Here is a 72,089-nt window from a genome sequence, read left to right as displayed (position 1 = left end):
GATTCCTGTTTACAATATTCAATTTCCTTTAAAAACATTAAGCTTCATTTAAATAAAAGGAAAATAAATTCACACATTTTCCCTAGCTTTCAAGCTTTTATTGTATTTTTAAATATTATTTTTGTCACTGTTGCGCAAGTTTTCCGCGGCGTCATTAGGAGCCGTAGGTCGAAAACATATAAGAATCATTGCTGTAAATAATGATCATATGATAAATATCATACATATGCGATTCTTTTGATTAGAATTTGAGTACAATTCTTTATACATCAGCTACTATGCCCCTTTATGTAACGACAAGGATTATTTTCAATGATTATCCGATGAGAATGATTCGTTACAATGATTATTTGATGACAATGATCATTTGCAAAGAATATTAAAAGCCGATGACTACGATTACTTAAATAGAATATGCATGTCATACGATGACAACGATTATTTCCAAAGTATCTTCGATCACGTCACTATTCTATATCGCTATACTTCTGGGGTTGGGGGGGTTGTGTATTGTACTACGGCCCTGTAATTAAGCGTTTTAAATGACATCAAAAACGTTAGTAAAACTTAGGATCCTTACATACTACCCGCCAGAGTTAATTAGTTTGAAACTGAGGTCTAAAACGACCTTGTTGAAAACTTTTAGCTCTAGAATCTAACGCGAGGCCAATCTTTTACAAACATTTCTCTCTAGAAACTAGATATTAAAAAGTCGTTTTTACATTATCATCTCTATGGACAAGTATTTTCATCTGTACTGCATCTATAAACAGTAGTTTCTTAGTTGAAATCTGGTTCCTTATGGAAAAAAAACTAGTTTAATGAAATGTTACACAATCAAATGGCAAGTAACATGAATATTTATATTTCGCCTTTAAAATTCTTATTCCATTCATGACGTTATTTAATTATCTCCCCGTGCTCTCTGACTTGTGTTGTAAAGAAAAACACCAAACACGAGCGTGTCTATGTACAAGTGTTCAACACTACCGCCTGCAATCAAAACTCTAACGTGTTAAAATTCAACATAACAAGACCTCAGAACACACCTTATATTCATCTCTAAACCCTGAGGTACTATTCTGAAAAGTGGCTAACTCTGAAGTGTAGCGTCAGAGAGCCTAACTACATTCATTCAACCTTTATCACATATTCACAATAATTTGCTCTTTTTACAGTCACACGAATAAGTTAAAATTTTTGGCATTACTCTAATATTTTTACTTTTAACATATCACAATATTTCTTAACTTTTAAGATAACAGTTCACATTGTATATAAGGACATATGAACATGCCGTTAATTTTACGCATTTTAAAACATACATTAGTAGTACATTGTTAACTTCTATTCTTTTCCAAGCAAGTGCCAATTCTTCTGCATTGAAATTCTACATTTCAAAAGTGTTTCAGATTAACCACTTCACCGTTTGCCCCGATAGAGTATCGTCAGTTTGAAATGTTTATTTAACCGTCAGCGACGGCAGACTATCGTCGAGGTGAAATTTGGCATGAACCAAGACCCCCGAGAGAGATTCGACGCTTCTTATTTTTCCTACCCCTCAGTACCAGTCGAAAAGGAAAAGAAGTGGTTGATGGCTTAATTGACCAGACTCACTCCACAGATTGTACCTGAAAAGCAAACGACGGGGGATCGCTTTTTCCGAGGGAATAATCCCCCTTAACACAGATTTCGAGAGATGCACAACAATTCACACACCTTCCCATTAACTGACAAACAAGTCTGAAGGTTTTAAATGCTATCCTTTCAAATCCGAACGTGGCCTTTTTTTTTTTTTTTTTTTTTTTTTTTTGAGTACATACACTGTATACTCTGAACTCTTTCTGAAGTAATTAGAATTTCGCATAGAAATAATTCCCTTACCCTTTCATGATTAACTTAGTGTAAATAAAATATTTTCTGTTTTAATTTTGATTCCTTGAAGAATTTTTTTTTTTTTTTTTTTTTTTTTTTTAACTTTTTGAATGTAGAGAAATGAATTCACTTTGAAAACGTACCACTTTTTCATGTTATTTGGCTGTTTTTTAGTTGAAGTAATTGTATTCGCTTTTGTTTTATTTTATTACTGTGAGAAGTAAAGGAAGTTTATAAGCGCGAAAATTTTTGGGGTTCATATTTCATCGGAAATATCCATTTTGCCCGTTCCCAAATCCATTTTCACAATCCTTTTCCAACTGTGCGTAAGGAAAGAATAAAGAAGTAATTTTTTCTTAAATGGGTAGTTAAACAGTAAAATAGATTCAAAATAGATTTTTTTCCTGACATCTGTATGGTACGTACATACGTATGTATGTATCTCGCATAACTCAAAAACGATTAGTCCTATAACAATGAAATTTTGTATGTTGGGCAGCTATAACATCTAGTTGTGCACTTCTCTTTTTTATTGCAATCGGCAGTACCAAATATATATATATATGCACACTTTTAAAATAATTCCACTTTAATTAAATTTAGGAGATAATATAATCAATTAATCAATACTGTTTAGGAAATATATATATACTGCCCCTTACCAGCTTAAATGTTTTACACGGCTTTTATTTTATTTTCTCAATCTTTGGTGGTAGTCATGTATATCCAATTATGAAAGTATTATAAATGATGAAAATATGCATGTTTTGACAATGTCAAATTAAAAGAAAAAAAATTCTTTGGATAAATATTGAAATCTATTTTTCAATGTGTTCTTCAGGTTCCCATGCCTATTTAGGCTAGTTCTGTACTCGCTATGAAAAAAAAAAAAAGTTACAAGAAGCTTGACATCTGCACGACAAAAATTTCCCGGGATATTCAGTGCTATTTTTCGTCTCATTTTCAACTTGCATGAGGGATCGGTTAATTAGAATAATTCGAGAAAATAAGTTTAAATGAAACGCAGAAAAAATATGTATGATGTAAATAAGTCGTCTTGTGGTGTTCACATCAGTTTTTTTTTTTTATTCTTCTTTTTGTTCATTCCCCAGAGTATTTCGGTTTGGTTTAGATTTATACGGCAAAACATTCGAGGGCTATCTGCATAAGAGGAGGGATGCCTTCGTAGAGGCCTTTGTAAGGGAAACTGGCTCGTATACATGTTACAAATCGGAAAACAACGAAAGCGCCCATGCAGCCAGCCTCTCCGCAGGGATTCGAACCCCAGACCAAACTACCAGTTTTCAGCGAGTTTACCGCTCAGTTGCTGGTGGGATCACGAAAATAAACGAGTTGTTTTCATTTTTTGGTCAATAGTTTAACTTATTTTTGGAAAGAATAAATCTTAATTTATTCTTCTTTGGTTATTGTTTCAGAAAAAAAAAGAAAAAAGAAAAAAAAGAAAAAAAAAAGAAAAAAAAAATGTCGTCTAAATGCATTCGGGAATGTTTAAAATGTATGCTTCAGTTCAAATATGATACCTGAAATTTTTCACGATTGCAATATTTCGTACAAGAAAGTTAAAAAAAAAATTATCAAAAATTTACTGCTTAATTTTATTAAGAATAACATTGAATTTTCAGTCCATTATTCAAAGCATTGTCATTTCTCCAGGCATCTGTTACAAGAACAACTGAAAATTTACTACCTTGTTACTCTTTGACACAGGCACTATACATAATTAAAACATTCTTTGCTGTAGAAAAATTACAATAAGCTAAAAAACTGTAACTTAAATAATTGCAATTTTAAATACGAATTTTAAACATCTAAGCTACCGAAGTTCCCCCCCCCCACACACACACGCACATAAAGAAAAATAAATAGACACACACACACAAAAAAATAAATAAATAAATAAAATAAAATCTGAAAAATTCAGATTTTAATGATCGGAAATGAATTAGAATTTTACGAAATATGAAAAAAGATAATAATAAAATAAAAAAACAAATTCGAAATTCAAAATTTCTGCTTTCGGGTGCACATGTTCGCGTGAAGGATTACTTTATTCAAGATTTGATAGCTCTGTGTAGCATCGTTTTTTTACAATCTATGCAGATTTTTCATTATTTAATTTCTTTAAATATAATGCAGGGAGATAGCATATTTTGTGGCAACAATTTGAAAAGTGATACAGACAGGAAAATGACACAACGCAAATTTTCAATGGCGATGGTAAAACTGAGACTAATAGTCCTTTTGGGCTAAAAAAAAAAAATCTGAAAGTTTTAAGATTTTAACGGTCAACTAACGGATTTGATAGCGTATCTTAACACTCTCACTGAGTCCTTAGTCTCTATTGCACTCATTCCTGCTAACCCATTTTTGTTTGTATTCTTAGCTTTAATATTAAGTATCGCTTTCATCGCGCATACACTTCAACAGCAAAATCACAACTTTTTTAAAAGCAGCCTATTTTTTGAATTCCCGATGCAGTTTTAAATGCTGCAATATATTTTTCTATTTTATTCAGTCTTTTCTCATTTCATAATACCAATCCTCAGTTTTCTTAATAACATGGCTTAGAGAACTTTTCTTTTTTGTTTCTTTTTATTAGTCCAAAGGGATTTGAATCCCGAAGGACTATTAGTTTCGTTTTGGCATTTTGCGTCGGACTCATAAATGTCGGTTCACTTTTCAAACTGTTGCCACAAAATGTTAGAGTCCAGCATTATATTTGAAGAAATTAAATAATGAAAAATCTGCATAAATGTATGTATATTTCTCGTATTGTGATAAAACAACGGTACATAGAGTCATCGAATTTTGAATAACGTAATCCTCCGACGAATATGAGCATGTGGAAGACCAAATTTGAAATTTGAAATTTGTTTTATGATCGATTTCCTATTTTTTAAAATTTGACGAATTTTTGATTAACAAACTCAAGGATTTCAAAGCGAGCAATGGCAACGTTGTGCAGAAAAAACATTTTTATCTCCAGCGCGTGAGTCTCTGTATCGGAAATTCTAAAGATATGCTCGTTTTAAAACTATTTTGCGATATTGCTGTTGCACTGGATCTTATGGTTTAAGTGCGAGGAACATGATATTTAATAAAGAAAGGTAACACACAAAATGTTAAAAAACGCCCCTTTGGACGTAATTTAAAATCTGAAACATTTCAGATTTTTTTTTTATTTATTTATTTATTTATTTTTTTTACTAAGTTTTCGTATGTGAATTTTATTTATTAAATATAAACTTTCGCTACATAAAATTATATTCAGCAGCAAAATGACAAAATATTTGATAATGAAAGAGAAATATCTTATTTTTTTTTTCCGAATAGCAACAGTCTCGCGAGTCGGAGATAAAAAATGTTTTATTTGGAATAGTGTTGCCACTGCTCGCTTTCCGATCATTGAGACTGTTAACTAATAATTAATTAAAGTATTACAAAATATGAAAAAATAATAAAACAAATTCGAAATTAAAATTTGTGCTTTCAGGTGCACATGTTCGCATGAAAATTACATTATTCAAAATTTGACGGTTGTATCTACCATCATTTTTTCACAATACATGCAGATTCTTCATTATTTAATTTCTTTAAAAATAATGCAAGGCGATAACATACTTGGTGGGAACAATTTAAAAATGATTCAGACATTTAAAGTGACAGGACGAAAAATCCCGATATGAGATTAATAGCGCTTTTGGGCTAATAATTAAATGTATGAAAATATATGAGAAGTAATTCGAGCGTGTTTTATTACAGTGCATTAAGAAAAATAGTAGCAAAACATTATTTATAGCTATTTCAAATAAGCAAATATACTGATTTTTGCTTTAATTAACAAAACTTTTATTTCACAATCAAAAATGGCATTTGCATTTAAATAACTTTCAATCGATTTTACTCTTCTTACTAATTATCAGATGCAAATCGAAAAGTCCTAAAATGCATAGCATTAGATGAGACGGATGCGAGTTTTTAACACGTTTTATCATCACATCATTACCCCGAATACACACACACACATTTATATATATATATATATATATATTATATATTATATAAGATATTAAGATATTTTATTTATTTTTATGTAAGATTTTTAATTTAGCAATATTTCGTACGAATATAGTTTTATTATTTATAAAATGATGTATGATATATTACACTTTAAAATTATTCCTATATTTAAATAATTATAAAAACAGATTTCCAGGGACGACATAGCTTGGTCTTAAATGGTAGTGTGGTCAAAGCTGATAATATCTCATCTACGAGGTACCAGCTTTTGTGTTCGATGGTCGATTTTATGGGGTTGTAAGTAACGTCCTTGAGTGTGACAAGTACGGGGTTCAGGTTCATTTCAATAGAATTTCTCAATAGACCTCACAGGTAGTGGAAGGGGGAAGGAAATATTTCTGTCGTTAACTGAGCTAAATTTCAGACACAAAATGTTTACCTTTGGAAGAGAAAAATGGTACAAAATATAGAAGTTTTGCTTGCCGGTGAAGTGGTTAATAAAGAAAACACCTGTCTTAAATCCTGTACATGTTGGTCGAGATTATCACTAGTAATAATGATATCCTCTAAATAGATAAATGGGGACTTTCCATGAACAGGCCTTAACACAATGTCCATACATCGCTGAAATGTTGCCGGTGCCCCTGAAAGGTCAAACGGCATACGCAGAAATGCATAAGTGCCAGACTTGGTTATAAAAGCAGTCTTAGGCACGTCCTCAGGCCTAACCCCTATTTGAAAATAACCAGTCGTTAAGTCTAAAGTCGTCATATATTTGGTGGATGTTATGTTCCTTAGAATTTCTTCAATAATAGGTAACGAATATACCGGATATTTAGTTATGGAGTTTAATTTACGGTAGTCAATTGCGAATGTCCAACTTTTTGGATGTGTCAATGGATAGTCATTATTTTTCTTACATAAAACCACCGGGCTAGCATAACTACTTGAGATGGGCGTTATGATCTTTATACGTAGCATATCGGTGATATGCCATTCTATAATTTTTTCCTTATTCTTATCATACCGGTATGCTTTGTGGCGAACTGGCATTGAATCTGCGGTGTCAATACTATGGTTACTAACCTGAGTAAATCATGGAATATCACTAAATAACGAAGCAAATTGACTTACCACTTGTCGGATTCTTCGTTGCTCTTCATTAGGCAGGTGGTCAAGGTTTAACATCGGTGGTTCAGCCTTTTCTTCACGAACTGGTTTCATTGTCAGCTTAAGGGACGCTTCATTAAAATCTAGCGTTGCTTGTGCCTCTGAAAGAAAATCTATTCCTAAGATAATATGTGCTTGCAGATTCTTTACTATGAAAAACATAACCTTTACTTGTTCGTCCTTGATACGGACATACAGCGGTAATTTACCTATACACTTACATCTTTCTCCTTGCGCAGCTAACACTGTCGTATTATCCTAATTATATATACGATATTTACGAAAATACTTCCTAAAAAAATCTTCTGCCACACAGGAACACTGCGCGCCTGTATCCAGGAGTGCGGTGGCAGGCATATTATTCACCAACACTTCAATCTTCGGAAGAGTCAAATTTTTCACCATTACTGTATTTAACTTGAAGGAACAGGGGTTTTCGTGGCCTTCGGATTTCCGCACCCTCCCGTCAGAAGAAATCCGTTTTAGTTTAAATTATTTTTCATTTCCGTGCTTTCCTTCTTTTTCCACTGGCCTTGGGACTTTTTTCCTGGATTGCTATTGAACTGTCGACGTTCGCCGGCTGTTTTTGAATGCTCGGGTTTCCTTGCCCACTGATTCGCTTTGCTTCCGTAGCCGTGTGCTTGAGTTTGCTGTAGTCTTGGCGCACCAAATTGGTTTCGCTGTTGATATTGGCGTCTTCTTTCAATGTCCGCCGTTCTTCTACTTTCAAACTGGATTGCTAGCTCAAATAACTTTTCCAGTGTAGTCGGATTTCTTAATTCAATAAAGTCTTGCACTTGGGGCAGTAACCCCGGCAAAATCACTTGAATTATCTCAGGATCCGGACGGTTTCCATACAAGATTTTGAAGATGTGAATTTTTCTTAAAATACAGCTTGAGAGATTTTCGATTCTTTGCTGATATATGCTGAAAAGTTCCGTTTCTAATTTCGCACGATCCCTTACGACAGGGAAGGCTTTTACTAGGGCAGTCTTGAAATTCTCGTAAGTATAGGTGATACTTCCTGCTTGACCCAAGAGAATTCTGCCTATACATTTGAACCAATTAAGCGCTTGGCCCCTCAAAGCGCTGGTAGCTAAGGTGACTTTTTGAAATCCGTGCACGGGGTAGAGCATGAAGTGGTCATCCAATTTTTCCAAAAAACTGGTTACCGGTGAGTTTCCATTAAATGTTGCTTCTGGTCTTATCGAAGCGCGCATGGTCTGGACGATGTAACCAAATCTTTCCAGGGCGGCAGCTGGCATTTCTGGATTCTGAGCCGCTTCTGCAGGCAGCACAGGTTCTTCTTGAAACTCGGCCATGGTTATTCTTCTTCGTTGGGCGCCACTATCAGGTTCAATGTTCCGTCTTACTTTCTTCGGGAATATGCAAGGACCTGACTCGGAACAGAGAGCTTACTAAAGCTATGTTCAATAACTGTGGGAAGTAGACAGGATACACAAGAAAGGTATACAAAACCCTTTATTTTTCTCTCTTTACAATAATTTCCGTACTTCGGAATACAAAGACACACTACTTGTGGTCTAAACGTAAGAATATAAAAATATTTAACTAAACTCTAACTTAACTTTGGAATAATAAACGTGGAAGATTGGCCTTATATTAACAGGAAGCCGTATGTAGTACAGAGATCTGTTAACACTACAATACGTTTAAAAATTATCACGAGGATTAAACCTCTGGCCTGGAAGGCAACCAGCAACTGAGTAAAACTTCTAAGGTAAGCGGCCTGCTTCGACTAACTCCTTCCTCTCTCTCGCTTGGCAAAAAGCCACATCTTAAGTACTTGGCGTTCGGCACACAAATTTTGCATAAATAAGTTAACGCTTTTAATTCTGGCCGGAAGTAGAAAATAAGAAGTGATAGTAAAGATTTAAAATAAAATAAACGTTAGTAAAACTTAAGATTCTTACATTGGTGATGCAAAACCATTTGAAGGTATAACTGACGCCAAACCATATGGTTCATTAAATATAGAAAAAATTGAGTGTGTTGGACATATTCAAAAACGAATGGGAATATGGCTACGCAAATTAAAACTTGAAAGAAAAAAAGTAAAATTAAATGACGGTAAAATCTGTCTGGGAAAGCGAGACTAACAGATAAGTTAATAAATGAAATAACTTCGTATTATGGTAATGCGATTAGAGAATATAATGAGTCTGTTAGTCATATGAGAAAAGCCATTTGGGCAATTTACTACCACAAAATATCGAGTGATGAAAAGCCGATTCATGACGTTTGTCCTACAAATGAAACCACATGGTGCAAATACAATATAGCTAAGCAAAATAAAGCTGATTATAAGCATATAAATTCTGAACCAGTCGCTGTAATGGAGGCAATAAAGCCAGTTTTTAGAGATTTGTCACAACCTTCGTTATTGAGACGTTGCCTTGGCGGCAAAACACAAAATAATAATGAATCATTTAATTCCTTAATTTGGAAAATTTGTCCAAAGGCATGTCGTGCTGGTAGTAGGATAGTTCAAATTGCTGAAAATGAAGCAGTAATTGCTTTTAACGAAAGGTCTGTTGGTAGACATTCTGTAATGAATGAGCTACAGCTTTTTAGAAGTAAGTTTTCTATTGAAGGATTTTTACAAATTGATAACAAGAGAATAGATAACGCAGAAAAGAAAGGCTTGTCAGAAACAAAACAACAGCTAAGCTTGAAAGGCAGCAAAAAATGTCAGAAGTGCAGGCCTCCATAAAAATGATGGGGATGTTTATTGTGCTGGTGCGTTTTAATTTGTAAATAAAATTTTAGCAGTTTAGCATACGATTTGAAGTAAGTCGTAAAAGATTTTTGCACCCATGTTAAATAATATGTATATTATACAATATAATACATATCATATGCTTAAATGCTTGAGTTTATTTAACTAAAGTGGTTATGTAAAAATAAATTTTTGTGCAAATATGCCACATGTATTTTAATATACGGCTATCATTCTGTCATGGTAATGTATATAGCAAGGTAAATTTAACGTGTTTCATACTAACAAAAGCTTCTGCAATTTATTAGGATTTATACTTTTTAAATGTATTTTGAAAATAAATATACTATGCACTTTATTATTAGAAAGTTATATACTGAAGTATTGGCATTAAAACTCAAATTTCTTAAAATACGGTTTTTCGCAGTTGTATACATGGCATTTAAAGTATGCTAAAGTTACATTGTGGAAAAACTATTAAATGTTTTATATGTTTGATATACAGTAATATATTACAGAGAACTTTAGCTAAGACATTTGGCTATAAGTAAATTCTTATTTGTAAGGAAGTTTTAGTTTTATCATTCTTAGTCGATATGTTATACTTCGATGAATGTAGCAGTTTAGCATACAATTTCAAATAAGTCGTAAAGGTTTTTTTCCCACCTATGTTTAAATAATATTGCATAATATGATACATATCATATGCTTAAATGCTTGAAAGTACTTAACTGATGTGGTTATGTAAAAATAAATTATTTGTTCAAATATGCTACACGTATTTTAATACACGGCTATCATTCTGTCATGGTATTTTATATAATATTGTAATTTTAATGTGTTTCATATTGACAAAAGCTTATGCAATTTATTAGGATTTATACTTTTTAAATATATCATTTTGAAAATAAATATACTATGCACTTTATTATTAGAAAGTTGTATACTGAAATATTTGCATCAAAACTCGATTTTCTTAAAATGCATTTTTTCCCAGTTGTATACATAGCATTTAGAGTATGCTAAAGTTATTCTGTGGAAGAATTATTAAATGATTTATATGTTTGATATACAATAATACATTACAGAGAATTTTACCTGAAACATTTGCCTATAAGTAAGTTCCAATTTGTAAGAAAAATTTTAGTTGTATCATTGATAGCGTAGAAGTTTCAAATCATTTTTAGTTGATATGTTATACTTTGATGATGGCAGCTTATTTTACATTAATTATGCTTATACCAACTATTGGAAATTGTATAATATTACAATATCTCTCAGAAAATAAGCATTTTATATATTTTATAACAAGAGAAGTATTTAAAAAAATATTTACATTAAAACTTGATTATCTCAAAACATAAATTTTCACTGTTGCGCGCATGATATTTTAAAAACGGTTCTTGGTACACACTTTAAATTTAATGGACTTCTTTATATGAGTATTATCATCTAACTGAACCAAAAATATATTGAATATTTTAATAGTCAAAAATGTTACGCATGGAAATATTAAAAATTTTTTATTAAAATGCATTGTATAAATTTAGTTCTAAATAAAATGAGAATTTAACATGAAATTCTTAAGATTTTTGGTTCACAGTAGTCTTTAGATGCTATACAAGCTGTATATTAACTATGAAGTTAAAATATATAACAGAACACAAACTATTTGCTTACTAATTCAGCTGTGCTATGTAGTCAGCAGTAAAAAACTGGAAATAATAGCTTTAAAAATGAATATGCTATCCCAATTCTTAGAACAAGATCATATTCAGAGATTTTGAGGGTTTTAAGGTGTACGAGACCCCTTAACGTAGTTCAATGGAGAACGTGATGCAACCACTTCGCATTCCCCAATGACTTTAGCTTTGGCACTTACGTTTCAACCGTCACCGGAATGACGGCCTTGATAATTCAACGAAAGAACATATTATTAGTACTCATTTCGTGCTCTTAACGTTCTTAGCATATTTCATAATGCCTTACCGGAAATTTCTGTTTTCAGCTATAATCCTGGAAGGAAAAGTTCTGTTCATGCTGGTTCTATCATCTCGACTTGAGGTTTTGGATGATTGTAAATTACTCATGTATCGATTGTTATACTAAGGGAACTCTATTTGTATGCCTCATGATTGAAAAGTCCATTATTGCCACCAACCATAACCGAAATCTGAAAGGATTTTATGTGGGACTTCTCAATATCTGGCAATCTCTGGCAAATTCCGCTCAACATCCACGATTTATTTTCGTGATTTCTTGCTGATTAGCAGCATTATCTTCTGTGTCCTAATGTGTTCTGCAGTTCTTTCGTAAGTGTTCATCACCACTGCAGTTCTAGCATACTAAGGTCGCTTTCGTCTGACGTCTGTTCCGCCTCAAGGCACTTACTTAAGTGGGTAGACTGCCTGGACGAGCTGTCACTTGTCCACTAGTTTCTGGGTTGGAGTAGTTCCGATTGGGCAATGGTGTGTGCAAGTTTTTAAAAGGACTGACACGTTTTTCATGGCGTACACTCTAGGCATTTTTTAAATCTTTGAGATCCACTATTCGCAGTTGTTTCTATACCTCAGGTTCCCGTATGCCACCGAGGAAGTATTTCATGGATTGTACTTCACGTATTTCTGTTGAGCAGTCAAAAAAGTAGAGATGGGACAGCATTTCGATATCAGTGGCGAGCTTCTGGATTATTTTGGTGAGCTTCTGCTATCGATATATTAACTGCAGCCTTCTGTAGCCTTTTAAACACTTCTTAGTAGAGCTTTCGCGTACCGGGTACAGCATCAAAATCTAGCCTCTGGGTTTCTAGAAGAGTGGGACCGATATCGTCTTCTTCTATTCTCAGAGAAGGTGCGAAATTACAGGTTTGTCTTCGGAATCCTACCCATTTCCATTTGGAGCTATACAGAACTGGGCCTTGTCCATATGCCAAATGTTTTTTCCATCACACGTGGAAAGCATGAGAAATGGGTCGGAAAACATAGGTACCAATTTAAAGGTATCAGAATCGTCTCCAGTTGTCATTATGAATGTGTTCAAGCTGTTAGATTCTTTGGCGACAACAGCAGAAACTCTGTCATCGATTTGTTGTTCGACATCAGAAACTCTTCCTTTGATTTGTAGTTTGACAGCATTAACTCTTTCTTTGATTTGCTGTTTGACAACAGAAACACGTTCTCCAGTATCTCTAACTCTCCTTTCGACCATGTTATTTCTGCTTTCAAAATCCTCGAAAATCTTCTACTGTTGTCTTTTATTTCTTCTTGACAGGCTTAAGTATCAATTTTGGATAGATTCCATCTTTCCTTGAACTGGTATTATTTCCCCTTTCCTTCTTTTGTAGGACGCATTTATCTCTTCTGTAAAGGAATCAACCTCTCCTTTTATATCTTCCTGGAACGCAGCAAAGACTGTCACAAGCTGCCCCAGATTGTTCTTGTCAATTGTTCTTGTCACTAGCATTCTGTCCTACTTCTAACACCCAAAATTGTTCCTGGCATAAAGGTTCGTAAAGCATGCGGAAGAGCTGGTAGCTTGTTAGAATTTATTTGTCCCGAAAAAACACTAAACAATTCTGGAGTTTTTCGAAAAGTACGAGTAAAAAAATATAATTCCAAAAATATACGAAATATAAAGGAACACTGCTAGTAGTTATCACTTTAAAGTGCTGAGAATGATGAAGAAAATACGATGAAAAGCGCACGTAAAGAGCGAACATAAATCTGTCAATACTCCTTACTCTATGCTGAACTGCAAAGTTCAGAACTGAAGTTCATTCTGGTCTTATCTCATTTTCTCACTCTCCATACCAAAAGCCCGAAACTGACAAAACTGTTGGACGTTCGAAATTTTGGAAGAGAAAACAAATGAAGCCACAAGGAAAAATCTACATGGCTTATAATGATTGTCACATTAAAAAAACTATAAACTGTATTTACAGTGGTACCTCGATATACGAGTGCCCCAACATACGAGTGTTTTGAGACAGGAGCTACCGACCGAGCGATGGTTTTGCTTTGAGACGAGAGCAAGATTTGAGATACGAGGAATCGCACACTACACCGCTGTACACGACCGCAACATGCGCGCGCATGTAGGTGTCGTGTGCAGCGTCTAACAGTTTCTCCCACCTCAGACTAGTCCTCAGTCTGAGTGCTTGTTTCCCTCGTTTTGGAAGCATTTTTGATAAGTTAGGTTCGCGTTTTTTGCTTTTTGTACATTTAGAAAACATTATCATATTTATTTTTATAACCCTGGGTCCAAAGAAGATGATGATGTCTATTGAATTAAAGCGTTAAATAATAGAAAACCATGAGCAAGGTGTGCGAGTAACTGACTTGGTGACGATGTACGGGCGTAACACATCAATGATATTTACTGTGGTTGAACAAAAGCAGTTGATAAAGTATAACGCCAACTAAGGGCGTTACAATAACTTTTAAGCTCCGACCTCTCTCCCTCAAGACATGGAGAAACTACTGATGGTGTGAGTGAGAGAGAAGCAGCTTCAAGGAGGAACCTTAACACAAAGCATCATATGTGAGAAGGCACTATTACGAGTTATTTACGAGCGATTTACGGTTATTTTCTAAAGAAGATCCCACACACTTCTACAAACGTGGAATCGGAAGACCCGTTTAAAGCCAGTCGGGGCTGGTTTGACAAGGCCTGGCTGGGTGTTACAACGTCTGCATGGAAGACGCTGTGGCCTGAGGCTGTAGCTGAAAGAGAATTCGAAGGATTGGAACCCAAAGTGTCAGTGGTAGAGGAGCTTGTTTCTCTGTGAAAATCCATGAGTCTGGAGGTGGAGGAGAGAGATGTGAACGAACTCGTAGAGGAACAGTCTCAGGAGCTGACACCCGAGGAGTTACACGATCTGCATTTGCAGCAGCATACGGTAGTTCAACGAAAAATTAGTTTTGAAGAGGAGCCAGAGATAGAGGAGGTTATCCCTACAAGAGATATAAAACAGATCTTGAGAATGTGGGATAAAGTTGTAGAGTTCGTGGATAAAAATCACCGCGAAAAAGTTGCAACTAGTCCTAAATCGGAGTTGTTCAACTAAACTTGCATAACTCGATTCCGCAATACCTTGACAGGTAGGAAGAAACAAACCTCCTTGGACAGTTTTTTTAAACAATCTGCGGGTGAAAATGGGCAGATCATGACGAAAAGAGCGAAGACCAGTGACAAAAATTAAGCGCTTCCGTAGGCACTTTTTCTTTTAATTATGTTTTTATAGAATATGTATTTCTTATTTATAAATATATGTTTCTTCTTGTTTTTGAATAAGAAACTACATTTTTCTTATTCAAAAACACTTAAAAAAACAGCTGAGGTCGTGTTTTGGGAGCTGGAACGGATTAATGGCATTTCGATTACTTTCAATGCGGAAAATTGCTTTGAGATACGAGCAAGGTTACGAAACATATTAAACTCGTATGTCGAGGTACCACTGTACTTAATTATATAATCGTTAGCAAGCAGATAGTAATAAATAATTTTAAAACTGTACTGCTATCAATACAAATTACGTTGACTAGTATAATTAATTTAGAATTATGCGAATACATATAATATAAGATGATGTATGTTACTACAGATACGTGTTAATATAATACATATATAAGTCTGTGCATATATATGAAATCATAATTCTTTTTATACCAGTTAACAGTTAGAATTACTGAACAACCATGAAAGGTTCCCCAAGAATGAAATATGGTGTAACAATGAACACTTAGTTTAGAAATTCGATTCTATTATATATTGTTGTAAAAGTCATTGTAAGAGTGAAAATTCTTCATTCTGCCTTAATGCGATTTTTTGCGTTTAATGCGTTGTTTGGTGATTTTATGATCCCGAATTATATTGATGTGATATATTAATACTGCATTATAGATATACGTTTTTTGAGAAACGAGTCATAGCGATTGATTTTTTGTAAAAATTTGGATTTATCCTTATTTTATTGACGTGCACCAGCACTGAATTGAGAATGGCTTGTGCTATGCTTCGATGGATCAAGAAGCGTTTGTAAGTAATGAATATTATGAACGTTTGAACATATTTAAATGAATAGTATTAAAAGTATATATTTACTTATATCATATACTAATAGTTTATGGTAAATTTTTCATTATAATTCTCATCACAGTTTCGTTTCTCATTCTATTGCATTTCTATAGCGGTACATAAATTTTGTGGTTTACATATTGTAGATTGCATCAGTTTTGCAGCGCAATTTATTCCTCGGTATGTTACTTGTAGTGTTATTAGAAATTCCATTATTTTTGTATTTTTTCTGCAATTGGTAGTATCTGATTAGGAAATTTATGTTTTATTTCAAGATATATATGAAGTTGGTTAAATCAAGTGTTAAATAAACGTTGTTATTCGGGCAATAGCGTTAGCTTTATCGAGATACATAAATGCAATTCTTATTTCTTAAATACTCAAGATATAAAGACACACTCGAATAGTAGATTCACTCACTTTACGTTTTTTAAGGGTTATATATATACATTAAGGGCGTGCTCAAAACAACCATTGACGAGTAGTCTTGGCGTAATTCGTATTCATACCAAGATTATCCATTTCTCAAGGCAATAATTTTTGTTATTTTTCCTAAACCGTTTACGAAAATATAATTTTCCGAATCCTGAACTCTTATGCATGGAAAGGCAGATTTTAAGATATTTGTTTTGCAATTTGATGCAAAATTCGTATTTTTAAAACACTGATGTATATGTTCTTTTTTTAAAATTCTGCCAGTATATAACATTATATAACATTTTTGTGTTATCACCATTTATAGTTGTCGCTTGCTGTACAGCCTGCTGAATACATTTTACTTTCTAGGTATCTACAATTACATCGTGTTGTTTCGGTACGAACAGGGGCGAAGTATTCATCACTTAGATACATTTAAAGATAATTAATTAATTTTTTCTGATTTTGATATCTATAATATATAGACAGGATTACTGATAAGAAATGTAAGAAAATAGTAAATGAAGAAGTAAATAGAAAAATTTCTTTCAGGTATTGTGAGATGTCAATATAAACTTCATACATTTTACTAGGGGGTTGTTGACAAAGCAAAATCTTTACTATATATGTCTACGAGCTCTACGTATACAGTGTGTTACTCAAAGTAAACTTCCTGCATTGTGAACAGTACTACGTGTATGTCGTGATGCGTTCATGCGAAGCTTGTTCCCTCGTATGAGCTCTGCCTCTTCGAACCGAAATTGTCCGTAATCTGCAGCGTCTTGAGTTGTTTATGCAGCTTCTTGAGCTGTTCTGGTATTTCCTGTCGAATCTGACGATGACGCGGACAGTCTTGCATCCTTCGTTTACTAGCGACTTCTTCCCGTCATCGCGCATATTCTTTTGACGTTCCGCTTGCCTAATGGGCCTCCGTTTCGCTTCTGCTTACCTTTCCGGAGCACGCAGTGATTCTTGGTTTTCTGAATGTCTTTTGCGTCTGCTACTAGTTTCTGATACAGTTTGAGCAAGCGAAGTTTCTTGAGTTGTTGCTTGTCTGCTGGAACTCCTATTCGTTTCTTCTTCAGTTTCTTGAATGCGTAACCTTTCTTGTCACTATGCTTGCCTGCTGAGTTTCTAGTTGTATCTTCATCCATTTTTGAAGCATGCAAGTTTTCTTGTACTTGCCTGCTGAGTCTCCTAGTGCTTTTTACTTCATTTTTTCTGTAGCTCGCTGTAACATTTGTGCTGTCTTCTTGCGTTCAGACATTTTCGTAAATTGAAAAAAAAATTATGCAACTGTAGTAAAGTAACATTGCATCTAAAATATGTTAAATACCTACAGGAGTTTAAAATTCTACTCAGAAAGGAACTATACAATAAAAGAAATTAAATTTTTATAAATAAATTTAGAATAGCATAATATGCATAAAACATTTCATTATGAAGAAAATGTATTCATTCTTTCCAAGCAAAAAGTGATTCTTAAATAAATGTTTCTTGCCAAGTCAGGAAACAAAGACCTTTGACACTTCAGGTAATACATTTGAGGTTATGATTTAAATTTATTTTAATATAACAAATTTTCAAAATCTCAATAAAAGAATTAACGTAGCGATAGCATATCGTATCACGTATCTAAAGGTGAAACATAAAAGTTGCCAAAAGCAGCTATTCATTTAAAATACTTACATTAACGAAAGATTTTCGACGTACAATGACGTTATATGGAATCACGTGCTTTCTTCAACTCAGAATATAACCGTAAATAATAATAACCATAAGTTTCACGTTTGTCAATGCTATTTATTTCATATTTTGTTAACTTAAAAATTCCTCTTAAACAAACTCTACGATATGAAAGTGAGAAGGGCCAACATTTTTCCAAATAAAGCATTTTGATTTCCAGCGCGCTAGACATCGGCCACTTGGAAAAATGAATGCGAAAAATTAGCGTTTTAAGAAATTTTATATAATATCTCGAGTGATAGTCGTAGGAAGATAACAATAGTCGAAACGTTTTACCATGGATTTTTGAAATTTGAGGGTACCTCCTTCCAAACTCAAATCCCCCCACCGGTTCCGAAGGATATGATGTTACGAAAAAAAAAAAAACAAAGAGGCAAAAACCCGCATATATTTATATTGTTGATTACTCTTTACAATATTCAATTTCCTTTAAAAACATTAAGCTTCATTTAAATAAAAAGAAATTAAATTCAGACATTTTCCCTAGCTTTCAAGCTTTTATTGTATTTTTAAATATTCTTTTTGTCACTGTTGCGCAAGTTTTCCGCGGCGTTATTAGGAGCCGTAGGTCGAAGACATTTAAGAATCATTGCTGTAAATAATGATCATATGATAAATTGCAATACATATTCGATTCTTTTGATTAGAATTTGAGTGCAATTCTTTATACATCAGCTACTATGCCCCTTTATGTAATGACAAAGATTATTTTCAATGATTATCCGATGAGAAGGATTCTTTACAATGATTATTCGATGGCAATGATTATTTGCAACGAATATTAAAAGCTGATGACTATGATTACTTAAATATAATATGCGATGACAACGATTTTTTCCAAAAACGCTTCGATCACGTCACTATTGTAGTATATCGCTATACTCCTGGGGTTGGGAATTGTACTACGGCCCTGTAATTAAGCGTTTTAAATGACGTCAAAAAAGCCACTGAGCCAGATATTTTATTAGTAACTGCTGCGTATTGGGATCGAAACCGTTATTTAAATCTTCTGAATAAAATTTGGGATAATTCCTTCTACGTCAGAAAATAAAGCAATTTGTAACACGAATTTCAACAAAATTACATGCATCGAATAACAGGATTACTTAAACGGAAAGAACAGTACAACAAATCGCTCTTTGCAGCTCGGCTTTTGTCCGACACTTGTTTTTCAGCTATCGTACCTACCCATTTGAAGATACCATGTGAAGAATCCTTTTTTAGTGTGCAAATTAATTAAAATGTATGTTATGTATATATATGGAGATATTTTTTCGAATTAGGAAAGCACCAACTTCTTTTAACGGAAACAACCGAGACATTAAATTCAGTCCAATTTAATTTTTCATCTAAATCATTTCTTAATTGCAAAAGTTCATATTAATTTTCGTTGCAAAGGAGAGTAGGTGTTGCTGCAAACAAATGAAATACCAAACATCATAAATTTATTGAAGTCAACAGCAGAAAAGTGTTAAACAATTAATAGATTACTTCAGTGAAACGTAATTGCATTTAAACGTATTAAATTGTTTTCAGCAGATGTAATAATCAGGAAGATCCGAAGAGATATTGTGCGTTTAATATTTCTTTTTTTTCGCTAAATTTTTATACATTTCAGTTAACGTGTAAATCTATGTTTTGAACACATGGCCCGTTAAGTGAAGAAGTCTGTGGGAAGGCAATTTTTAATCCTGTGCGGAAATTGTCCAAACGATTGATCATTCATCGGCTCAGCATACGCAGCCATAAGGTTGAGAGCCCAATCATTGCTTAGTTGCGCTCGACTGGAAATTTGATCAGCCTGGTCAACGGAAGCCACGGTTTAAAAAATTTACATGTTCTTAAATACTTGCTTATTAACTCTTGTAATATGATTAGATACTTATAGTCACAGTTCTATCACTTTCAATAATATATTTCATAAATTGTTCAAGTGCAGACACACACTTCATATTGTAGAAAAAAAATTCTCTGGAATTTTTGATGCAAATCCTAGTTTTCTTTTTCTAAGAATGGAAAGTAATGGAGAGTGCCATTTATAAAGCTTAGGTTTTGCTAGATTTGCAGGTTTTTCGCGCTCGCATTTTACGTGCCTTCTTAAGAATCTCTGGAAATAAAATGGAAACTTTCCATGATTTGTTGCCAATCTAATTGGAGAAAAAAATGTATTCTTTATAGGGATACTTGCGGAGAGTAACTGTGGAGCAATCTTCTTGTATCTGCCTCGTCCCATCCTGTTTGTTATTTTATCAAAACGTGTTTGGAAATTTTTTTCCTGATTGCAATGTTTGATCTGAGATGATAGATGTCAATCAGACCTTCTAATATGGCATCCTGAGCTGCTGATGGCAGCAGCTTCATTTCCTATTATACCTGTATATCCTCATAATGGAATTTAGGCTAATAAGACGAATATTCATTTCCATATTTACTGTTTTTTGAAGATTTTGAATAAGTAAAGCTATTTTCTTCGTGGAACATAGCGCCTTTAAAAATCTTTGACAAAAATGTAAAAATGTAATGTAAAAATGCTCGCAAAATGTGACTTACTACTTTTGACAAAAAACGTATAAATAATCATTTATTAAATTAATGAATTCAAACATATGAACATATATATTTAATAAAATAAAAATATTTCAGCGCAAATAATTATCGACGTATATTTGAAGAAGAAGAAGAAGCAAAAATATACTTCAGCGAACAATTACTAGAAGAATTGGATCCGCAATGTTTAAGATTGCAATACGTGTCGGAGACGTAAGTCATTTCGGAAAAAATAATAAAACAAAACATAATGTTTCAGGTCCAGTTTAATTATACGTTTAATAATTTTTTGACAAAAACGCTGGTCTGGAAAATAATACGTTTTCAGATTTATAATGCGTAATGTTTTTTCATTCCTTCATTACAAAAATAGATTATAAATGTTTAAGTTGCAAAATCACATTGTGAAGAATTCAAATTTATTGTAATACCTTTTGATTATGAGGAAACTTTATTGCATTAACTAATGAAATACCTAAACAGAAAGCTAATATACAAAATACACGTGTTTAAACGGCCAGTTTGTAAAATTTGTGAATGAGAAGTAAGTGTGAAATAGTTGATATAATTAGAGTAACAAAGACAAAAAGGACTTTATGTTTATAAATAATATGCATATATATATGTATGTAAAACAAATTAAGTAAACACTGAAATCCATCCCATACTCTATTCGGAACAAAACTCATATAAATTGTTCTCTTCACCTGTTTCTGTTAGACTATATATTTCTAGATTTACAGAGATTTATGATATTATTTAGCTATAGTTTTGAGAATTTACTCATCAAACATAATAAAAATTTCGAGATTCTAACTTTTCATTGCAATTATTTTTTTAATATATAATATTAAATAATTTTGAATTAATAACAAATTAAAAAATAAAAATTAATTAATTAAAAAATATGTTTATGTATATATATATATATATATATATATATATATATATTTAAACAAATTTAAATTCTTAACAAATACGTATAAAAGTAAAAAAGTAAAAAAATAAAAATATAAAAATGCAAATTTAAATTCTAAAAAAAGGAAAAAAGCCAAATAATTTAAAATAATTTAAAAATATGCAAACATGTAAACGATTTAATTCTCGAACTAATCTACAATATCATTTAAATTCAGAAGCATAAGCAAATCAAGTCCAAAATCTATCTATGAAAAAAAATCTAATATTATATATCCCCATCACATGATTTCAGTTAAAGATGATGACTTAGCTAAGTGGGAATATAAATTTTCCTGAAACAAATATTTCTCTTACTAAACCACAATATTGTAGAACTATGCATATTTTTTCTATCTCTGTCAACGCTGGCACGGTATTCCTATCTCTGTCGTGCTACTTTCTTCCTATTCCAATAATATGAGAAATATAAATATTCTAGAAATAGGTAAGTTTAGAATTTCAAATGAATTGGGGGCGCAAATGTGAATTGAAATAAATCTGAATATTTTATCTTATTCATCTGCCAAATTTGCTCTGTATTATAGATCAATATGTGCGATCAGAATTCCTAACATTAATTCACACACACACACACATATGCATATATATCTATATATATACGTTTATCGTATATATGTTACGGTGAAACACCGAAATCTGGAGAATGTCGGCTTTCACCGGTGAATGTCAACTTTCACATAGTCGCTTGTTGTATGTCCGAAATATTTTTCAAAAACACTTATTTCTGACTTACACCGGTAAATGTCGACATTCACCATCTACTAATGGTGAATGTTGAACACATAAGAATATTACATTTTCTTCTCCGTAATTCGGTCGCGAAAAAACGCACTTGGGACTTAAAATAAGAACTTAAGTATATAAGAACTTGAAACACACTGTACATTAAAAATGAGAAAGGAAAATAATAGAAGTTAAAAATTTACTAAATTACGTGATTCAAATCTTATTATTTGCAACAACTTAAACTATTAGGACACTTTCAATTGCACAAGAGGCCCTTGCTTTTACAACTGCATTTATTTGTGGAACACTTTCTTTTGCAACGAGAGCGTGTACATATACTCCTCTCTTTTTGACCTACACCAGAGCATATCTGTGATTGTCGACATACACCGGTGAGGGTCCGAATGTACAAAAATGTAATGCAATATTCGATCATTCACCGACGTATTTGGTGAATGTTGACATTCTCCGGTGAAAGTCGACATTCTCCAGTTTCGATCTTTCACGGTAACATATATATATATATATACGATTATATATATATAATTTATTTCCTAAACAATACTGATTAATTGATTATATTGTCTCCTAAGTTTATTTAAAGTAGAATTATTTTAAAATAGTGAATCAATACTGGTAAGTTATATTTTGAAAGATGTTTTGAGGTAACTTGAAAGTAAATTGTTAATAATGTTTTAACGGGGACTAGAATTAAATCATCATGAAGAACAAAATTTCAATTTTAAAAGGAAAAATTAAATTAAAAACATGTAATCATTGTCATTGATCGGAAAATAGTTGACTTTTCAAGGGGAACAAACCAACTCCCGTATATATATATATATAATCGTTTATTGCAATTCATGATCGAAAACGCTTTCCTGGCCCCATAGTGACGAGACACAACACAAGAAAAATAGGGTACGAACAGTGTAAAGGTATTTGTTTATTATTCTTAGCGCAGCGGAAACTAAGAAATAAGAACAAAAACAGGGGATCGTCATCAAAGAAAGTATTCGAAAGTTCCTTCGGTGACTTCCTCTCGGGATACGTCAACACATTATTGCACGAAACCTGTTAGAAGTCCCACAGGAACTTGTGACACATATCGTGGCAGCTGCTGGGAAAGTCCTGGGAATGCACGGTATTTTCGAGAACATCATATGTTCGATGTGCGAGAGATGTGATACCTGCATCAGGGTGCAGGTCGTAATTTCGAACACCTTCTTTCAGGTCCATAAGTGTCTAATTTTGTTCCTATTTTTTAATTTCTCTTGCGCTAAGCATAACTGCTGTCCGTTCTTTCTTGTGTTTTGTGTTGTTTGCACCGGCCAGGAAAGTGTTTTCGGCCATGTTTTGCCATTTCATTTTTCGTCATCGTCGTCTCTCTCATATATGTGCATAAACACTTATGACTCAAGTGTTGCTACTATATGATGAAATATACAAACACGGTGTTTAAAATGCTACATATTCCCATCCGAAAATATCTTTTTTTTATCCTCTTGCCCTTCAAATAAGAAATATGTGTCCTTCATTGTAAAATCTCCTGGAACTTTAATTCTTCTTTTTTCGAGGTCAATGGAGAAATTATTTCAGCATAGGCAGCTGTCAGTATTCAAACATTAAATTGTAAAAGCCATTAAAGTGTAGCCGAAACGCTCAGAAAGGTTTAATTCGCATAAGGATTTAGGAAATACATTTTGAAAGATTTAGCAAATTTTCCTTCAATAAATTTAATGGAACAGGCAAAAGAAATTACAGGGAACAATAAATATAGGAGAAAACAGATATTTCTTTTCCTAATTTGTTTTGCTTTGTTTGATTTCTTTCTTTATTCCTGTATAAATAATAAAACATTAAGAATGCAACTGAAGATGAGAATAAATTTTTCAATTGAAAACAAATGATGGCAAAAATCCTAGTGCTTCTTGCTGGACGACAAAATAGACCAGCATTATGTTCCAAATTCGGAATAACGAGAGAAAATTTGAAACCTGTGCAGCCAGCGATGCAAAGAGATTGATCTGCGAGAAAGATGACTTAAATGAGAAAACTCGGAGATATTTTAATGATGTGTAAGGTTACCTCTACTGGATAATTATAAGAAATGGTAAAATACGTAAGTAAATTATACAAAAATTGAAGAAATTTAAAATATCTGGCATGCGTAAGAAATAGTAATTGATTCAAAAAATAAATGAATCCAAAGCTTTCAAACTTATACTCGTTTAAATACAGGTTTTGCTGATTCAGAAAGAACGTTACGTGTATATCTTCTAAAATGCTTTTTCCATCCTTTGTTTGTAGTTGTTTTATTTTTCATTTCAGTTTTATTTCTCCTCCTATTTTGCAATTTTCGCCATTGTTTCCCTCTGTTTTAAGCCACCTGTTTATTATTACTATTATTATTATTTCAACTTATGTAAAAATTAAGTAAGGAAAAGTAAGGCACTGAAACTTTGCAAATTATTACGCTCTACGTGAGATTCATGGAGGTCGCTTATTGCATACAAATCACGCCAAATGCTTTAACTTTTCTGCTTGGCTTTAGGTCAGAACAAAAGCAACAAATTCGCCTGTTGTAGAAAAACATTCTGTCAGGCAATAAATCTATGGGGAGATTTTTCCCTATGAAACTGAGCCAAAAGTGTTATATAGTATCTAAATATGGAAGTGTTGTGCATGTTAAACGTGATAGTCGTTGCATTACTTTCACTTTTTTACTACTGAAATAAAGATATACTGATTATTTTGTAGATTGGAAAACCCTCCTTGTGATCATGAAAAGGAGCAAAAACTGGAAAACGAGAAAGAACTGGAAAAGAAGCGAGAACCCGAAAAGATGCAAAAACTGGAAAAGAATCAAGAACTGGATAAAAAGGAAGAACATGAAAAGAAGGAGAAACTGGAAAAGAAGCAAGAACTGAAAAACAAGAAAAAACTGGAATTGACACAAAAACTAGAAAAGAAGCAAGAACTGAAAAAGAAGCAAAAGCTGGAAAAGATACAAAAACTAGAAAAGAAGCAAGAGCAGGAAAAGATACAAGAATTAGAAAAGAAGCAAGAACTGAAAAAGAAGCAAGAGCTGAAAAAGAAGCAAAAACTGGAAAAGAAGCAAGAACTGAAAATGAAACAAGAGCAGAAAAAGAAGCAAAAATTGGAAAAGAAGGAAGAACTGAAAAACAAACAAAAACTGGAAAAGCAACAGAAACTAGAAAAGAAGCAAGAACTGAAAGAGAAACAAACACTAGAATGGATTCAAAAACTAGAAAAGAAAGAAGAACTGAAAAAGAAGAAAAAACGGGAAGAGATACTAAAACTAGAAAAGAAAGAAGAACTGAAAATGGAGAAACAACTGAAAGAGATACAAAAACTAGTAAACAAAGAAGAACTGAAAAGTCAAAAGAAACTGGAAAAAATGCAAAAACTAAAAAACAAAGAAGAACTGAAAAAGAAGAAGAAACTGAAAAAAATGCAAAAAACAACAAACAAAGAAGAACTGAAAAAGAATAAGAAACTGAAAAAAATGCAAAAACTGGAAAAGAAGCAAGAGCCGGAAAAGATGCCAGAACTGGAAAATATAGACGAGTCAGAAAAGACGCAATACCTGGAAAAAAAGCAAAAAACGGAAAAGAATCCTCATCTGAAAAACAAGCTGGAACCGGAAAAGAACTGTCAAACCCGAAAAGGAAACCGGATGAACTGCGAAAAGAGCCAGAACTCGATAACAACTGTAGAACGATTGATTTAATGATGAAACGAAGCAACACCCGGAAAAGAAAAATAGAACAAATAAATCATACACCTGCTTCATTTTACCAAAATTTATTATCAATAACATTTTTATTATGAAGAACTTTATGGTATTCTTAGTATATGGACAGCATTTGATAATATTTTGCTCGGTAAGTGTAACTACTGATATATTATTAGCTAGTAATTAGTCATGCTAACTTTAAGATATCAGTATTATTTTAGCAGCAACTAAGTACACTCTTTCGTAGTTCAGATCTATGTTTTCAGTGCCTTTCATGGCTGCGAGGTCTTCCGGTTTTACCTGGAAAGTCACAGTTTATTGACTTTTTTAACACATAGTCACATGACAGTATTTTTCAACAATAAATTTATGTTATGCTACTGGCTTTAAATTCTTCAAATAAATATTGCACGTCATATCTTTCATAATTGAACTCATGAAATTAATTTATACAGATTTCATTTTAAAATTTGTTTGACCCTGAGCTGTCTTATCCAACTGCAGATATTTATAGGACTTTATATCAAGATTCAAAGAAACGCTCAAAAAGGAATGTTTATCCGCTTTTAATTATGTGTTAATCAGCTTGAGTTGCATTACCAAGATTGTAATTCTAAACAAATTAAAAGCTATTGTAGTATGTACATTAGCTTTTAATTTGCTTTCACCTTGTTTAAATGTAGTTTGACATACCACAGTTTCCGTTTCTACTCAGGATTTTTCTAGTGTAAAAATTCAAGATTACAAATTAAAATGAGCGAAAAAATAACTTTTAAAATGTGTGTATACATTAAATCAGAATCATAATATAATTAGAGAAAAAAACTGAATAATATATTATAAAGCGAATTTATATCAATTTCGATTTCTTTCAAAATAGAGATTCCTTCGCACCTCACAAATCTCACAGAAACTCTCGGTTTGTGATTCGTGAGCTTTAGTTTTTTATATTTGGAATTTGGCAGCAATATGATTCACTGTTACGATACAAATTCTTGCTCATAAATTGGTTATCTAACTAGAAAATGGTATAACTAAAATAAAATAAATATTATTAGATAGAAATGTTGGTTTGCTTTGCGTTTATCTGAATGGTATCGTATATATAAACCTGTTGGAGACGTTTTTTTCCCACACATCGAATAGAGACACATAGTCACATAATATAAATAATCTGACTACATTACTATAGTGTAATATGAAGCTCTACCACATTTCTCTATTACTTTAGACTGCGAAAGGTTTGCTAAAGCATTACAGGATCATACTCTGAAGGATCTCGCCGTTGTGTTTCATTTTCTTCCCCCTCGAAAACACATTATCTTAATACAATAGATTACTTTTGAAGGAATGTATTATTTGAAAACCTTGTAACTGTAAGAATTATTCTCTGACGTTATTACACAAAAAGCGGTTGAGAGCCTAATCTTTTGCTATGCGCTTTAAGATGTATAAAAGCATTTTGAAATGTAAGGCCTACAAACCGAAACGTAACTTTATCTTATTTCTGTACTATTCATTATAGTTATATACATTCCCATCAATAGATACTCAATGGCTAAATATTCTGGTTACCCAAATCAGTTCTTTTTTTCCTCTCTTCTTTTTCTTAATTTTAAATAATCCGGAAAGTAAAGCTATAGAAAATTTCACTTCTTCATTAGAAATCTGATTTGGAATTTTGTTTTCCGAGATAAAAATTTTAATTCCTTATCTCTTTTCTCAACACAAAGATCGAAAAACGTAACATCGACATTTTGAAAACATTTGTAAACTAATAGAAGGGAAAAAGCAGAATACAATGGTTCAGCAAGGATGTAAATATCTCTATCACTTAAGTTTCAGCTATGTTTGTTATAGTATATTCAGGCGTATAAGACGCACTTTTAAAACAAAATGTAAGATGGAAATTTATGCGTGCGCGCTGTACGCCAGCTATAAAAATTTTATGTTTGGAAATATGGAAAAAGTGAGCATACGAAAATTAGATTTCTGCGTGTAATTAAATTTTTTTTCTTTAAAAGAAATAACACAGTTTATGTACTTAAAAATTTTCGTTATAAAAATTCTGTTTCATTTTCACCTTCACATCTGATCCATACTTCCATAGATCCAAGTTCCTCATATTCGGCTTAAGTTATATCTTCAAGCACATCATCGGATTCTGTTTCATTTTCGCCGTCACTTTTCTCTGATCAACAGATAAATAATCATCTTCCGTTTCAACTAGACCATCAGATATACCACATATATTAAATGGGTTTAATTTTATTCCGTGCTTTTATTATTTACTGACACACTATTTATGGACTGGCATGACGTATTTGGTCTCCATTTGTAACTGTTTTTTTCACCTTCACCTCCACTGACGTTAAAAATTTTCTATCGATGATATATTGACATATATGTCTAATATCTGAACTAATGGCAATAATCCGCCTGGATAAACTGTCATATCTGTATAACATTATTTCAACAACATATTTGTGTTATCCGTTAGATGGAGGGTGAACATGTCCCAAAGTATTGGATTTTCTTGATTATCTGAGACAAAAGGTAGCTTTTGCCAAATATTTCTTATCCACAGTTTCACGACATTTTTCTCCGCCGATCATTTCTCTTGAATACGGATGAAAACAATTTCGGGAAACTGCACTTCTGCAAAATCTTTCTTTTAAAGATATCGATGGGATTTTAATTTCGTACGGTCGGCTAAGCAGGAGATCAGTACGGTGAGGTGAGATTTCTCGTTGGACTATTGTTTCTATGTTAACCGTTATTTTTCTTTCATATCATTGTTTATTTATCTCCTACCGTATAAAAACTACTGGAATGACATCCATATTTGCAACACGTGATAGTAATTAAATTTTTCCATATTTTTAAATACTCATCAAAGTTTTATCTCTATATTTGCGAAGCCTTTGAAAAGATTTTGTCTTTTTTTCTCGGAGAACTGAATTATTCCGTGAAGTAAATCGAAAACACAAACTCAGTTTGCTTTAGAGTTTTCACTTCCATTTGCACTCCTTTTTTCTATTTTTAAGTCAAAGAAACGTACGCTGTTTCTTGTTACAATTAATTCATTCTAGCGATGAAGGGATTTTCTACAATGCAGTTTCCAAAACTTTCGCCGACGGTAAGCTATTTCATTACTTCTTTATGCAATGCACAGTTATTCTTTGGCGCAATAATCATTGTAAAATTTCATGTTTCCTCCACTCGTGTACGAAGCACTCACGAAAACCAAACTGCATGATTTCCATTTTCTTTCGCAAACTGAATGACTTAACGTTTGAAACTTGCATTGTGTTTGTTTTCGAAGTCCTAGAATAACATTCTCTTCCACATCCAGAATGAATACAAATCACCTCCTACCTTGCAGAAATATTTTCACCGATAATCATTTCTCCTGCGCACCACCTTATCGCTTGCCAAACTGCAATGTTTCCGCAATTGACATATTTGCTCGTGTTTCCTAAGGTATGAAATAATCAAGAAGAGCTGTTGCGGGATATGATGTTTTTGGTATTGCCAAACCACCATGTGTATTTTATTGCTTTCTTTATTTACTAAAGACCTGATGCATTGTAATTAAGCGATGTAAGAACTTGATTTATATGCGATTACGTTTTCTTATACAAAATGTTCCAACAATGTGCTTATGCGTTGTAATTTCCTTTATTCAAAACTCAGTCTAGTTATATTTATAAAATTTTCAATAGCAAACGAATGTTTTAAGAAAACAGTTTAGACGTTTTGGGTCAAGATACTTTTCAAAAAAAGTCTAATCCAAGAGTTATTTATATGAGAAATTTTATGTAAAAACAAATGGCGCACATTTTTACGTTTGAAATTTACTGGCATATTCCATGCCAAATTTAGTAAGAGATTTCAGGTTTTTACCAGCTAAAGGAAGTCAAGGATTTCTAGAATAATTTGCAAGGTCAAGGAAGAGTTTTGTCTATTGTTAATTGATATTTTCATTTCCAAAAAAGAACGTTAAGCATTAAATTTTGAAAGAAGTTTTTTATTTTCTTTTGGCACGATGCGTAATGAGTTTATTTCAAAAACGCTGAAAATAAAAGTACCAGTTATCTATATTTTACTATTTATATCATAATAAATAACTTACTAATTTAAAATTTAATTATAAAAAAGATTTTACTCCCACAAAAGCCATTTTATCCATTTACGCCAGTTTGGGCACTTTTCTACTGCATATGCCTTTCATCAAATTGTACACGCTCTGTCCACAAAATATTCACTCGCTCTTTATTTGTGCAACCGTGGATATACTTCAATTAATAATCTGTTTTAAATGACGCAACTTTTTGTCTTTTCGAATAATAAACGGTTATTATTGCACAAAGCACAAAATCTGACTAATTATTTTTTCCTCCAATACCTAGACTTCTGTCTAGGTATTTGGTTATAAGAAATAAATCACAAAACAATTGACTGATGTCCATCGAAATCAGACGGAGATACTTATGTTCAAAATTATTTCATAACGAGTGCAAACTTTTTCCTCATAAAATCATGAGTGTTGGAGAAACATATGAAGAGCTAGGCTTCGTAATTTTTACAAAACAAATTAATTTAAATTTAAAAGTACCAAAGCGTAAACATTTACGTTTTTCAAAACACTTTTGTACTTGGAAGTCAATGCCCACCACAAACGACCAAGATCCGGTCTGAAATTTTGCAGACAGTGCACAGTCATCCGTTTCGAGTAACTTTCATTTTGGTTATTTGCGTATGCGATATAACCTTCTCAAATATTCTCATGCTTGTGACTCAGAATTGAATTATCATTTTAACTGATATTTTTATGTGATGTGTAACAATAATTTTGTTTATTTTTCAGGATGAACATTCAGGCCCCCTTTGCGCATACCGACTGTAATTTGAATAGCCAGTTTACAATAACGAGCTTAATAGTAACCGACCGTCATAGGGATGCGCCCGAGGCTTAAAGGAACGCGAATCTCTATCAAATTTGCAACTTGTGCAAATGTAATTTTGACTTTAAAATTATTTTATTTTCCCTTTCTCGTGTCAAAAATGTTTTTCTCTTCAATATTTAACTTTAATAACGTGAAACTTTAATTTAAATTTTTCTTTTCACTATTTTTACTTTAAAAAGGTTTTAAGTTCTTTCATTTTACAAAAGTAATACTGATTTTGAAAACTATAAATATTTCCTTTTGGTTTTTTATTTTAAAATTTGCTTTTAAATGCTCACTTTATTTATTTTACAGAAATATTATATACTTTTATAAGCAAAATATATTTCTTTTTTGTATTTCCACAAATGGCATTTTTTAAAAAATATTTTACTCCTTTTTATTAAGGGGTGTTGGAAACCCTATAGCGGCAATGTTAAATTGGCCATTTTTGGATTATCTTTTCTGAAAATCTGCTGTTCTTACAGGCTTGAAGGTTTTTACATAATTAAAGTACATCTATCACCTCGCGCCCTTTCCACCACGAAGGCAGGTCGTCTATGCACTCGCCATAGTAGGAAAATAATCTCTATCTTTATCCTCTAATTTATTACACATAACGGTACACAATATACAATAAAACAAATATCACTAGTATAGTATACATTTAATTATATACATAATATAAGGCGTGCAAAACATGCTTTAAGTAATCTCAACTATATACATAATATCAGGCGCGCAAAACATGTTTTAAGTAATCTCTTTCCACACGGCATGGCTGCCGGTCCAATCGCTAAAGTACCAAGTCTCGTATTCACGCCACCAGCCTGCCTCGATCGGTTTTTCCGAGGAATCTCGAATTCTTTTAATACGGTGTCTTTAATCATAATATTGTTATTTCAATCCATTTCATCGAGAGTCGCGATCAAACTTTAAACTTTTGTTTTTAAACTCTGCAAAATAATTTTTTTTTCTTCAGATATTTTATAGAGATTAAGAATCACTTCAGCATGATGTAAAAAGAACAGCCATTTCTCAGCTTTCGATGGTGGGTCAAACATAACTCCTTTCATTATTTTCAAATGTTTCAATAATCGTTTCCCTTGCTCTAAGAATCTCTAAGAATCTCCTATATCTTGATAAAAATAAGAACCTTAATTTCTCATTTCCATATAAAATATACTTTCTTGGTGTCTACTGGCTTTAACGCCTGACATTCGAATCATGTTATTAACAGACATAAAAACAATTATAATTTTCTAAGTTAATATGGTTAATATATAAATTAAGAAGGACTTACCTTTGATCCCGATAGTGAAAATATCGAACGAAGAGCACAACTTGACGCTGTTAACTTTAATCATGAGCACACTGCAGTGGCACGTAACTTGACATGATTACAACACGGTAATTCACATTATCCCTGATTTAACTTTTCACGATTTCACTAGGATGATGAACACTGATGATCCCATTTTACCACTCACTGGCTGTTAACTTTTTAGCACATCACGCTTTCACAAATCGGATGAATTTATTCGCACACATGGCCCTAAACGCGCCATTTTCTTTCGTCATAAAAATCTTCTCTCATCGTAGATCCATTCGTGAACTATCACCGAATTTCATATTATAACTTTCAGTAACTTTTTACAACCATATTTATTTATTATTTTCACTATTTAGTGATTTCCTTTTTCACAATCTTATCCAATCGACTGCGCCGATTTGCACCTCGCGCCGTTTCAACTCCGAGGCGGGTTCGGTCATTTCTAATGCACTCGCCATAATAGGAAAATAATCTCGATCAGCTTTGAAATTTTATCCACTAATTTATTAAACAATACACAATAAAACAAATACCACTACTATACATTTAGCTTAAGTTATCCCTTTGCACACGGCATGACTGCCGGTCGAACCGTGAAAGTCACAAGTCTCGTATTCTTCCCACCAGCTTGCCTCCACTCTGTTTTCCGGCGTAACTACGTCCCTTCCTTTAACCGTCTTTAGCCCCTCGCAGATAAAATGTTCTGGAAACGTCTTTCGCTAAGGGAAGGAACATCACAATACCTAGCTGAATATCCTGAAACGAGCTTTTTTATCATTTTAAATTTTAGAGTATTTTACAGTATATTTTGTTACGCATAGAAAAATTTAGCACTGATTATAATCAAAAGCTCATTTCGGCAAATATTTGGAAGCGTAGTAAATAAGGTATAAAAATTTCAGATACCTGTGAGCAGTAGTTCTTGAGAACAGGTACTACATCGAGTATAAAAAATCACGTTCGGGGGAAAAACGCGATTTTATGTAAAAATTCTCAATTATCAAAGTATTCAATGACAAATTAAAGCTAGATTTTGTACAGTCCTAATTTTTAAAGAGATTAAAGAACGGTGTTTTAAGAAAGCTAAAATTGTAGATAATTTGAAAATGCAAATATCAGAAATCCTCATTTTATGAAATGTTTTGGCTTTCAACACCCCTTCTACTATTCTTTAAAGGTCCTTTCTCTTTTTTTTCTATTTTGGTAAAACTTGATATATAAATTTAATTCTTTGTCTTTTAATTTTTAATTTTATACCTCTGGTCGCATTTCTCTTTAACGATTAACATTTTGCATTTGGCTTATTATTATTATATTAAAATTATGCGAAATGAACAAACAGTAAATAATGAGATGCTCAATTAAAAACAAATACAGATTTAATGATAAAACTGAAATTTTTAATGTCATTACAAACAAGATTTCAAGGGGTTCAAGAGGCCGTTGCCTAAAAAAATAAGAAAACAATTCGTCGTTTCCGGAAGAAATGAAACTTTAAAAAATATTTTCGTTGTCACAAAAACCAAACTTTTTGAAACATTACGTTATTCAAACTCTTACGTCACTTCCGAGTGTCACGTTATTTAAGATGGCATAGGTTTCGGCTACGCCCCCAAGCCTCTGCCATCTCCTGAGGGCGGTTGGTTACTACACTTGTACCAAAGATAGTGAACTTCCGGTGATATCCTTCTGTCTGTAGCTGAATGAAACTGGCTCTATTTGACGGCACACTAGCGAAACACTAAAAAGTCATGATTTAAACGACGATGATTTGAATAATTTAACTGGAATTTTAAGGACGACAATTTAGATTAACTCCTGATGATTTTTTATTTAGGTGATCGTGAGTATATGGTTTAGTGATGAAGAGTATGAATAATTGAGTAGGATGATAATAAAACTTTAGGTGATCGGGCTTTGTATCTAGGTGAAGTTCTTTTATTCTGACGACGACTTCAATGATGATGATGAAGATGATACATAGGATGGTTTAGAATGACTGATGTGATTTGGGTGATGATGGTTTATCTTATTCTGACGATGATCATGGTGACGCGATATACATGATGGTTAAAATGACGATGTGTATTAAGTGATAATAAATATTTAGATGAATTTGATGGTGACATAGTTTTGACTATGACGATTTTGTACATGATGTGAGAGTGATTTATATAATAATTTAGAGGAGTTAGACAATGAAGACGATGATTAAATGAGGATGAAGAACATGATGATTTGGTTGATATTGCTTTCTATTTAGATGATCTGGAAGATCTCTCTCGACGATGATAATGGTGATGATGACATATACGACGGTTTAAACTGAAGGTATGATTTCGATGATGATGATTATTTAAATGATGGTTTTGAATTATCTGGTGATAATTTTATAATTTTTTTTTGGGTTATTCAGATAACAATTTTGATGGTGATTTAGACGGTTGAGGTGATGAAGACGATGATCAAATGAGAATCATATTGTTGATGGTGGTGATTTAGATGATACTGCTTTTTATTTAGTTGATTTGAGCTATGATGATTTATCTTAATTTGGCGATATTTTCAATGACGATGATGATGATAATATATATATGATGGTTTAACATGAAAATGTGTTTTGGGTAGTTATGCTTAGTTAGATGTCTTAGATTAGCAGATGAAGTTGATTGGATTTAGAAGGAAATTTATATAGATGATGATTTCAATGTTTTAGATATTGATTTAGATGAAGGTATATTCATTTGATAATGATTATTTAAACAATAAGAGGGTCGTCCGAAAAATTACTTTGCCGTAAACCATAAAAAACAAAGTCTTATTACCTGGAAAAACCTATTGCAAAAGATACAGCTATATTTCTATATTTCTGCTACTTCTCAGCATAAGAAACATCGGAACTATACCAATTGTCATAGCGTCGGTTACCTATTTCCATTAGAGTGTCATAGAAGTCTGTCGCCTGGGAAGAAAGGCAGCCCGTCACATTTGTCTGCAACATTTCACCTGTAGGAAAGTGTGCCCAGACAAGAACGTCTTCAGGTGCAATAACAGGTGGAAGTACTTAACAGCAAGATCGGAGCCATAGAATGGATGGTCAGACATCTCCCAGCGAAACGTCTGCAACATATATTTTGTGGAATTCCCCGTATGCGTCCGATGTTGTCGTAGGATACCACAACACCAGCACTGAGCATCCCAAACCATTTGTTTTGAATGGCTCTTCAGATGTTCTATAGTAAAGCGCAATAAAGATCAGCTTTCACCGGAGCACCACTCGCCAATACGTCAATGAGCAGAATGCCTTTACTATCCCAGAATACCGTGGACCTTAATTTCCGTGCATAGACTGAGGATCGTCCGGCGCGTGGATCCCTGTGACGCCAATCAATCGTGAGTTGCTGTTTTCTGTGGTGAAGTGAGCTACCCACATCTCATCACCTGTAACGATTCTGTTAAATTGCGTTCAATAAACTGATTTATGTATCTGCTGCCTCTAGTTCTTTGTGTTTAAGTTTTGAGTATTCGAAATGAAACTCAAATACAATCAATCATATATATAGATTACATATCAATTCATATATTTGAATTAAATACATATTTACTTACTGGCCCGAAACTTTCTTAACACGTTGAGCGCGGCGCCGGTCTCTGGGGACCGACAGTGAACTTTCCGTGTGGCCGGCGTCGGTCCCTGGGAACCGGCACTGGAATTTTCGTTTGCCTGGCGTCGTTCCACGGAACCGACAGTATATGTTAAAAAAAAATATAGTCTGAATGAAATGTGATAAAATTTAGCATTAATGAAATGTATTGAAACATTCTAAAGACAAATACGGCTTAGCTTTAAGGCTTAGCTCGCTGCCGGCTGAACGGAAAGTACAGCAAATTCGGCGCAGAACTCAGCGTGTTAATTAGAAAGCTACCGCTCGGCCTTAAAAACGCACAGCAGTTTGGTTTAAATAACCATTGATAACACTATTCTATATCAGTCTTTCTATAACGTTCTATAACATTTCTATAACGTTTCTATAACGTTTCTATAACGTTTCTATAACGTATCTATAACGTATTAACGTATTATTCTATAACGTTCTTTGTACGTTAAAGTACATATAGCACAAGAGTGTGCAAGGAAACTGATATATAACAAATTTATTTAATATTTTTCATATAATAAGGATAATTTCAAACTGTAAACATAATTCTAAAAATCCATGACATTATCGAATTGAGACCTGTTTCTATGTCAGATATATCTCGTAATGAAATCTGAAATTTTTTTAAATTTAACAACTAATTTTTCGAGGTATTTGACAGTGCAACCTGTATAAGTTTCATTTATTTGTTTAAATGTTTGTAAAGTGTTATCACAGATTTTCATAAAAAAGGGTGTGAGAGATAAATGATAAAATTGATAGATAGAAAGGGAGGGAATATTATGCATGTGTTCAGAAACATAAACGTAGTATTTGTGAGATTTCTCGCACAGCCAAGTTATAATTGTTTTGTTAAATTCTTTTTTTTTCATATTTAATTCTTTTAAATTAATTTCTCAAAGTTTGTCATAATTTATGTGACTCAACTAGGTACGAAAAATTGATTCGGAATGTAAAAGAAATATATGTATTCTGTAATATTATTTTTTGTAAAGTTTATTTTTTTTTTAATTAACAAGGTCTGTAATCAATGTTACTCACGTTCTCACTGAGTTACTCACGTTCGTTTTTAATGGTAATCAAAATAATGTAAAACTGCAATTAAAAAGATTAAAATTTCGACAAATTGACTAAATGAAAAATATATTCCCTGGTCGCTTAAAATTGCTTCAACGGTACCTAGTTCCAAATTGCAAGACGGGTATTCCACACACGGATAATCGAGAATTAGTATAACATTCTATAGCAAAATAATGCAAATTCCATGCTTTTTTCATATAATGCATTCATGCTGTCAGATTTATAATGTCTAATCTTATAATATTATTGTAAAATTACTGCCGGTAGAAATCATTCTTTGAAAATGAAGGCCCCTTGCCACCTTCTTGATGCCTAATTTCAAATGGATAATTCAAACGTGGCCAAAGGAGAAATATTAAAATTTTCAAAAATTCGTGTTTACGGTTTTTTAATACCTAGATTTACCACTGCTAACTAATATTATGATATAATAATATATTAATAATTAGTCAAATGAAATTTATGTGGCTTCGTGTCAACCACTTGGTATTTTTAACGCTGTGTTTGAGCGAAAACAGAATATTGTTTATTTAAGCTATAATAAACATCCTACAGTAACATTTAGTTAATTTACATTGTTTTTTATCAACACTTACGAGCTGAAGTTTCGTCTTATTAAACTATCCATATTGGTGTTTTTCATGCTCCTATATTGTTTTTGTATATAAATAATGGAAATTACAATTGTGATGATCAGTTCCATAAAATTCTCAGTATTCTGCAATCCTAACCACATGACCAATGGTGCCCCAAACATACAAGAAACAAACAGATATTTACTAGTAGGAATGATTTTCGAAACGTTTGCTTGAACAAAACTCAAAACAAAATAAAACAAAAGGGTCGAATCAAAATGTTAATGTTTCATAAAAATGTGCAGGATAATGTTAGATGTAAAGCCTGTTTTCGTTTCCCTGGCAGACGTACTAGGAAGTTTCATAAATGAAAGTTTTCTCTTTTGGTGGGATAGTGGCTGTGACCTATACATCGAACATTCATTGCTGGACAGTACGTGTATAATTACAGATAGATAGAGATAAGTAATTAACAGAGTATTTGACATATATAAACTCATCATTCAGATTTCCAAAGTGTTCAAATAGTAAAAACACGATACCGTATGCTTTTACCACTTCACTTATGATGTATACTATGCCCATATGAGGTACTTCTCCCTGTTAGAGTTAACTAAATCTTAGCTATTGAAATATAGCATTTTCAAATTCTTTCCATTTGAATTTAACATGAATAATTTTACTCTGATCTCTCTCTTTCTTTTCTGTTTGTTTCTTACTTCTAGCCATCTATATCTTCTACTTGTGCCTCTGATATTTAATGTAACGGCATTTTGCTTTAGAGTAAATAGATTTAAAATAATTAAAAATTGCATTCCTATTTTCAAAATACTTTTATTAATATTTCAAGGTAAACATTTTGATATTCGTCAAATGGAACTCGAACCTAAAATTTAATTTTTATTAAATCTTTAATCTATTTCCAGCACTATGCATAAAAATACCCTTTCTTGTTAAAATAACGAAACTGATTTCAGATTTACTAGTAATGAATCAAATTGCAAATTGCTTAGATGACATTTTTCAGCTCTCAGAATACATTCCATTTAACTATGCAGTAATTCGAATGATTGTTTGCAGTTAACAATATGTAAAAAGCTGTTTGGGCCAGGTGGAGAAACAGGTGGTCTACATCTGGAGAAAACGAATGTTTGACAATGTCTATATACTATATATAAACTAATAATTAGAAACTTCCGCGTAATGCCCTTATGAAATAATTCACTGTATATTAGAAAACTACGAGAAACACACGCATATTTTTTCGAATGAAAAAAATCGAAAAATTATGTGCTTACTAAAATCAAAAATCTCAGGCGAACAACACATAAGGCCTTGTAAAGGCCTTATGTGTTGTTCCTTATTAGTTATGTGAATTTCCTTATAAGGCCTATTAAAATATACACACTTTTTGCTGCTGATCATTTAAATTTATTTCTTCGAATTGCTCTTTCAAACTTGAATACCCGATTCCTAAAAGAAAGTTGCTGATTTTGAAATTACGTATACTGCACAATTTTGGTCGTGCGTTTATGAATTTTTTCTAATTTTATTTCTTTATTAGCGGAAGTACCCGATGTCAATTAAGTTAGATTGAAAGCAATGTATCTAACAACAGAGAGAACGATACCATTGTAATCCTTCTCTAACGATGTAAAAAATACGATTCATAGTTATACATTTTTCAGTCTGGTGCGATATGCAACCCCACATAAAAAATTTCGATAGAAAAATATAATTCTCTCTCATTGTATCAGAAGGAATGTCACTCAGCTTTTAGTGATTTTCGTCTTTCTAATCAAATGGCCATAACAGCTCAAGTTCCATCCAATATTTCACCTATATTCAACTTTAGTCGATTCAATGTCGCAAAATATTTATCCTAATTGATCAGAAATCAATAACGCAAACAAACAAACAAACACACAAACAGACATTCTTCTTTATATATATAGGTTATGTAAAATTTACAAATTTTTTTATTAACAAAATGTACGATTTGCAAGCGAGCAGTAGCAACACTTTGCGAAATAAAACAATTCTATCTCCAACGCCCGAGACTGTTACCACTAGGAAAAATGAGTGCGAAAATTAGAACTTTCAGAATTTTTAATTAGTATTTTGGCTCATGAAAGTGGTTAAGATGAGAATAGTCGAAATGGCTTCCCTCGAATTTTCGGAATCGGGAATAACGTATTTAATGTTTGGGAAAGCTATTTTTATTTCATCTTTTATCTATTTTCGTATTTTAACAAACTCTAGGATTTGAAAGAGAGCAATGGTAACAACTTTCGAAATAAAGCAGATTTTCGTCTCCAGCTTGCGAGACTGTTGCCACTCGGAAAAGGAGAAAGAAAATTATCGTTTTTCCGAGTTTTTAATTTATAGCTCTGATTTTAGCTACTTTTTTTTTTTTTTTTTTTTTTTTTTTGAGAAAAGTGACGTCGACGTAATTGTAGAAAGTTTGGTGGTGATAGCTATAGTAGTGACCGAGTTATGAGAGGACAAACACAAAAACTTTCTTCTTTATATACTATATAGATAACAAGTATGAAACTTTCCCAAATGTAAGTATACGAACCGCGAGACTGTATTAAAATTTGGATTTACTTATTTGTCAAAAAAGAATTTTTTTAAAAATTTGAGATCGCCAAAACATGAATATTTTCGTGATTTAAAAACATTTCAATAACTGGAAGTATATTACTACAAGCAACGATTGCGAAAATAAAGGTCGTGTAGGGACTTTTAAGCCGGATAAAGGATGTTGGTGTACATATACGTGAGCATATACATATACGGTTGGTACAGCTAACCTGCAATATAAAGAGAGAAGCAAGCCTACTCTTTAGAAAATTTCAATATTCTTCGGCTAATCGTTTTTGAGTTATGCGAGATACATACACACATATATTATATCTACATACATACAGAGATCACGAAAAAATCCCTTTTGAATGCATTATAAAATATACTATGAAAAGGAAGAAGTCTTTATTCTGTCCGTATGAGATGTCGCACAAAAATCATCCAAATGGATTCAGATATGGACAAAATGGTTATTTCCACTGAAATGTGATACTTGAAAATTTTCGTAATTATAATACTTCCTTTATATTGTAAAATGCAGTAATAAAATATTACCTAAATGGGAAATCTTAAAAATATGAGATTTAGTACCAGAATTCCACAGCTATACTTTTAAGAAGTGGTCGTAAAAAAAAGTGGTTCGCTGAGAACTTCGTTCTAAAAGTTCAAGCAATAACTAAAACATTTTCGAATAAATTGTGTGTGAAAACTGTATGTCCCGTCGTTCAAAAGTAGTGGACTGTAAATTCACTTGATGTTCCCTCAGTGTAGAACCCAAGAAACCTCAGAGTCATAATGTTGACCGAAACTACTTTATTAGCTTTCAACCATTAAGTTGGCTGAGGAACGGCGAAGAACTCTTTGAAATCTCCGACTTCAGTAGCGGCTCACCAAGTAAACTCAGGAAAACCTCTTCTTAGTTGAAACTCACCGCAACTTAAAAGCTCTAAACCCGAGCTTTACGATCCTAACAAATTTGTGTCTGCGCCTCTCCTCGGTACAAAGGGAGAAATACAATTTGCGTAACATAGAACTAAAATATTTAATCCTTTGCGGCGCACTGTACGTTAAAGTCCGAATTTCAGCAAGAAACGTTGTATTCAGTCTATTTAGTCCTAAATAAATATACAGGTAAAATGTTGTAAAAATTGCACTTACCGTTTTAATTCTGTGGGTGTTCCATGAGGTGGAACACTGCGCCGCCAGAGCTTATAAAAGTGCGACTAAGCGAGCTTTGCAGTGAAGCACGAAAATGAGTAGAAGCGTTTGCATAAGAATGAAAAAACTCTGTATTATGGCTGTATACATGGTTTCCTGGATATACACAATAATCTTGAATATATACGAAAAAATGAGATACATATCTATATACACAAGTCCTATATACAAAAATGTTTATAAATTTTCCTATTTCTTAGCTTCGTGAAATTGTTCAAAGCAAGTCACACCTTTTTGATGGAAGCACAAACCAACTAAGATTAAAATAATTAACTACGATTAATATTAACAAAAAAGAAAAGTAAGCTTATAATATAGAGATACACGAAAAATATCTACACAATTATTGAAAATAAACGGGAATGAGACTAAAAGGACAGCAAAACATTCGCGTAGGTCTAAGTAAAGATGAGTGAAGTTACTAATGAATTCCCGCCAAAAAACTACCCCCAAAAATTTCGAGATGCCAATATTAATGCTTTCGTAACACAAAACCCACCTCGCCCCTCAATGCTGCTTTGTTTGAATTCATTCCCTCCCCAAAAAAAATTAACGGAAAGAGAAAACGAAAACAACGGATGTTCTCTCTTGAGAGCACAGATGTTCTGATTAGTAAGAGCATGAGATTGCTAAAGGCGCAATGTTCCCGCTAATGGAACACCTGGTTTTATTCAATGATTCTGCGTATGATTTTTGTATGAAAGATTAAAAAAATAATTTCGAGTACAGCCAAAAAAATTATGCCTATTTTTTCTCCAAATAAAATTTTTATATCATTAAAAAAACAGAGAAAATTACTTGAAAAAATGGATTTTAATAACACATAATAAATTAAAGTTATGTGTCTCCTTGTGATATGCTGCTATCTACGGTTTAAAAAGAAAAGTTCAAAGTATATTATAAAAGAATTTTTATCTATTTACGGTTGAATTTAGAGGCTTTCGAAGCGATTCAATTTGGGTGTTCCATGTAGTGGCACACTGAGACACAAAAGCTTAACCATATTTTAGAATCATTTATAAAAATATATAAATGTAAAGTTAAATATAAAATATTCGTTTCAAAGCGATCGTTGACGATTCCATATCTCTTTAGTCTTCCGTTGATGCGGTCATCTTAGAGAGACATTGTGAAAAACCTATATTTACTTATTTTTTCAAAAACATCGGTCATCTGAGGATGGTAACCGACAAGAGGATTTATTGTACCTATATTTTCTTTTTGTAAAATTCTGCGTTTACATTTTCTAGATCTAAATTTAAATTTGATCTTTCTCAAAAAAATAGTGTGAAAATGAATGCATTTCCGTTAATAATCTATTCCGTTAATAACTCTATCTGGCTGCAGTGGTCCAGAGGTAAAGTCGTTGAACGCTGGTAGCTAGACCCAGCACAAAAACACGCTGCTTGAGAATTTTGTGGTTTTTCTAATGTGTAATGTGCGTACGAAACTTTTCCTGAGAAAGTCCTCCCCAAACGCTTCCCTCCCCTTAGTAAAAGAGCCCTAACGTGCTCTTCCAATAATCCAATAAATTTAAATACGGTACTGAAATATTACGTAGTTCATCCTGACTTGTGTCATCACAACTAACGAATCGCAACATGCAAAGGATACTTATATAAAAGGATTACTTTGAAGAAGCTGAAGGAAAAAGAACAAAAGAAGTCTTAATTTTATTCAAAGAACATAATATTAGAAATTTCATACATGCATAAAACTTTTAAATACATTTAATCTAAAGTAAATGCTCCTTTTCCCTTTTTTAATTTTTTAAAAATATATTGTTCATGAAGAACTGCCAATACAACTTTATGAAATGACTTTATTAAATAATAACGTTTAATAGTTAAATAAATAAATTTAAAATTCTCTTAAAATAAAAAATAAAAAACTGCGTAGTACTCCCATACGTATCATTAATTTTCTACTTCCTTTCAATTTTTCAATGCAAGAGTTCCTTCTTGGATTTTTAGCAAAAGATTCTTAATGAAAGGAAATATATGAAAGATAGAGGTAAAAATATTCCTCATTCTTACTCGCACCTAGAATTCATTATTCGAATACGCACCAGCACCTTTTAAAAGTAGAAAAGATATATCTGCAGAATAATCGTCATGCGATTATTTTATTTACTCTCTTTTATAGGAATATATTTTCCACGACGATATTTTTAAACTGCGAAGTATTGGAACCGCTTTCTGTTCTTCGTCGATGTTTTGTACCACGATTGTTTTCTTCGATGATGTTTTAGACTTACGATATGTTTTACTGCCTTCTTTTCTCCCACATGTTTTCTACAACGAAGTTTCCGCCTTACGTTGTTTTCTCCGCTACGTTTTCGTCCGTGATGTCTTCGTCGGACCTCCTAGAATTCACTCGCAAGCAAGCGAAGTAATCGTTCCATTTAGACTCTTGTCCTTCGATAAAATAATACCTGGCCCATTATGGATTTATGCAAATGTACAGAGACGTATAAGATTATGGGGTTCATTTAAAAATGACTTTTCAGTCCACTTTCATATTAGTTTGATTACCATTAAAAACGAACATGAGAAAGGTGTCTAAAAATTTGCGTCTTATAATTAGGAATTTTTGAATAAGATTACAATCAAATTTTTTTTCTTATCGTTGGCACTTGCCTATGTCGGCATCGTCCTGCCCTAAGGCCAGATCGGTAGTCTCTTTATCATGGAGGCGCCTAGTAGGCGGGCCATCATTGCCTCCTATGAAGGTACTTACAATTTTACATCCATGCCTTCTCCGGGATTCGAACCCGAGCCCTTCGGTATCGCACTAAGTTTTCTCTAACCACCATAACGCTAAAAAAGGCTTGCAGCTACAGATTTGATTTTATTCTTGACTTATCATTATAATCGTTAGAATATTTTATTCTCACAATTAAATATTGTTTTTTTCTCTTTAGCTTGTACAACGATGATTCAAATTTTAGTGTTTTCCCAGCATCAATGCGGTGCGCACATTGATTACAGACATGTTGTTTAAAAAAATAAAATTTACGAAAAAAAATGCAGATCAATTTTTTAACAGTGGGAATCAATTTTTCGTAACTATTTCAGTAGTGTCAGTTAGGTCAGACTTGTAGAGATTAATATTAAAATATTAAAACTGAGACTCGGTCTTTCAGAAAGCCTCACAAGTACTTTCTCTCTTTCCATAACAATGTATGTTATTGTCGTTATGATTGATCAATACCAGTATTGATCACCGATAATTTTTAAGAAAACCTGTGATAACTCTTTACCGACTTTTAAACAAAGGAATGAAGCTTATACAGTGTGAGCTGTCAAGTACTTCAGAAACTGTGTTCTTAAACGTTTAAAAATATTTCATATCTTTTAATGAAATACATCTGACACTGAAGCATGTCTCCATTCGATGTTGCCACCGATGCTTGAAATTATATTCACAGTTTCAGCATGTTTATAATAAAAATTGTAACCAATGTGCTACTCACTGGTTTTCTCATATACTCCTGCGCTTTATGTACTTTAAAATTACAATCGGCTACAACTGTTTCTCTATTCACCTTGTTTATTTAATCAAACTACTTTGTCTTTAACTGACAGAGTGTTGGCTTTATAGTAATATATACTTCTCACACTTCTGCTGCTTTGTTTTGTGTTAAAAATGTTTCTTCAGTTTTATTTGGACCGTAAACTCTTCAAGAAAGTAATTCAGAAATCTGATTTAGAATGTGCGTGTTGATGATTGACTGATTCAGATGCTTGATTATTTTCTGATTAGATCTCATTTGCGTCTGCAAGAAGTGCCAATAATTAGGTAATAAATCTATGCAGACTTTCGTCAGAACTCGTTGGTATGCAAGTAAATAAAATGCTTACACAAATGAATAAAATACTCCTCATATTACCATTTCCACGTTTCATATACAGATAATTTGACTAAAACCTGATAATAATTTATATTTTCTCTCTCATTGTAATGTTTCTTTATACTTTGATAAACGTTCTTCCAAATAAATGTTTCCACAAAATTATTACAATAGGTTCTCAAGCATTACCCTCTTAACCTTCTAAAACCGGGCCGAAATTCTCATATTATAGCTTTCAGACCAGCGCGATCCGAAACAGTTTTGCCCCCTCTTTGACATTTTCCTAATGAGAAAAGTCGTCAGTTCTCCTCCATGGATGAAGTAAAATTTACATGTTTGTCGGACGCCTACGTCCCATAGTAGAGGAGTTGCTAGATTTGCAATTTTTTCGATGATTATTTTGCTTTCATATTTAAATGAAAGCAAAATTCTAAATAAATAGTGCATAAATAAATGTGCAGTACTGGATGCATATCCAGTGCACACTTTATTTAGAACAAAATGTATGCAATGTTTATATTTCATTCATTATTTCTAATCAATCTCGTAAATAATTTGTGAATTTTTTAACTTTGTTTTCACTCTTCATTTATATTCGCGTATTTTCGTATTAGAAATTAGAAAGCGAGAACAAAATTTAACAAAATATAGTAAATACAGACTAGATCTGTAAGTCTGCAGGCCGGAATGCGATTTTTAATAACATATTTTCATTAATAAAATAATGGTAATGACTAAGTTAATGAAATAATAATAATAATATTTATTACCTTTAGATGATTAGAATGAGATTCAATACAATTAGATTTTGAGATGAACTTACAGCAATAATAAAGCTTTACATAACAATAACAGAGATTTAAATCTGCTTTTTTCGATAATTTTGTTATTATAATATAAAAATCAAAATCCGAGATACATTGGTTGCGTTTAATAATTAATTTTAACAAATATTACATTGGACTATCAGGCAAAGAAGGTATATCTTTAACGAGAATTTTTCTTTGTAAAATTGGCTTTTGTTTATGTTAGCCGAGAAAAAAATTCGTGACTTATACATGCAATCATCGAAAGAATTTTGAGAACAGTTTTAAATGTTCATGAAGAATTAATTATACGTCAATTTCTTTCCATAGGTAGAAATTTCGTCTAAAACTATCGTTATATCCAAAAGTTGAAGTCTATTTCATTTTCAACGAATATTCTATTTGCACATAATATATTTTCTAATTTATTTTAGAAAGAGTAATCTTTCACGTTTTCAAAAGAATAAGGAAATATTCGGTGTAGATACCATGTAGTAAATTTGTTTTTTATATTTCTTCCAGTAATGAAAACGATTACACTGCAATATTTTCAAAGCAAAATTAAGAAAACCGTTTACGCCAAATTTTGCATAAAGTATCTTGTCGTGTATATTTTTATTTAAAGTGTGGAATTTTCTCTTTGAAAATATCAAAAATCATGAAGAGCAAAATTAATTCATGAGAAATAACTTTGAAATGCAATAATTCCATTGTAATATGACATAGTGGATAAAAGTCCAATACAGTTTATTTATTCACAAATAATCCCCCTCATATGCGTAATTTATATACTGCCGATTGAGAAATATAGGTTAGTAAATTAAACCGGTTAATTCAATACTTTTCCTTTATCAATATTTTTACCTGCTCTTCAGTAAAGCGGTAAAGGTGGCTGAACACTTATAGCTCGCTTGGATTTGAATCCCGGATAAATAGTTGGATTCATGGTTTTTGTGTAACGTAAATGCAAGCCAGCTTCTCTTAGAAAGTCCTCCGCGAAGACATAACTCCCCTTATACAGGTAATCGTTGGGTGCTTTGATGTAATTCAGTAAGCGTACAAATTAATCCAATCAATACCGAAAAACGGGTTGATTACATGTGGAGTTTTCCACCAGGAATGTAAATGCGAGCAATTTTCTCTTAAAAAGGTTTACACGAAAGTATCCATTCCCTTAAGCAGATAGCGTTCGCGTGCTTTTCCGTAATTCAATCCTAATTTTCATACATTTAGTAGTAAGTTGACATACACCTTATTACAGACAAAATAAAAACTTTTTTAAGATATTTTTTGTCAACTTGTCTGAATTCTCTCTATCTCTTGAAGAGTATAAGAATTTCAGCAAATAAAACTGAACCAAAATTTTATAACATTTTACTGATGTTTTGATTCAGTTTAGAAGTAACATGAGCTTTACTGATATTTAAATATTTTTTGGCAGATCTCATCCTAAAATAGGGTGTAAAGATAAATTAATTTTATTTAATTTACAATCAATGAAAATCATTGAAAGCAATCACTGAATGAATGAAAATCAGAAAAACTATTATGCATACAATTGTCTCTTATTTATCTCCTGATAAATCAGACAAAATTGCCTGCATAATAGAAGCACTTTGAAAGAGTTGACAGTTCTTAAGGGTTTTATGCACTCCACAAAACAATGTCAAAATAAAATCTTATTATTCATAAGTATGAAAATGAAGTAAACGAGTAAACGATAAAAACGGTTTTACCTATTTTCTAGAAGGGCATTAAATCTAAAATATTAATCTATTCTTATTTGTTATGATTAAAGAACATTAAATATGGTATGCTTAAAGAGCGTGCAAAATCGCTGACGTTTTAATCATAGCAAAAGTCAGTACTAAAAAAATAGCATTAAAATTATGAGAAAGATTGAGAAAGAGATGGCCTCTATTTAATTTTCAAGTATATTCGCGCGAGACGAAACCTGCGGTTTTTGCCAAAATGTAGCTAAACTGATAAGGAGAGGGAAATAATGCGTAGCCAGCGGCTACTCTGAGCAGCGACAATGGACCACCCAAAGATCTACAGATAGGCGATTCTCTAAAATGGGGAGGGCATGGATGGTACGACAGTTGTACCAATGCCGGCGTCTGAGAAAGTCATTCTCCTTGTACAACTGCTGTACCAGCCGGCTTCGAGAGGTTAATCGCATTTACGTTTACTCGGCTGGAGAACTCAGTAAAGGACTTCTTACCACAATGCCCACAGTTGGATAGTCTTTGGTTTCTGGCAAGTACTATCTTAGCTGGTAAAAGGCAGCAGACCAACAATAAAGTGCTATTCACATTCAATGTTCCCATGTTTAGCTATTGTCTATTTTGCCTTTCTGCTCACTTTTCGAATATTTGATTTTGAGTGAAACGATCGTTAAGATAGTAGGTGCTTTGAAATTTATAATCATTCATCCTTTGGTATTTAAATAGGAAAATTCTCATCGGAAGACTCAGTGTGAAAGTAATTCAGCTGACAGGGAAGTACTGCTATGTGCGGTAGAATTACATTTGCATAAAGGTATAAAACCGGCCCTTTAAAAGAGCTTCAACGTTTTCATATGAACGTGTATTTCTGTTGAAATTCATCTAGTTGCAAAAGCACAAATCTTCATAATTTATTTTGAGATGGTGGAAAAACAGTGCTGATGTGTTATCAAGCTAAAAAAAAAAAGGGGGGGAGGACTGTGCTATATCTCCCGTTCTACTGGGCCGATTGACAAAATTTAAACTGCGTTTTTCATGTCTCGAAAGCGCGACTTAGGAATATATTAGATTTATACATAGCACTATTCTAACATAGGCATCTAACATAGGCATGTGTTGAAATCTTACTCCAGCTTTGGATTAGAGTGAAACGTTATTGCTTACAAGCTCTTTTGCGATTTCTAAATTTCTTTTGACTTTTTTGAAGGTGCTTTTATTATAACATTGCAGTTTCTGTTTAGTATTTTTATCACCTGATAATTATGGAAAATTGTAAGGAAGATGTAAAAAATAAAATGTCTTATATTCATCGACCAAAGAAAAGAAAGTTCCAGGGAAATCAGCATAATGATACAATGAATAAGAAGTGTGGTGTCAGTTCTTCGTTTAAAAAATTATATAGTGACACTGTTTTGCCACCAAGAGATAAAGATAACTTTAGAGCCTAATTTTAGTGGTTATAGACTATTTGATTTGGATATCCTATTTCAATTTATTGAAAATAATTTATGTTGTAAAATTTGTAATGTTCATTTAAGTGAACTATTTCATCATGGTTTAAGCTCAAAATTTGAGTTACTATGCTCAAAGTGTTCATGTAAAAGAACTTTCAGAAACTCTAATATGATGGGTGTCCGAAAAAATATATCAGAGCTAAACAGAAGATTTACGTATGCAATGCGAACTCTTGGTCAAGGGAAAGCTGCTATGCAGAAATTCTGCTTCGTTATGGATCTCCCTCCTGTGATTGCACATCGTTCTTTCAAATTCGTCGTTAAATGTGACTGTAAGTGGAGACGGTACGTGGAAGACTCGAGGACATACGTCTTTGGTTGGAGTCTGTTCCGTAATAGGGTCAGAAAGCAACACAGTAATCGATACAGAAATAGTGTCTTTATATTGCAAAGGTTGCGAGTCATTTCTAGGAAATGGCGTAAGTGAACACAAGGCCTGTTTGGAGAATCATGCTGGTTCTTCAGGAAAAAAGGAAATGAATGGAAAGATAAACAATTTTTCATGTTCCATGGAAAAAAGAGGTGTAAAATATACTTCTTATATTGGTGACGGTATCAGGTTCAATGTTCTGTCTTACTTTCGTCGGGAACATGCAAGGACCTGACTCGGAACAGAGAGCTTACTAAAGCTATGTTCAATAACTGTGGGAAGTAGACAGGATACACAAGAAGGGTATACAAAACCCTTTGTTTTTCTCTCTTTACAATAATTTCCGTACTTTGGAATACAAAGACCCACTACTTGTGGTCTAAACGTAAGAATATAAAAATATTTAACTAATCTCTAACTTAACTTTGGAATAATAAACGTGGAAGATTGGCCGTATATTAACAGGAAGCCGTATGTAGTACAGAGAACTGTTAACACTACAATACGTTTAAACATTATCACGAGGATTAAAACTCTGGCCTGGAAGGCAACCAGCAACTGAGTAAAACTTCTAAGGTAAGCGGCCTACTTCGACTAACTCCTTCCTCTCTCTCGCTTGGCAAAAAGCCACATCTTAAGTACTTGGCGTTCGCCAGACAAATTTTGCATAAATAAGTTAACGCTTTTAATTCTGGCCGGAAGTAGAAAATAAGAAGTGATAGTAAACATTTAAAATAAAATAAACGTTAGTAAAACTTAAGATCCTTACATACTTCCCGCCAGAGTTAATTAGTTTTAAACTGAGGTCTAAAACGACCTTGTTGAAAACTTTTAGCTCTAGAATCTAACGCGAGGCCTAATCTTTTACAAACATTTCTCACTAGAAACTTGAAATTAAAAAAAAAAAAAAGAAATTTGTTTTTACAATAGCAGCTCCAAGGACACGCAATTTTTCATCTGTACTGCATCTAAACAGGAGCTTTTATTCAAATCTGGTTCCTTCCAGAGATCTGGAAGGAAAACTAGTTTAATGAAATGTTACACAATGTAATGGCAAGTAACATGCATATTTATATTTCTCTTAACATTCTTATTTCATTCATGACTATTTTAATTATCTCTCCCCGTGCTCTCTGACATGTGTTGTAAAAGAACACCAAACACGAATGTGTTTATGTATACGTGTTCAACACTTCCTCCTACAATCAAAACACTAACGTGTTAAAAATTCAACATACCAAGACCTCGTAACACACCCTAACTTCAACTCTAAACCCTGAGGTACTATTCTAAAAGTGGCTAACTCTGAAGTGTAGCGTCAGAGAACTTAACTACATTCATTCAACCTTTAACACATATTCACCATGATTTGGTCTTTTTACAGTCACACGAATAAAAAAAAATTTAACATTACTTTCACTTTTACCATATCACGGTATTTCTTAACATTTAAAATAACAGTTCACGTTGTATATAAGAACATATTAAAATGCCGTTAATTTTACGCATTTGAAAACATACATTAGTAGTACATTGTTAACTTCTATTCTTTTCAAATCAAGTGCCAATTCTTCTACATTGAAATACTACATTTCAAAAAGTCTTTCAGACTAAAATTTCTTTCTTGCCAGAATGTTTTAAATAAAATTTATACAATAACTTTTACAATATTTAAGTCTTTACATATTCCTATTATACATCAACTTTAGTTTTACGCGCGAGTAATTGAAAAACATAATACCAAAATCGGTAACAACTCATTTCTCGCCTTTTTGGCGATAAAGGTAGACCTCGCATGACGTAAAACTTCTTGAAATCTGCCACTTGCAGTAAGAATGAAAGATTAACTTAAGTTTGCAAAGTAACATAAAATTTTACTTATCTTTGTTATATTCGGACATTCTTTTCTGAGCCCAGTCCTGGAAGGTAGCAGAGATTCTCGTTTGATTTATTCTCCTTCTTGTGCGGGCTCGCCCTTCAGTGCCTTCCTCTAGAAGTTTTCTTTTTTTCTCCCGTTCGGTCACCCTTGAATACCTTCTTTTTCGCCTCTGCCTGTGGTCTTGGCCGTTTGATGGCAGCTGGTCTTGGCGGAACCGGGAGACTTCTTTCGCGTTCCTGCTTGGACCTCGTTGCTGGCCGTTCAAATTTTCCTTGTAACATTTCTTCCGCCGCTGGTGGCCCTTCCGCAGTTCGGCGACATTTGCTGCGGAGAGTCCTGTCGGATGAGTAGATCTTCCGTTTTAGAGCCGGATTATAGTTGCCGTCTTTTGTCCTGGCTCTCTTTGCATACGTCGTCCTTCTCCCTTCTTCATTCTGGGGGTGTTCGTGAGCTCTCTTTTCTGGACTGTGGAACGGCTTCTTTTTCTTGTTACCTTTAATTTTCCAGCGGGGAAACTTTCTTTTCACTTGCTCCTGCCTCTTAATGGCTTGCCATTGTACTTGTCGTTGTTCCACATCTGGAGCTTGTGCCCGCCGTGTCTGCCGTGCCGGATCCTGCAAAAGATCTGTAAATATTTGCATTTTATTACGATCATAGTAGGGTTTGATTTGATCAATGTTTGCGGAGCAGGATTCACCATTCCTGGCTTTTAACACTACTACAGCGTGAGTTATTTTTTCTATGACATATGGATCTTCAAATCGTGGAAAAAATTTGGCAGTTTTATCTTCTGGTGCTGAAGAAAGTGAATGCTTAATTTTTAACACTTCATCCCCTACTTTATAAGTTACTCCCCGTCGTTTCAAGTCATAATACAGCTTTTGTTTTCTCTGTGCTACTTGATTATTCTTTTTTGCTTCTTTAATTAGTTTTTCTATATCAGCCATTTTAATTTCTGTGGCTCTTTGTTGCACATAAAATAATTTATCTAACGGCGTTATAATCTTTCTACCTAAAAATAACTCATCAGGAGTTTTGCCCGTTGTATCATGTTTTGCGGTCCTAAGGGCGAAAGCCAATTCATTGAGATAGTTATCCCAGCTTTTATGAAAAATGTTAACATAACTACGGATAATTTTCACTATATTTCTATTCACCCGTTCCGCTGTATTTGATTGCGGCCGATACGGGACCATTTTTAAATGACGTATGCCCAGTTTTTGGCACATTTCTTCAAATACATTACTTGCAAATTGAGGATCATTATCCGATATAACTTATAGGGGCGCTCCGTATTTTAAAATATATTTATTTAAAATAGAATCAGTAACTAATTTCGCGGAGTCTCGCTTTAAGGGAACAATTTCGGTCCACTTACTAAAATGATCAACCATAACAAGGAGATAGCGACTTTTATTTAACTGACTTTTTGGGAAAGGGCCCAATAAATCGATGCCAATTATTTCATTTGGAAATTCGGATTTAATACTATTTAGAAACCCGGCCGGGCGGAAATTAATATAATTAACTGATTGACATGTTGGGCAGGACTGGACATACGCCCTTGTTAACTTTTGCAGTTCAGGAAAATAGACTGCCTCGCGTACGTGTTGGATAGGTTTTCGAATACCAGCATGAAAAGCTAAAAGGCTGTCATGGAGCTCCTGCAGGATATTTAATCTAAGACTAGCTGGGATAACAGGTCGAAATTCGTTGTTGGAATTCGTAGTTTTTGTATAAAATAATAGACCATCTATTAGTTCGTTATGGGCCGCCCTATTTCTTATCGCCACAATATCTTGGTGGCTAAAATTTTCAGGATCCTTTAAATACTAATAAATGCTTTCAAACTCAGGATCCGTACCCAGTTCGGTTATTACAGTTTCTCGGGAATTCATTGTACATGCTGTGAGCATTGCCACCTTTACAGTATTACCTTCTTCATCTATTTTAATTCTGGATAGGGCATCTGCTACGATATTTTCCTTTGCGGGGGTATGCTTGAGTACCAGATTATATTCTTGTAGCTTAAGTGCCCATCTTATTAACCTTGGGGATAAGTTTTTCCCTGAGTACAATCTAGTTACCGCCGCATGATCAGAGTACACTGTTATTGGCGCCTTTCCAAAATAGACTCGGAACTTTTGCACTACTAACAGAACTGCAAGTGCCTCTCTCTCGGTCGCGGAATAGTTTCTTTGTGTTTGATTTAAAGTTCGGCTAAAAAATGCCACGGGCTGCTGATTTTGCGAAAGTAGCGCTCCTACCGCATAATCCGAAGCATCCACTGAAATTTCTAAATTCTCATCCTTTTCAGGAAATTTCAGCACAGGGGCTTGCGTTAATGCTTGTTTTAATTTTTCGAAAGCACTATTGGCTTCAGCCGTCCACGAGAATCTTGCCTTTTTCCTTTTTAATTTTAACAATGGTTCAGCAATAGCTGCAAAATCTTTTATAAAGGACCTATAATATGAACAAAGTCCTAGAAAAGAAGAGAGCTTCTTCGCCGTGTTTGGAGTCGGATACTTTTGTACAGCAATTATTTTTGATTCGTCTGTCTCTATTCCTTTCTGAGATATTTTGTAACATAAATATTTTAATTCAAGTGCTGCAAATTTGCACTTTTCGACATTAACTTTTAGACCGGCCTCATTTAATAAAGAAAACACCTGTCTTAAATCCTGTACATGTTGGTCGAGATTATCACTAGTAATAATGATATCCTCTAAATAGATAAATGTGGACTTTCCATGAACAGTCCTTAACACAATGTCCATACATCGCTGAAATGTTGCCGGTGCCCCTGAAAGGCCAAACGGCATGCGCAGAAATGCATAAGTGCCAGACTTGGTTATAAAAGCAGTCTTAGGTACGTCCTCAGGCCTAATCCCTATTTGCAAATAACCAGTCGTTAAGTCTAAAGTCGTCATATATTTGGTGGATGTTATGTTCCTTAGAATTTCTTCAATAATAGGTAACGGATATACCGGATATTTAGTTATGGAGTTTAATATACGGTAGTCAATTGCGAATCTCGACCTTTTTCGATGTGTCAATGGATAGTCATTATTTATCTTACATAAAACCACCAGGCTAGCATAACTACTTGAGATGGGCGTTATGATCTTTTTACGTAGCATATCGGTGATATACTATTCTATAATTTTTTCCTTATTCTTATCATACCGGTATGCTTTGTGGCGAACTGGCATTGAATCTCCGGTGTCAATACTATGGTTAGTAACCTGAGTAAATCATGGAATATCACTAAATAACGAAGCAAATTGACTTACCACTTGTCGGATTCTTCGTTGCTCTTCATTAGGCAGGTGGTCAAGGTTTAACATCGGCGGTTCAGCCTTTTCTTCACGAACTGGTTTCATTGTCAGCTTAAGAGACGCTTCATTAAAATCTAGCGTTGCTTGTGCCTCTGAAAGAAAATCTATTCCTAAGATAATATGTGGTTGCAGATTCTTTACTATGAAAAACATAACCTTTACTTGTTCGTCCTTGATACGGACATACAGCGGTAATTTACCTATACACTTACATCTTTCTCCTTGCGCAGCTAACACTGTCGTATTATCCGAATTATATATACGATATTTACGAAAATACTTCCTAAAAAAATCTTCTGCCACACAGGAATACTGCGCGCCTGTATCCAGGAGTGCGGTGGCTGGGATATTATTTACCAACACTTCAATCTTCGGAAGAGTCAAATTTTTCACCATTACTGTATTTAACTTGAAGGAATAGGGGTTTTCGTGGCCTTCGGATTTTCGCACCCCCCAGTCAGCAGAAATCCGTTTTAGTTTAAATTATTTTTCATTTCCGTGCTTTCCTTCTTTTTCCACTGGCCTTGAGACTTTTTCCTGGATTGCTATTGAACTGTCGACGTTCGCCGGCTGTTTTTGAATGCTCGGGTTTCCTTGCCCACTGATTCGCTTTGCTTCCGTAGCCGTGTGCTTGAGTTTGCTGTAGTCTTGGCGCACCAAATTGGTTTCGCAGTTGATATTGACTTCTTCTTTCAATGTCCGCCGTTCTTCTACTTTCAAACTGGATTGCTAGCTCAAATAACTTTTCCAGTGTAGTCGGATTTCTTAATTCAATAAAGTCTTGCACTTGGGGCAGTAACCTCGGCAAAATCACTTGAATTATCTCAGGATCCGGACGGTTTCCATACAAGATTTTGAAGACGTGAATTTTTCTTAAAATACAGCTTGAGAGATTTTCGATTCTTTGCTGATATATGCTGAAAAGTTCCGTTTCTAATTTCGCACGATCCCTTACGTCAGGGAAGGCTTTTACTAGGGCAGTCTTGAAATTCTCGTAAGTATAGGTGGGACTTCCTGCTTGACCCAAGAGACTTCTGCCTATACATTTGAACCAATTAAGCGCTTGGCCCCTCAAAGCGCTGGTAGCTAAGGTAACTTTTTGAAATTCGTGCACGGGGTAGAGCATGAAGTGGTCATCCAATTTTTCCAAAAAACTGATTACCGGTGAGTTTCCATTAAATGTTGCTTCTAGTTTCATCGAAGCACGCATGGTCTGGACGATGTAACCAAATCTTTCCAGGGCGGCAGCTGGCATTTCTGGATTCTGAGCCGCTTCTGCAGGCAGCACAGGTTCTTCTTGAAACTCGGCCATGGTTATTCTTCTTCGTTGGGCGCCACTATCAGGTTCAATGTTCCGTCATACTTTCTTCGGAAATATGCAAAGACCTGACTCGGAACAGAGAGCTTACTAAAGCTATGTTCAATAACTGTGGGAAGTAGACAGGATACACAAGAAAGGTATACAAAACCCTTTATTTTTCTCTCTTTACAATAATTTCCGTACTTTGGAATACAAAGACCCACTACTTGTGGTCTAAACGTAAGAATATAAAAATATTTAACTAAAGTCTAACTTACCTTTGGAATAATAAACGTGGAAGATTGGCCGTATATTAACAGGAAGCCGTATGTAGTACAGAGAACTGTTAACACTACAATACGTTTAAACATTATCACGAGGATTAAAACTCTGGCCTGGAAGGCAACCAGCAACTGAGTAAAACTTCTAAGGTAAGCGGCCTGCTTCGACTAACTCCTTCCTCTCTCTCGCTTGGCAAAAAGCCACATCTTAAGTACTTGGCGTTCGCCACACAAATTTTGCATAAATAAGTTAACGCTTTTAATTCTGGCCGGAAGTAGAAAATAAGAAGTGATAGTAAAGATTTAAAATAAAATAAACGTTAGTAAAACTTAAGATCCTTACATAGTTGATGCAAAACCATTTGCAGGTATAACTGACGCCAAAACATATGCTTCATTAAAAATAGAAAAAATTGAGTGTGTTGGACATATTCAAAAACGAATGGGAATATGGCTACGCAAATTAAAACTTGAAAGAAAAAAAGTGAAATTAAATGACGGTAAAATCTGTCTGGGAAAGGGAGACAAACAGATAAGTTAATAAATGAAATAACTTCGTATTATGGTAATGCGATTCGAGAATATAATGAGTCTGTTAGTGATATGAGAAAAGCCATTTGGGCAATTTACTACCACAAAATATCGAGTGATGAAAAGCCGATTCATGACGTTTGTCCTACAAATGAAACCACATGGTGCAAATACAATAAAGCTAAGCAAAATAAAGCTGATTATAAGCATATAAATTCTGAACCAGTCGCTGTAATGGAGGCAATAAAGCCAGTTTTTATAGATTTGTCACAACCTTCGTTATATAGACGTTGCCTTGGCGGCAAAACACAAAATAATAATGAATCATTTAATTCCTTAATTTGGAAATTTTGTCCAAAGACATGTCTTGCTGGTAGTAGGATAGTTCAAATTGCTGGAAATGAAGCAGTAATTGCTTTTAACGAAAGGTCTTTTGGTAGACATTCTGTAAAAAATGAGCTACAGCTTTTTAGAAGTAAGTTTTCTTTTGAAGGATTTTTACAAATTGATAACAAGAGAATAGATAACGCAGAAAAGATAGGCTTGTCAGAAACAAAACAACAGCTAAGCTTGAAAGGCAGCAAAAAATGTCAGAAGTGCAGGCCTCCATAAAAATGATGGGGATGTTTATTGTGCTGGTGCGTTTTAATTTGTAAATAAAATTTTAGCAGTTTAGCATACAATTTGAAGTAAGTCGTAAAAGATTTTTTCACCCATGTTAAATAATATGTATATTATACAATATAATACATATCATATGCTTAAATGCTTGAGTTTATTTAACTAAAGTGGTTATGTAAAAATAAATTGTGCAAATATGCCACATGTATTTTAATATACGGCTATCATTCTGTCATGGTAATGTATATAGCAAGGTAAATTTAACGTGTTTCATACTAACAAAAGCTTCTGCAATTTATTAGGATTTATACTTTTTAAATGTATTTTCGAAATAAATATACTATGCACTTTATTATTAGAAAGTTATATACTGAAGTATTGGCATTAAAACTCAAATTTCTTAAAACACGATTTTTCGCAGTTGTATACATAGCATTTAAAGTATGCTAAAGTTACATTGTGGAAGAACTATTAAATGTTTTATACGTACCTAGTTCCAAATTGCAAGACGGGTATTCCACACACGGATAATCGAGAATTAGTATAATATTCTATAGCAAAATAATGCAAATTCCATGCTTTTTTCATATAATGCATTCATGCTGTCAGATTTATTATGTCTAATCTTATAATATTATTGTAAAATTACTGCCGGTAGAAATCATTCCTTGAAGATGAAGGCCCCTTGCCACCTTCTTGATGCCTAATTTCAAATGGATAATTGAAACGTGGCCAAAGGAGAAATATTAAAATTTTCAAAAATTCGTGTTTACGGTTTTTTAATACCTAGATTTACCACTGCTAACTAATATTATGATATAATAATATATTAATAATTAGTCAAATGAAATTTATGTGGCTTCGTGTCAACCACTTGGTATTTTTAACGCTGTGTTTGAGCAAAAACAAAATATTGTTTATTTAAACTATAATAAACATCCTACAGTAACATTTAGTTATTGTACATTGTTTTTTATCAGCACTTACGAGCTGAAGTATCGTCTTATTAAACTATCCATATTGGTGTTTTTCATGCTCCTATATTGTTTTTGTATATAAATAATGGAAATTACAATTGTGATGATCAGTTCCATAAAACTCTCAGTATTCTGCAATCCTAACCACATGACCAATGGTGCCCCAAACATACAAGAAACAAACAGATATTTACTAGTAGGAATGATTTTCGAAACGTTTGCTTGAACAAAACTCAAAACAAAATAAAACAAAAGGGTCGAATCAAAATGTTAATGTTTCATAAAAATGTGCAGGATAATGTTAGATGTAAAGCCTGTTTTCGTTTCCCTGGCAGACGTACTAGGAAGTTTCATAAATGAAAGTTTTCTCTTTTGGTGGGATAGTGGCTGTGACCTATACATCGAACATTCATTGCTGGACAGTACGTGTATAATTACAGATAGATAGAGATAAGTAATTAACAGAATATTTGACATATATAAACTCATCATTCAGATTTCCAAAGTGTTCAAATAGTAAAAACACGATACCGTATGCTTTTACCACTTCACTTATGATGTATACTATGCCCATATGAGGTACTTCTCCCTGTTAGAGTTAACTAAATCTTAGCTATTGAAATATAGCATTTTCAAATTCTTTCCATTTGAATTTAACATAAATAATTTTACTCTGATCTCTCTCTTTCTTTTCTGTTTGTTTCTTACTTCTAGCCATCTATATCCAGATCTATATCTTCTACTTGTGCCTCTGATATTTAATGTAACGGCATTTTGCTTTAGAGTAAATAGATTTAAAATAATTAAAAATTGCATTCCTATTTTCAAAATACTTTTATGAATATTTCAAGGTAAACATTTTGATATTCGTCAAATGGAACTCGAACCTAAAATTTAATTTTTATTAAATCTTTAATCTATTTCCATCACTATGCATAAAAATACCCTTTCTTGTTAAAATAACGAAACTGATTTCAGATTTACTAGTAATGAATCAAATTGCAAATTGCTTAGATGACATTTTTCAGCTCTCAGAATACATTCCATTTAACTATGCAGTAATTCGAATGATTGTTTGCAGTTAACAATATGTAAAAAGCTGTTTGGGCCAGGTGGAGAAACAGGTGGTTTACATCTGGAGAAAACGAATGTTTGACAATGTCTATATAATATATATAAACTAATAATTAGAAACTTCCGCGTAATGCCCTTATGAAATAATTCACTGTATATTAGAAAAGTACGAGAAACAGACGCATATTTTTTCGAATGAAAAAAATCGAAAAATTATGTGCTTACTAAAATCAAAAATCTCAGGCGAACAACACATAAGGCCTTGTAAAGGCCTTATGCGTTGTTCCTTATTAGTTATGTGAATTTCCTTATAAGGCCTATTAAAATATACACACTTTTTGCTGCTGATCATTTAAATTTATTTCTTCGAATTGCTCTTTCAAACTTGAATACCCGATTCCTAAAAGAAAGTTGCTGATTTTGAAATTACGTATACTGCACAATTTTGGTCGTGCGTTTATGAATTTTTTCTAATTTTATTTCTTTATTAGCGGAAGTACCCGATGTCAATTAAGTTAGATTGAAAGCAATGTATCTAACAACAGAGAGAACGATACCGTTGTAATCCTTCTCTAACGATGTAAAAAATACGATTCATAGTTATACATTTTTCAGTCTGGTGCGATATGCAACCCCACATAAAAAATTTCGATAGAAAAATATAATTCTCTCTCATTGTATCAGAAGCAATGTCACTCAGATTTTAGTGATTTTCGTCTTTCTAATCAAATGGCCATAACAGCTCAAGTTCCATCCACTATTTCACCTATATTCAACTTTAGTCGATTCAATGTCGAAAATATTTATCATAATTGATCAGAAATCAATAACGCAAACAAACAAACAAACACACAAACAGACATTCTTCTTTATATATATAGGTTATGTAAAATTTACAAATTTTTTTATTAACAAAATGTACGATTTGCAAGCGAGCAGTAGCAACACTTTTCGAAATAAAACAATTCTATCTCCAACGCCCGAGCCTGTTACCACTAGGAAAAATGAGTGCGAAAATTAGAACTTTCAGAATTTTTAATTAGTATTTTGGCTCATGAAAGTGGTTAAGATGAGAATAGTCGAAATGGCTTCCCTCAAATTTTCGGAATCGGGAATAACGTATTTAATGTTTGGGAAAGCTATTTTTATTTCATCTTTTATCTATTTTCGTATTTTAACAAACTCTAGGATTTGAAAGAGAGCAATGGTAACAACTTTCGAAATAAAGCAGATTTTCGTCTCCAGCTTGCGAGATTGTTGCCACTCGGAAAATGAGAAAGAAAATTATCGTTTTTCCGAGTTTTTAATTTATAGCTCTGATTTTAGCTACTTTTTTTTTTTTTTTTTTTTTTTTTTTTTTGAGAAAAGTGACGTCGACCTAATTGTAGAAAGTTTGGGGGTGATAGCTATAGTAGTGACCGAGTTATGAGAGGACAAACACACAAACTTTCTTCTTTATATACTATATAGTTAACAAGTATGAAACTTTCCCAAATGTAAGTATACGAACCGCGAGACTGTATTAAAATTTGGATTTACTTATTTGTTAAAAAAAATTTTTTTAAAAATTTGACATCGCCAAAACATGAATATTTTCGTGATTTAAAAACATTTCAATAACTGGAAGTATATTACTACAAGCAACGATTGCAAAAATAAAGGTCGTGTAGGGACTTTTAAGCCGGATAAAGGATGTTGGTGTACATATACGTGAGCATATACATATACGGTTGGTACAGCTAACCTGCAATATAAAGAGAGAAGCAAGCCTACTCTTTAGAAAATTTAAATATTCTTCGGCTAATCGTTTTTGAGTTATGCGAGATACATACACACATATATTATATCTACATACATACAGAGAACACGAAAAAACCCCTTTTGAATGCATTATAAAATATACTATGAAAAGGAAGAAGTCTTTATTCTGTCCGTATGAGATGTCGCACAAAAATCATCCAAATGGATTCAGATATGGACAAAATGGATATTTCCACTGAAATGTGATACTTGAAAATTTTCGTAATTATAATACTTCCTTTATATTGTAAAATGCAGTAATAAAATATTACCTAAATGGGAAATCTTAAAAATATGAGAATTAGTACCAGAATTCCACAGCTATACTTTTAAGAAGTGGTCGTAAAAAAAAGTGGTTCGCTGAGAACTTCGTTCTAAAAGTTCAAGCAATAACTAAAACATTTTCGAATAAATTGTGTGTGAAAACTGTATGTCCCGTCGTTCAAAAGTAGTGGACTGTAAATTCACTTGATGTTCCCTCAGTGTAGAACCCAAGAAACCTCAGAGTCATAATGTTGACCGAAACTACTTTATTGGCTTTCAAACATTAAGTTGGCTGAGGAACGGCGAAGAACTCTTTGAAATCTCCGACTTCAGTAGCGGCTCACCAAGTAAACTCAGGAGAACCTCTGCTTAGTTGAAACTCACCGCAACTTAAAAGCTCTAAACCCGAGCTTTACGATCCTAACAAATTTGTGTCTGCTCCTCTCCTCGGTACAAAGGGAGAAATACAATTTGCGTAACATAGAACTAAAATATTTAATCCTTTGCGGCGCACTGTACGTTAAAGTCGGAATTTCAGAAAGAAACGTTGTATTCAGTCTATTTAGTCCTAAATAAATATACAGGTAAAATGTTGTAAAAATTGCACTTACCGTTTTAATTCTGTGGGTGTTCCATGAGGTGGAACACTGCGCCGCCAGAGCTTATAAAAGTGCGACTAAGCGAGCTTTGCAGTGAAGCAGGAAAATGAGTAGAAGCGTTTGCATAAGAATGAAAAAACTCTGTATTATGGCTGTATACATGGTTTCCTGGATATACACAATAATCTTGAATATATACGAATAAATGAGATACATATCTATATACACAAGTCCTATATACAAAAATGTTTATAAATTTTCCTATTTCTTAGCTTCGTGAAATTGTTCAAAGCAAGTCACACCTTTTTGATGGAAGCACAAACCAACTAAGATTAAAATAATTAACTACGATTAATATTAACAAAAAAGAAAAATAAGCTTATAATATAGAGATACACGAAAAATATCTACACAATTATTGAAAATAAACGGGAATGAGACTAAAAAGACAGCAAAACATTCGCGTAGGTCTAAGTAAAGATGAGTGAAGCTACTAATGAAATTCCCGCCTAAAAACTACCCCCAAAAATTTCGAGATGCCAATATTAATGCTTTCATGACACAAAACCCACCTCGCCCCTCAATGCTGCTTTGTTTGAATTAATTCCCTCCCCCAAAAAAAATCAACGGAAAGAGAAAACGAAAACAACGGATGTTCTCTCCTGAGAGCACAGATGTTCTGATTAGTAAGAGCATGAGATTGCTAAAGGCGCAGTGTTCCCGCTAATGGAACACCTGGTTTTATTCAATGATTCTGCGTATGATTTTTGTATGAAAGTTTAAAAAAATAATTTGGAGTACAGCCAAAAAAATTATGCCTATTTTTTCTCCAAATAAAATTTTTATATCATTAAAAAATAGAGAAAATTACTTGAAAAAAATGGATTTTAATAACACATAATAAATTAAAGTTATGTTTCTCCTTGTGATATGCTGCTATCTACGGTTTAAAAAGAAAAGTTCATAGTATATTATAAAAGCATTTTTCTCTATTTACGGTTGAATTTAGAGGCTTTCGAAGCGATTCAATTTGGGTGTTCCATGTAGTGGCACACTGAGACACAAAAGCTTAACCATATTTTGGAATCATTTATAAAAATATATAAATGTAAAGTTAAATATAAAATATTCGTTTCAAAGCGATCGTTGACGATTCCATATCTCTTTAGTCTTCCGTTGATGCGGTCATCTTAGAGAGACATATTTTTAAACGTTTAAGAACACAGTTTCTGAAGTACTTGACAGCTCACACTGTATAAGCTTCATTCCTTTGTTTAAATGTCGGTAAAGAGTTATCACAGATTTTCTTAAAAATTATCGGTGATAAATACTGGTATTGATCAATCATAACGACAATAACATACATTGTTATGGAAAGAGAGAAAGTACTTGTAAGGCTTTCTGAAAGACCGAGTCTCAGTTTTAATATTTTAATATTAATCTCTACAAGTCTGACCTAACTGACACTACTGAAATAGTTACGAAAAATTGATTCCCACTGTTAAAAAATTGATCTGCATTTTTTTTTCGTAAATTTTATTTTTTTAAACAATATGTCTGTAATCAATGTGCGCACCGCATTGATGCTGGAAAAACACTAAAATTGAATCATCGTTGTACAAGCTAAAGAAAAAAAAACAATATTTAATTGTGAGAATAAAATATTCTAACGATTATAATGATAAGTCAAGAATAAAATCAAATCAGTAGCTGCAAGCCTTTTTTAGCGTTATGGTGGTTAGGGAAAACTTAGTGCGATACCGAAGGTCTCGGGTTCGAATCCCGGAGAAGGCATGGATGTAAAATTGTAAGTCCCTTCATAGGAGGCAATGATGGCCCGCCTACTAGGCGCCTCCATGATAAAGAGACTACCGATCTGGCCTTAGGGCAGAACGATGCCGACATAGGCAAGTGCCAACCATAAGAAAAAAAATTTGATTGTAATCTTATTCAAAAATTCCTAATTATAAGACGCAAATTTTTAGACACCTTTCTCATGTTCGTTTTTAATGGTAATCAAACTAATATGAAAGTGGACTGAAAAGTCATTTTTAAATGAACCCCATAATCTTATACGTCTCTGTACATTTGCATAAATCCATAATGGGCCAGGTATTATTTTATCGAAGGACAAGAGTCTAAATGGAACGATTACTTCGCTTGCTTGCGAGTGAATTCTAGGAGGTCCGACGAAGACATCGCGGACGAAAACGTAGCGGAGAAAACAACATAAGACGGAAACTTCGTTGTAGAAAACATTGTGAAAAACCTATATTTACTTATTTTTTCAAAAACATCGGTCATCTGAGGATGGTAACCGACAAGAGGATTTATTGTACCTATATTTTCTTTTTGTAAAATTCTGCGTTTACATTTTCTAGATCTAAATTTAAATTTGATCTTTCTCAAAAAAATAGTGTGAAAATGAATGCATTTCCGTTAATAATCTATTCCGTTAATAACTCTATCTGGCTGCAGTGGTCCAGAGGTAAAGTCGTTGAACGCTGGTAGCTAGACCCAGCACAAAAACACGCTGCTTGAGAATTTTGTGGTTTTTCTAATGTGTAATGTGCGTACGAAACTTTTCCTGAGAAAGTCCTCCCCAAACGCTTCCCTGCCCTTAGTAAAAGAGCCCTAACGTGCTCTTTCAATAATCCAATCAATTTAAATACGGTACTGAAATATTACGTAGTTCATCTTGACTTGTGTCATCACAACTAACGAATCGCAACATGCAAAGGATACTTATATAAAAGGATTACTTTGAAGAAGCTGAAGGAAAAAGAACAAAAGAAGTCTTAATTTTATTCAAAGAACATAATATTAGAAATTTCATACATGCATAAAACTTTTAAATACATTTAATCTAAAGTAAATGCTCCTTTTCCCTTTTTTTAATTTTTTAAAAATATATTGTTCATGAAGAACTGCCAATACAACTTTATGAAATGACTTAATTAAATAATAACGTTTAATAGTTAAGTAAATAAATTTAAAATTCTCTTAAAATAAAAAATAAAAAACTGCGTAGTACTCCCATACGTATCATTAATTTTCTACTTCCTTTCAACTTTTCAATGCAAGAGTTCCTTCTTGGATTTTTAGCAAAAAATTATTAATGAAAGGAAATATATGAAATATAGAGGTAAAAATATTCCTCATTCTTACTCGCACCTAGAATTCATTATTCGAATACGCACCAGCACCTTTTAAAAGTAGAAAAGATATATCTGCAGAATAATCGTCATGCGATTATTTTATTTACTCTCTTTTATAGGAATATATTTTCCACGACGATATTTTTAAACTGCGAAGTTTTGGAACCGCTTTCTGTTCTTTGTCGATGTTTTGTACCACGATTGTTTTCTTCGATGATGTTTTAGACTTACGATATGTTTTCCTGCCTTCTTTTCTCCCACATGTTTTCTACAACGAAGTTTCCGTCTTATGTTGTTTTCTCCGCTACGTTTTCGTCCGCGATGTCTTCGTCGGACCTTCTAGAATTCACTCGCAAGCAAGCGAAGTAATCGTTCCATTTAGACTCTTGTCCTTCGATAAAATAATACCTGGCCCATTATGGATTTATGCAAATGTACAGAGACGTATAAGATTATGGGGTTCATTTAAAAATGACTTTTCAGTCCACTTTCATATTAGTTTGATTACCATTAAAAACGAACATGAGAAAGGTGTCTAAAAATTTGCGTCTTATAATTAGGAATTTTTGAATAAGATTACAATCAAATTTTTTTTCTTATGGTTGGCACTTGCCTATGTCGGCATCGTCCTGCCCTAAGGCCAGATCGGTAGTCTCTTTATCATGGAGGCGCCTAGTAGGCGGGCCATCATTGCCTCCTATGAAGGGACTTACAATTTTACATCCATGCCTTCTCCGGGATTCGAACCCGAGCCCTTCGGTATCGCACTAAGTTTTCCCTAACCACCATAACGCTAAAAAAGGCTTGCAGCTACAGATTTGATTTTATTCTTGACTTATCCTTATAATCGTTAGAATATTTTATTCTCACAATTAAATATTGTTTTTTTTTCTTTAGCTTGTACAACGATGATTCAATTTTAGTGTTTTTCCAGCATCAATGCGGTGCGCACATTGATTACAGACATATTGTTTAAAAAAATAAAATTTACGAAAAAAAAATGCAGATCAATTTTTTAACAGTGGGAATCAATTTTTCGTAACTATTTCAGTAGTGTCAGTTAGGTCAGACTTGTAGAGATTAATATTAAAATATTAAAACTGAGACTCGGTCTTTCAGAAAGCCTTACAAGTACTTTCTCTCTTTCCATAACAATGTATGTTATTGTCGTTATGATTGATCAATACCAGTATTTATCACCGATAATTTTTAAGAAAATCTGTGATAACTCTTTACCGACTTTTAAACAAAGGAATGAAGCTTATACAGTGTGAGCTGTCAAGTACTTCAGAAACTGTGTTCTTAAACGTTTAAAAATATTTCATATCTTTTAATGAAATACATCTGACACTGAAGCATGTCTCCATTCGATGTTGCCACCGATGCTTGAAATTATATTCACAGTTTCAGCATGTTTATAATAAAAATTGTAACCAATGTGCTACTCACTGGTTTTCTCATATACTCCTGCGCTTTATGTACTTTAAAATTACAAACGGCTACAACTGTGTCTCTGTTCACCTTGTTTATTTAATCAAACTACTTTGTCTTTAACTGACAGAGTGTTGGCTTTATAGTAATATATACTTCTCACACTTCTGCTGCTTTGTTTTGTGTTTAAAATGTTTCTTCAGTTTTATTTGGACCGTAAACTCTTCAAGAAAGTAATTCAGAAATCTGATTTAGAATGTGCGTGTTGATGATTGACTGATTCAGATGCTTGATTATTTTCTGATTAGATCTCATTTGCGTCTGCAAGAAGTGCCAAAAATTAGGTAATAAATCTATGCAGACTTTCGTCAGAACTCGTTGGTATGCAAGTAAATAAAATGCTTACACAAATGAATAAAATACTCCTCATATTACCATTTCGACGTTTCATATACAGATAATTTGACTAAAACCTGATAATAATTTATATTTTCTCTCTCATTGTAATGTTTCTTTATACTTTTATAAACGTTCTTCCAAATAAATGTTTCCACAAAATTATTACAATAGGTTCTCAAGCATTACCCTCTTAACCTTCTAAAACCGGGCCGAAATTCTCATATTATAGCTTTCAGACCAGCGCGATCCGAAACAGTTTTGCCCCCTCTTTGACATTTTCCTAATGAGAAAAGTCGTCAGTTCTCCTCCATGGATGAAGTAAAATTTACATGTTTGTCGGACGCCTACGTCCCATAGTAGAGGAGTTGCTAGATTTGCAATTTTTTCGATGATTATTTTGCTTCCATATTTAAATGAAAGCAAAATTCTAAATAAATAGTGCATAAATAAATGTGCAGTACTGGATGCATATCCAGTGCACACTTTATTTAGAACAAAATGTATGCAATGTTTATATTTCATTCATTATTTCTAATCAATCTCGTAAATAATTTGTGAATTTTTTAACTTTGTTTTCACTCTTCATTTATATTCGCGTATTTTCGTATTAGAAATTAGAAAGCGAGAACAAAATTTAACAAAATATAGTAAATACAGACTAGATCTGTAAGTCTGCAGGCCGGAATGCGATTTTTAATAACATATTTTCATTAATAAAATAATGGTAATGACTAAGTTAATGAAATAATAATAATATTATTTATTACCATTAGATGATTAGAATGAGATTCAATACAATTAGATTTTGAGATGAACTTACAGCAATAATAAAGCTTTACATAACAATAACAGAGATTTAAATCTGCTTTTTTCGATAATTTTGTTATTATAATATAAAAATCAAAATCCGAGATACATTGGTTGCGTTTAATAATTAATTTTAACAAATATTACATTGGACTATCAGGCAAAGAAGGTATATCTTTAACGAGAATTTTTCTTTGTAAAATTGGCTTTTGTTTATGTTAGCCGAGAAAAAAATTCGTGACTTATACATGCAATCATCAAAAGAATTTTGAGAACAGTTTTAAATGTTCATGAAGAATTAATTATACGTCAATTTCTTTCCATAGGTAGAAATTTCGTCTAAAACTATCGTTATATCCAAAAGTTGAAGTCTATTTCATTTTCAACGAATATTCTATTTGCACATAATATATTTTCTAATTTATTTTAGAAAGAGTAATCTTTCACGTTTTCAAAAGAATAAGGAAATATTCGGTGTAGATACCATGTAGTAAATTTGTTTTTTATATTTCTTCCAGTAATGAAAACGATTACACTGCAATATTTTCAAAGCAAAATTAAGAAAACCGTTTACGCCAAATTTTCCATAAAGTATCTTGTCGTGTATATTTTTATTTAAAGTGTGGAATTTTCTCTTTGAAAATATCAAAAATCATGAAGAGCAAAATTAATTCATGAGAAATAACTTTGAAATGCAATAATTCCATTGTAATATGACATAGTGGATAAAAGTCCAATACAGTTTATTTATTCACAAATAATCCCCCTCATATGCGTAATTTATATACTGCCGATTGAGAAATATAGGTTAGTAAATTAAACCGGTTAATTCAATACTTTTCCTTTATCAATATTTTTACCTGCTCTTCAGTAAAGCGGTAAAGGTGGCTGAACACTTATAGCTCGCTTGGATTTGAATCCCGGATAAATAGTTGTATTCATGGTTTTTGTGTAACGTAAATGCAAGCCAGCTTCTCTTAGAAAGTCCTCCGCGAAGACATAACTCCCCTTATACAGGTAATCGTTGGGTGCTTTGATGTAATTCAGTAAGCGAACAAATTAATCCAATCAATACCGAAAAACGGGTTGATTACATGTGGAGTTTTCCACCAGGAATGTAAATGCGAGCAATTTTCTCTTAAAAAGGTTTACACGAAAGCATCCATTCCCTTAAGCAGATAGCGTTCGCGTGCTTTTCCGTAATCCAATCCTAATTTTCATACATTTAGTAGTAAGTTGACATACACCTTATTACAGACAAAATAACAACTTTTTTTAAGATATTTTTTTATCAACTTGTCTGAATTCTCTCTATCTCTTGAAGAGTATAAGAATTTCAGCAAATAAAACTGGCCAAAATTTTATAACATTTTACTGATGTTTTGATTCAGTTTAGAAGTAACGTGAGCTTTACTGATATTTAAATATTTTTTGGCAGATCTCATCCTAAAATAGGGTGTAAAGATAAATTAATTTTATTTAATTTACAATCAATGAAAATCATTGAAAGCAATCACTGAATGAATGAAAATCAGAAAAACTATTATGCATACAATTGTCTCTTATTTATCTCCTGATAAATCAGACAAAATTGCCTGCATAATAGAAGCACTTTGAAAGAGTTGACAGTTCTTAAGGGTTTTATGCACTACACAAAACAATGTCAAAATAAAATCTTATTATTCATAAGTATGAAAATGAAGTAAACGAGTAAACGATAAAAACGGTTTTACCTATTTTCTAGAAGGGCATTAAATCTAAAATATTAATCTATTCTTATTTGTTATGATTAAAGAACATTAAATATGGTATGCTTAAAGAGCGTGCAAAATCGCTGACGTTTTAATCATAGCAAAAGTCAGTACTAAAAAAATAGCATTAAAATTATGAGAAAGATTGAGAAAGAGATGGCCTCTATTTAATTTTCAAGTATATTCGCGCGAGACGAAACCTGCGGTTTTTGCCAAAATGTAGCTAAACTGATAAGAAGAGGGAAATAATGCGTAGCCAGCGGCTACTCTGAGCAGCGACAATGGACCACCCAAAGATCTACAGATAGGCGATTCTCTAAAATGGGGAGGGCATGGATGGTACGACAGTTGTACCAATGCCGGCGTCTGAGAAAGTCATTCTCCTTGTACAACTGCTGTACCAGCCGGCTTCGAGAGGTTAATCGCATTTACGTTTACTCGGCTGGAGAACTCAGTAAAGGACTTCTTACCACAATGCCCACAGTTGGATAATCTTCGGTTTCTGGCAAGTACTATCTTAGCTGGTAAAAGGCAGCAGACCAACAATAAAGTGCTATTCACATTCAATGTTCCCATGTTTAGCTATTGTCTATTTTGCCTTTCTGCTCACTTTTCGAATATTTGATTTTGAGTGAAACGATCGTTAAGATAGTAGGTGCTTTGAAATTTATAATCATTCATCCTTTGGTATTTAAATAGGAAAATTCTCATCGGAAGACTCAGTGTGAAAGTAATTCAGCTGACAGGGAATTACTGCTATATGCGGTAGAATTACATTTGCATAAAGGTATAAAACCGGCCCTTTAAAAAAGCTTCAACGTTTTCATATGAACGTGTATTTCTGTTGAAATTCAACTAGTTGCAAAAGCAGAAATCTTCATAATTTATTTTGAGATGGTGGAAAAACAGTGCTGATGTGTTATCAAGCTAAAAAAAAAAAAAAGGGGGGGGGAAGACTGTGCTATATCTCCCGTTCTACTGGGCCGATTGACAAAATTGAAACTGCGTTTTTCATGTCTCGAAAGCGCGACTTAGGAATATATTAGATTTATACATAGCACTATTCTAACATAGGCATCTAACATAGGCATCTAACATAGGCATGTGTTGAAATCTTACTCCAGCTTTGGATTAGCGTGAAACGTGATTGCTTACAAGCTCTTTTGCGATTTCTAAATTTCTTTTGACTTTTTTGAAGGTGCTTTTACTATAACATTGCAGTTTTTGTTTAGTATTTTTATCACCTGATAATTATGGAAAATTGTAAGGAAGATGTAAAAAATAAAAGGTCTTATATTCATCGACCAAAGAAAAGAAAGTTCCAGGGAAATCAGCATAATGATACAATGAATAAGAAGTGTGGTGTCAGTTCTTCGTTTAAAAAATTATATAGTGACACTGTTTTGCCACCAAGAGATAAAGATAACTTTAGAGCCTAATTTTAGTGGTTATAGACTATTTGATTTGGATATCCTATTTCAATTTATTGAAAATAATTTATGCTGTAAAATTTGTAATGTTCATTTAAGTGAACTATTTCATCATGGTTTAAGCTCAAAATTTGAGTTACTATGCTCAAAGTGTTCATGTAAAAGAACTTTCAGAAACTCTAATATGATGGGTGTCCGAAAAAATATATCAGAGCTAAACAGAAGATTTACGTATGCAATGCGAACTCTTGGTCAAGGGAAAGCTGCTATGCAGAAATTCTGCTGCGTTATGGATCTCCCTCCTGTGATTGCACATCATTCTTTGAAATTCGTCGTTAAATGTGACTGTAAGTTGAGACGGTACGTGGAAGACTCGAGGACATACGTCTTTGGTTGGAGTCTGCTCCGTAATAGGGTCAGAAAGCAACACAGTAATCGATACAGAAATACTGTCTTTATATTGCAAAGGTTGCGAGTCATTTCTAGGAAATGGCGTAAGTGAACACAAGGCCTGTTTGGAGAATCATGCTGGTTCTTCAGGAAAAATGGAAATGAATGGAAAGATAAACAATTTTTCATGTTCCATGGAAAAAAGAGGTGTAAAATATACTTCTTATATTGGTGACGGTATCAGGTTCAATGTTCTGTCTTACTTTCTTCGGGAACATGCAAGGACCTGACTCGGAACAGAGAGCTTA

Source organism: Stegodyphus dumicola, chromosome 2 (genome assembly GCF_044657685.1).
Source record: "Stegodyphus dumicola isolate Sdum_Otavi_A_Nest chromosome 2, ASM4465768v1".
NCBI lineage: Eukaryota > Metazoa > Arthropoda > Arachnida > Araneae > Eresidae > Stegodyphus > Stegodyphus dumicola.
The sequence above is the reverse complement of the archived record's forward strand: the minus strand, read 5'-3'. Positions refer to the sequence as shown.